A 54,615-nucleotide genomic window follows, 5' to 3' on the forward strand; every position below is an offset into this window, starting at 1 on the left:
ATACAGTATCATTACCATTTACACCTCCACTCACAAAGTCTAGTTCCTATACAGTATCATTACCATTTACACCTCCACTCACACAGTCTAGTTCCTATACAGTATCATTACCATTTACACCTCCACTCACACAGTCTAGTTCCTATACAGTATCATTACCATTTACACCTCCACTCACACAGTCTAGTTCCTATACAGTATCATTACCATTTACACCTCCACTCACAGTCTAGTTCCTATACAGTATCATTACCATTTACACCTACACTCACACAGTCTAGTTCCTATACAGTATCATTACAATTTACACCTCCACTCACACAGTCTAGTTCCTATACAGTATCATTACCATTTACACCTCCACTCACATAGTCTAGTTCCTATACAGTATCATTACCATTTACACCTACACTCACACAGTCTAGTTCCTATACAGTATAGTTACCATTTACACCTCCACTCACATAGTCTAGTCCTATACAGTATCATTACCATTTACACCTCCACTCACAGTCTAGTCCTATACAGTATCATTACCATTTACACCTCCACTCACATACAAAATGTAGTCTAGTTCCTATACAGTATCGTTACGATTTACACCTCCACTCACATAGTCTAGTTCCTATACAGTATCGTTACGATTTACACCTCCACTCACATAGTCTAGTTCCTATACAGTATCATTACCATTTACACCTCCACTCACAGTCTAGTCCTATACAGTATCATTACCATTTACATCTCCACTCACATAGTCTAGTTCCTATACAGTATTGTTACCATTTACACCTCCACTCACATAGTCTAGTTCCTATACAGTATCATTACCATTTACACCTCCACTCACAGTCTAGTTCCTATACAGTATCGTTACCATTTACACCTCCACTCACAGTCTAGTTCCTATACAGTATCGTTACCATTTACACCTCCACTCACAGTCTAGTTCCTATACAGTATCGTTACCATTTACACCTCCACTCACAGTCTAGTTCCTATACAGTATCATTACCATTTACACCTCCACTCACATAGTCTAGTTCCTATACAGTATCGTTACCATTTACACCTCCACTCACATAGTCTAGTTCCTATACAGTATCATTACCATTTACACCTCCACTCACAGTCTAGTTCCTATACAGTATCGTTACCATTTACTCCTCCACTCTCATAGTCTAGTTCCTATACAGTATCGTTACGATTTACACCTCCACTCACATAGTCTAGTTCCTATACAGTATCATTACCATTTACACCTCCACTCACATAGTCTAGTTCCTATACAGTATCGTTACGATTTACACCTCCACTCACATAGTCTAGTTCCTATACAGTATCATTACCATTTACACCTCCACTCACAGTCTAGTCCTATACAGTATCATTACCATTTACATCTCCACTCACATAGTCTAGTTCCTATACAGTATTGTTACCATTTACACCTCCACTCACATAGTCTAGTTCCTATATAGTATCATTACCATTTACACCTCCACTCACAGTCTAGTTCCTATACAGTATCGTTACCATTTACACCTCCACTCACAGTCTAGTTCCTATACAGTATCGTTACCATTTACACCTCCACTCACAGTCTAGTTCCTATACAGTATCGTTACCATTTACACCTCCACTCACAGTCTAGTTCCTATACAGTATCATTACCATTTACACCTCCACTCACATAGTCTAGTTCCTATACAGTATCGTTACCATTTACATCTCCACTCACATAGTCTAGTTCCTATACAGTATCATTACCATTTACACCTCCACTCACATAGTCTAGTTCCTATACAGTATCGTTACTATTTACTCCTCCACTCACATAGTCTAGTTCCTATACAGTATCGTTACCATTTACTCCTCCACTCACAGTCTAGTTCCTATACAGTATCATTACCATTTACACCTCCACTCACAGTCTAGTCCTATACAGTATCATTACCATTTACATCTCCACTCACATAGTCTAGTTCCTATACAGTATTGTTACCATTTACACCTCCACTCACATAGTCTAGTTCCTATACAGTATCATTACCATTTACACCTCCACTCACAGTCTAGTTCCTATACAGTATCGTTACCATTTACACCTCCACTCACAGTCTATTTCCTATACAGTATCGTTACCATTTACACCTCCACTCACAGTCTAGTTCCTATACAGTATCGTTACCATTTACACCTCCACTCACAGTCTAGTTCCTATACAGTATCATTACCATTTACACCTCCACTCACATAGTCTAGTTCCTATACAGTATCATTACCATTTACACCTCCACTCACATAGTCTAGTTCCTATACAGTATCATTACCATTTACACCTCCACTCACATAGTCTAGTTCCTATACAGTATCGTTACCATTTACTCCTCCACTCACATAGTCTAGTTCCTATACAGTATCGTTACCATTTACTCCTCCACTCACATAGTCTAGTTCCTATACAGTATCGTTACCATTTACTCCTCCACTCTCAGTATACATTGTAGTCAAAGGTTTTACTACATAGAAGTACTGAGATGCATGAGATGAAATTTAAAATTCATCCACAGCCACCCACCGAGTCATTAACATCATGTCTTTGTTAATTAATCACAAAATTATAACCAATAACACAGTCCCTCATAAAGTTAGTGTTTATTGAGGCAGTTAAGTAATGTCCAAATATGGTATATTTGTCAGCTCAGGATGCTACTTATACACTGTTTACAGTCACTATAGCAGTTGGGGTTCACTGATTGGATGAACAACTTGTTCAAGTTGTTGTGCTAATTAAGGGACTTTGACCAGACGTGGTTTAGTTAGAAACGATGTTGGTATCCAGACTAAATTGTGTTAGACACGATAGTAAAAGCGTTTAATTGTTGTTACTTAAAATAGAATTTGACCACAGTCTACATTTTGTAGCATGTCATAAAAACAAAGTTTTCTTAGTCAACACCATGACTTCAGCTCTATGCTCTAAACATACATTGGAGAATAATTACATTTTTTCTTATTTTATTTTGATTCTTACATGTATATTCTCTCTCACTCAACATGAAGTAAAATGTTATTGCAAGTATCGAGCATAAATTGATGATTTCTGGAAACTGCTTAGAAGTTAGCACCATACATTACATCACATTCTCATTACAATCTGATGTGGTGAAAGCGGATAGATGTCTTTATTTACCTCTATTTCCATCATTTTGTCTTGTTTGTTTGTTCTGGGTGATCGCCAATTTCCTACATCTGACTATTGTAAGGAGGTTTATGTTATTGATAACTCCAGATTAGTTATTACGATGACTACAGACAATCCGATAGTCCTTTGCGTCTGAGCATGCTCAGTCTAGATTGCAACTCCCTATTGTTGCGGTAGAGTTAGTTTTTAGCTTTTCCTCCTTCTGGGTTTGTACTTAGTATTGTGTTCAAACCATGGAACAAAAAAAAATCAGAAGGAAAACAAAAACACAACTCCAGATCAAAACTAAATGCTACTGTCATAACCACGCACTACATGTACATGTACTTAAATTGTTGAACATATCGGTAGCAAAGTCAGAGGCATGAATTTAAATACATTGTACATTGTAAATTCTAGATACAATATTTATAATGTACATGATGTACATGTATATGTAGGTACAAGTTTACATGTACATTGTATGTGTCCCGAACAGGACTACCGGTTCTCCAATTTTAGTCCTCCATGTACAAAATGATTATGTAATATGTATTTATACAGGCTCAGCTGAAGGTTTCTTTCACTAGTATAGAATTTGTATATATGAATTGTGGATAGTACATGTATCTCAAAGGTTTATGATAAATCATGTCCATGTTGATAAACATACAAGTACATACACGTATACATACACTGTACAATGAAACGTCCTGACAAGGCAGTCAGAATTTTTGGTACCTGCAGTAGCATTTCAACTCATGTTAGAAGGTCAAAATACCATAGATTAACAAGGTCACCTTATTCTCACAAGCACCAACATGTAATTAAAGTAATGCGTGTGAAACACATGGCACGGAAGTTACGGTGTCAACCAGGAAATCAAATATTTATTATTTTTATGATGCACCTAGGCAGTAATATTCTATTTCAGGTACCGCAAAGTGGCTAGTTTTGTCAACCGGTAGCTGTAGGGGATTAGAAAGAAATGTATTATTGAGAGACAGAGTGATGGAATAACTTGTACATCTGGCTTGTCTACTGGGAAAGCTGTCATCATAAATGGAATAAACAGATCATTGATTAATAGCTGAGTTGTCATGATTGATGGCACATCTCCGGGACTACATGTATGTATGAAACTGAATACCGACTTTAAAACAGACACATCTCCAGGACTAATGCTAATAACCACCAACCGTCTATATACCAGTGTTATTAATCTATGCAGATTTCTGCCTGTTTTGGACCCAACACATCTCTGTGGATATACATGACTGTACATCTGTATTTAATACCGACTGAAAACAGACGTAGACACATCTCCAGGACTAATGCTAACAAGCGACCTATCGGTCAGAATAGCTCCGCTGTTTTTTTTTTATTTTGGTGACATGTAGAAGTGGTTCAGTTCTTCAGCTCTTTACTATGCAGTTTTGTTTTAGCGATGCAATAAAGTGGTTAGTGGTTTCATATGATGTCTCACTATAAAACACATTTTACACAGAAGTTGGTAATGTATTGTACTTTTATACCATAGTCACCATTTTATAACAAAAATCTACTGTTATGAAAAATTGCACAAAATCTCAGGGAAAAAATGACTGGGAAATGCACACAAGAAAAAGAAGAAAAAAAGAGGATTTTGAGGTTGGCTATAAATAATTCCAGTGTCTTACAGCTTTAACCCTGGAAAATTTTAATGATGAATGAAATAAACTAGGGATCTAAAATAATTTTGAGGCAATTTGAATTTCAATTTTCTAACAAATTTACCAAGTCAACAACATTCAACTTGTACTAGTTGTAGTAGATATATATATATATAGGGAAGAAATGTATTAATCGCCATCTTAGTTTCCGTACGGCGACAATCCCCAAGTACCCGAAAGAGAGTCATTCTCAGCCAACAGGGTTCGACAGTGGAGTAAAAGTCACTATCCCACAGGACTAGTAAAATTGATAACGTAGTAGTCCTGCAAAAAATTTGGTGGTCCTATCTTTAAGTGCTTTCGCTTGTTCATTTAGGCTCTTCATCTCTCTTAGTTTTTGCTCTACTTCTAATTCACTTTTCCAAACCCCATATTTATTTCAAACACTGTTGTAATTGAACTGTCTATTTCGTTGTAGTTGTTTGTGCATCATCAACTCCTTACTGTAATTTTATTCTCTTTTTTATGTTTTGGAGCTTCTTCTCTTTTTTTTGTTGCTTTCTGTGAGTAGTTTGTCTTAATTGGGGGGGGGGGGGAGTAATAAGATGTTATGTGGTCTTATTTCTAGCTTAAATACTACATAACATTTCTGGTACACATTGATCTAACTATTGCATTTTTAAAAGACAAAAAATTACCTTCCCATAGAGCAAGTCTTTATAGTGTTGTCCTTAGTGCATATTAGAATGTATTTATAACATAAAAATAAATAAATTTGAAGGTTACCAGCAGTTACAGCAAAATTTTGTTACTAATTACATGTACAAGTCACTTCGTCTATTTTCGTGTCTATGTACTTCCGGGTTGACATAAACGTTAAACGTGATACAGTCGGCCCTATAATTACTAAGAAATGACAAAACCGTTCACAAAATAAAGTTCAGGATTTTAATTTTTCAAACCGAATACCAAAACATGAACATGGAACACGGAATCGTGCCAGTGCATGGATGTATTAGTGATGTATCACTAATACATCCATGGTCAGTGTTACTAAGTAAGTTAGCAGTTTCATTGTAGGCTGTAAGTTGTTCCACAGTCACGGAAATGACATCGCTACCGATTTTATAAGAATATCGCCAATCCCTATAATAACGTCATTGTTCTGTATTAGGACCGTCATAGACAAGAATAAAACCATTTAGGAAAGGAATAACAGTTTACAAGCGACTGTGCACGGAATCATAGAAAATCTACCCCGTTTCCAAACTAATCGTAATTTTATCGCGAATAGACAACCGGAGTTGGTCAAAATAGCAAATTAAAAATCAAATGAATTTTACTATGACTGTGAATTCATCATATAGCCGGTGGTTTGAATTCTGAGCTCCCTGATATACCTATCGAAAAGTCACTATCCCGTCGGACAACCTGCAATGGGCATTTGGTACATGGTCCTTACAGAAAGTTACTAGACTCGCGGGATAGCGGACCAGCGTGTATGTCGAACCCTTGCCATACGTTACAGCATAGACCCTCCTGGTTACAGTGGTAATACTCATTCATGTTCGATTACCTTTCATAAAGAAAACACAACGAAATGGTTGAAGTGATCTTTTTTTTAATTTCTTTTCATCACAACAACAAAATCTGCGCGATTAAAAGTGTTGTAAACTAAACCAGAAAGAATTATCGGGCTGGCTAAACTTCCCGATGAACTGGAGTAAGGTCCAAGTCCAAGTAAGCCCCGATAGTACGTGAAAAAATCTTCTCAAACTAGCGATACAACTTTCAAAATATAACTTGACATGTCTTCATTTGTTAGAGTTATACAATTCAAGACAGGGTTTCACTCGAAAACAACAATTCTGTGAATAATGACACTGAACGCAGCGATTTCTCGGACGATGTTACCACTGCACTGTAACGTATGGCTGACAACGACTTGCTTCTGGGTTAGTCCCTCGTGCATCCGGGTACTTGGGATTGTCGTCCATTACCACATCGGCAATTTTGACGCTGTAATTTTGCCACCAATATTGATCGTACAAAAACAAAACTCCATAAATGAACCACAAAGTACTTTCCCTTTCAAAATGTGGTAATTTTAGAAAGAGTATTATCGTTTTTATTGACGACTGACTCTGTCAAAAACACTTCAGTTCAGGCATGGAAGACTTCTCACAATGATCATGAGCTATGAGGTGCATATACTGGAATGAACCATTCTGTAGGAGGGGTGGTGTGTGAATTAGATTTGAAGTTTACAAACCTTTTTCGAACAAATATTTGTCATTTGGGCGCACAATGCGTAGAATTAAGACTATAGCACATATTACATTGCTTGTTTGACGTCAATAGTGTCTTTTGAAAAGTTGCACTTTACCTAAAGTCTCGCGGACTGATTTCCAATATGGCGTCGGTCATTATGCTCATTAACATATTCATTTTTTTTTCAAATTTCAAAAAAAAAATCATAAAAAATAGAAGAGAAGACGTGCTGACTTGAAATTAACATATCTAAGTAAGCTACCCCTGTGCATCAACACACCAGATATCAAAGCAATCTGACTTGAAGTTTATGAGGAGTTGATGAAAATGTCATTTTTGGAAAAAAAATCATAAAAAATTGAAAATGGCACAGATCAACTTGGCATGAACAAATCTGAATAGTCTCCCCCCAGGGAACATGCACACCAAATATCGAAGAATTCCGACTGTCACTTCCGGAGTAGATAGTGAAAATATAAAAGTTTGACGGACACCTATGATTCACTCTACTCTCTATACCTCAATACCCACCTATACCTAAAGCTACGCTTTCAGCTTTCGCTGACAGCGGAGCTAATAAAGTAGTCCTTATTTATGAATCATGACAGTTTTAAAGATACCTGTTATAGATCACAAACATCTCTACAGGGGATATGTACCGGTATGTATGTCTGTTTTGGCTGTATACCCGGTACATGTTTAATAAAACAGACACATCTTCAAGTTAATGTCAATAATTGTTAACTAAATCCAACTATCCAACTGATTACATGTATGTCAGTTTTCACTCTATCTGCTGTAAATCTCCAGGTTCTATTCACAGTTTTCAATTATCTAGATAATGTCAGTTTTAACTACATGTACATAATTATCTTAGAACACACAAATCTCCAGGTTTCTGCCAATAATTGTTGAGTTTTCAATTATCCAGTTAAAGTCAGTTTTGACTGCATACACAATTTAGAACACACACATCTCCAGGTTTCTGCCAATAATTGTTGAGTTTTCAATTATCCAGTTAAAGTCAGTTTTGACTGCATACACAATTTAGAACACACACATCTCCAGGCTTCTGCCAATAATTGTTGAGTTTTCAATTATCCCGTTAAAGTCAGTTTTGACTACATACACAATTTTAGAACAGACACAACTCCAGGTTTCTGCCTATAATTGTTGACAGTTTTCAGCTATCCACTGAGTTAAGGTCAGTTTTAACATTTCAGAACAGACACGCCTCCATGTTTATGCCAATAACTGTTGACAGTCTTCAACTATCCCTTTAAAGTCAGCTTTAACTATATACACTGTTTTCAAACAGACACACCTCCAGGTTTCTGCCAATAACTGTTGACAGTTTTCAACTATCTAGTTAAAGTCAGTTTTAAATGCATAACCTGTTCTAGAATAGACATTTCCATGGTTACAATAAGTACAACTGCCCACATCTACATGTATGCAATAACGATATTTGTATGATAAGCCCTTGATCAAAACACCTGTTTTAACTTAAATAATTATATCTGGGACTGTTTCTACAACTTATCAATTCAAGGAATCTATACAATTACGATGTCAGTTTTGTTATAGATCAGATGTCTCTCCATGGTAACCAACAGATCTCATGAGTCATAACAGGTTTAATTCTATACCTTTTATAGAACATACATGTATATTTATATTGCCATGGTTACCTGATGACCAACAAATCCTCATGACATTATGACAACGGTTCTTTGATAGTTCTTCAATTTACGTCAGAATTAGAAATGTGTTTACAGCTGCCAAGTATCACGAAGCTTAGAATAATTAAATCATTGCGTGACCAAGATTCATAGTAGACGAATCGAATTATCGCATTTGTTACCAAACTACATACGTACCATTCCAAAAGTACTGTCCTTTTGATGAATAATATATTCTGCATTATTTTAAAAAAGCTGTTCTGATACTAACCCAAGATTTGTCTTGGTGTTACAAAATGTACTCATTAATCATGTACATGTACAGGGTACATGTCAGGGCTTGAAATTAACTTTTTTTCTTTGGTAGTCCCAGTGGGCTGTCAATTTCAGAAAGTGGTAGTCCAATAGTCTTATATTCCTGAACTGAAAACAGAGTTCCTCTATTGGAAATATGTGTGTTATTAAAATACTTTCTGTCCGTAAATCTTCCATCCTTTAAATCATCACACACTTAATATTAGTCTGAGTGGGCTATCACTGTATCAGCTGAAAATTATGGTAGTCACATGACATGAATTGATAGTCTGTGGACACAGGACTACTGTTAATTTTGAACCCTGTATGTGTATCTCTGTCTTTCCAAACCATGCCATGGATATTGCTCATTACTACAGTTAGATATCTTTGTAGGGTGTTCATGAAAACTCAAACACATCCTCTTTGTTGAAGTACATTATTCAAAATTAGCCGTTGTCCTGGAAACTAGACTACAACTTCTAGCTAAAGTTGACAAATTCATTCCTGAGGTTCATGCATGTACAACATGTACCCATCAAAGGGGCCATATTGATGAGATGTCGGTATTTATTTGGGATTTTTAATTGATAACACAAAATGGCTTTCTACTCGAAAAATCAATGTGAAACAACATTGACAATGTCTGTGTTTGTAACTCTATAAATTGAAAATGATTATCAAATGTGTAAAATGTTTGTTATTATACGTACAATAACAAACCTGTAAACATGATTTAGCTTTTTGTACTGCATTGACTCAGTTACAAACACAGACTTGGTCTACGTTGTGCCCCATTTCTTTTAAGTACACTAGGAAGTCATGATAAAAATGGTTTTAAGAATTCAAAATTCAAAATAAATACCCAATCTTCACCATTCACTTATACATGTACATGGATATAAACATTTTTTAATATTAAGTTGGTTTCAACCTGATTAAAATCTGATGTGGTAAAAGTGGCTAGATGTCTTTATTTACCTCTATATATGTCCATCATTTTGTGTCGTTTGTTTTGTACCAAGTGATCCTTGCCTTTCCACATCTGAACCTGTGTAATATACAATTGTGTTTGAATCTCGTGCTTTTGATTGGCCAATCAGAATGAGCATTATGTTGGCAGAGCGTGCTGATTGGTTGTGAAAACCTTACAATATTGTCGACGTTCAATGGGATTGTCTATTACACAGGTTCAGATGTGGGAAGGTGGCAATCAGTTGGAACCTCAGACCACGAAAAAGAGTTGGAACAAAACAAACGATACAAAATGATGGAAATGGGGGTAAATATAGGCATCTAGCCTCTTTCACCACATCAGATTTTAATCACATTGAGTTGGTTTGTGCCTAGAGCAATGTCGAACAGAGTTACATTGAAAATATTCATGACTAATAATTTGATATGGAAATATTATTATATGACTGATAATACTGGTACATAGGAATTATGAAGAGTGATGAAATTTATGAACAATACAAACATACTTAAATTTTCATTATCACAACCATAAATATCTGACACTGTTTGATAAAACATATTTATCAATAATATTATAATAATGTAATGTTTGATAATGGCACAGCTGTGTTCTGTTCGAGGACACATCAAATGAGATATAAGTCAACTCAATTATATTTGGGTCACTATTTCAAAATCACATCAAAGTCCTTGACTATCACAGACAGGTATCCAAACAGCACTAACAGAACTTAGAAGTACACAACACCACGACTAGAGTTCTTATTACTGTTTAGTTTAGTAACATTTCACACACTCAGGTTAACTGACTTTGTCAAACTGTCCACTTGCTGGCTAGGTTATGGCTAGGTGGCATAAAGCCTGTCGACCTGAACAGGAATAACATTACTAACACTCCTAGAACCCTTGGTCATAGCACAACTACTACTACTGTAGTATTAATAAGATGGGATATGGTGCATCACAGGTGAACAAAGGTGTGTCAGTCACTCAGTGGCATGTGAAATTGGTTATAATTTAAGCTAGCTACATGTAGAGGGGTCTCAGCATAAAGTAATTTAACCAAATTATCTTTGTGAGTACTACAGGAAGGGATATGCTGTGCTTCTGTGGCATGATGTCAAATTGGCTTACATGTACATGTTGATGTAGTGAACACACTGCATTCTCCCTGCATGATATTGCATACATGTGTCATTTTATGCACCATTTGCGCCATCTTTAGAACTTACTGTAGAAGCCGATATACATGTAACATGCAACTGATACACAACAAATCTAGTGAAACCCCTACATGTAGCAAAAATGGTGTAAAATCGATATTATCTTATAAATTCTACATGTGTAATATGCAGATTTGGAATCAGTTAATCCTCTTTCTACCAGGGTACATTGTACAGTCAAATCATGTATTTGTACACAAAAAATGACCAGTTGGGAAAAATAGAACTAAACCGAATATATAATATTTCCTAAATCTTTCATCATAACAGATTTCATAAGGTGACACCTACATACCTGTACATAAGCACACTTGATATTTAGATATATATGTACAATATACGTAGGTCGACTGCTGTTTAAGATCAAAACATGACCATGCCCACACACAATGCCTGGATTAATACCCTGCCCACATGGTGCCAAAGGCAACAACACCCACTATGTACATATATACTGTGTGGATATGTGACTGTGTTATAATCTATGCAAACTATACATATGATGGTTGACATACTTTTTACAATAGACTACTGTATTATATGACTCACTCACTGTTATAGAAAATGTGTACAAATGTAAATCAATACAGACTGACATACATGTATATACAATGTATCATACGTGACATGCACACTTAGAATGAGGCTGCAACACCATATGTATGTATATATATGTATATACATATATATATATATATATATATATATATATATATATATATATATATATACGTATATAAATTACATATATATTACATATATATTACACACACACATATATATATATATATATATATATATATATATATATATATATATATATATATATATATATATATATATATATAACATGCAGTATCCAGCAAGATACACAGGAGCCATTACACAGTGTGTCATGCTGTAGATGATGTAAGAGTTCTGATATGTACATGTGAATGAATGAAGAGTTCAATTTCTATCCTTGATATCTTTACACTTTTAATAATGATTTATTGTCTTGAAGGGATGAATAATTTAGCTATATATTTTTAATTAATATCACAGCAACTTTGCAGCATATTGGAGTCATCATCTAATTATACTATTTCTTATACACGTACACCAAACGTACTATGCACAAGCCAAGTTATTGTCTTTGAACAGAAAATATGGATTATATACCCTGGTTGTTCTACGTCATGTCAACCTGTGTTTTATGCCACTGGTTCTGCAGTGTTAACCTACATGTACTTGTAACAACCTCATTACATTATTTCTAAGTTATACCATGCACTTGTAAGCCAAGTTATTGTCTTTGAACAGAAAATATGGATTATATACCCTGGTTGTTCAACGTCATGTCAACCTGTGTTTATGTCACTGGTTCTGTAGTATTAACCTACATGTACATGTAACAACCTCATTACATTATTTTAAAGTTATACCATGCACTTGTAAGCTAAGTTATTTTCTTTGAGTTTGAACAGAAAATATGGATTACATGTGCCTATATTCTAGACTGTCTGTTCTACATCACTACAACCCATGTCTATGTCACTCGATTTGTGGCGCTCTGAATATGAGTAAAAATGTTCCAAATTGCCATTATTTTTTTTTTTTTATAAATTATGCTTGGGGAAGTAGTTTGTAAACTTTGGTCTGTGAGTTTTGGTATTTGCATAATTACATTTTTTACCTTTTATGTGTTTAAATACGAGTTAAACAATATATAAAATAAATAAAAATACTTCTATTATTCCCCAATATGTGTCTTCTCCTGCTCTAATTCTAAGGTTTTTGTCACAACTCGTCTCGTGACTCATAGTGACAAGGCCCCCTTAGGTCAATCACATTTTCCTTGAAAAATATTGGGGTATAATTATCTGAATTAATTATCAGGAGATGATGGTCACCTTATAGCATATTTGATTCATAATTTAATTACATTGCGATGTCTGAGGCTACACGATTCAAGGTAAGGCCATACAGGTGGTTTAGAATACTGGTACAGTCTGCATGGACATACATTTTGTATATAATATGTACTTAAATTTTGAAGAGATTTCATTTTTATGAAAATTTATCAGAAGACAAAAAACTACATTTCGATAATTAATGTCTTTTCACTTGGCATTTAATTTTCAGAGAAGAGAAAATTTTGACTTTTGGTGAAAAATTGATATTTCAGGGCAATTTCAAGTGATTTGATGTTCTTTGAAAAGAAAACTACATTTGAAAGAGTTTCAATTTTCACTGAGGGAAACTGACTACATACATACAAAAATGTACATGTACCTTGCACTGAATCTACTGCTTGCTGACATTCATTTGGTATATATGCAGAAAGATGTAACTATACAAGGCAAGAGTAATCGGTGAAATATTAGAAATTAGATGTTATTTTAGCAGAAAAGACAAACATACAAATGTACCTACAAAAAATTAATTCTAATTGTCAAATGAATATTTCCTACTCCTGACATGTGCATGTCTTTTGAGATTAAAATTTATTTAATAAATAATTCTAAATAATTCTAAATAGGTCAGTCAAAGTGAGAAATAAAGAACATTTGAAAGAAAATATTCAAATGACATGTAGATGTACACCTACTTAACTATCAAAAACTATGAATTTCACTGTAATTTCCTCTAACTTACAATGGCCTACATTCTGTATCAACTACATTCATGTACTATAGACACAAATACTTTTAATATCTATTTGACTACTTATTTGTTGTTGTTGTTGTTGTTGTTGTTGTTGTTGTTGTTGTTGTTGTTGTGCTAAATCAATGCCTCAGAGAGGATAAGATTTTAAACAGTTCTTACAGCTGACACAGACATGTAATTTGTGGACACATGCATGTACACTGTGATAGACCAGATTAACACACAAAAATACATGCATAATAATAATTGTATAATGATGTATATGTATATGAACTGCACTTAATATGTGTAAATGTATAATTTTTTTATGTTTGTGTTAAACACAAACATACACACCCACCTCCATACAAAATTGTATATTTACATGTACATTGTACACCCCCTCCCCAACACATACATGTACATGTACACCCCTCCCTAACACGTTATACATGTACACCCCCTCCCCAACACGTTGTACATCATTTGTACACCCCCTCCCTAACACATTGTACATGTACACCCCCTCCCTAACACATTGTACATGTACACCCCCTCCTTAACACATTGTACATGTACACCCCCTCCCCAACACATTGTACATGTTCACCCCCTCCCTAACACATTGTACATGTTCACCCCCTCCCCAACACATTGTACATGTACACCCCCTCCCCAACACATTGTACATGTACACCCCCTCCCCAACACATTGTACATGTACACCCCCTCCCTAACACATTGTACATGTTCACCCCCTCCCCAACACATTGTACATGTACACCCCCTCCCCAACACATTGTACATGTACACCCCCTCCCTAACACATTGTACATGTTCACCCCCTCCCCAACACATTGTACATGTACACCCCCTCCCTAACACATTGTACATGTACACCCCCTCCCCAACACATTGTACATGTACACCCCCTCCCCAACACATTGTACATGTACACCCCCTCCCTAACACATTGTACATGTACACCCCCTCCCTAACACATTGTACATGTACACCCCCTCCCCAACACATTGTACATGTACACCCCCTCCCCAACACATTGTACATGTACACCCCCTCCCTAACACATTGTACATGTTCACCCCCTCCCTAACACGTTGTACATGTACACCCCTCCTCATTATTTTATCAGTTTTCATAAATTTGCATGTATACATTTACAATATGTACAGTCATATACCTAATTGTTGGACCTTCTCAGGTGTACATGCAACTTTACAAAATAAATCTATCAAGTGAAAATGAACATCTGGGCCTCTCATATCACACCAGCTGTTAGAAGTAGCTGTTGGAATATATATCACATGCCTCTAGAATCATCAATTATCTATCAAATAATCATATATCTTTTATGAGAGAGTTAGGAGCAGACATTATGATAAGTAAAATCCACCGGGATTTCAATTTTCAAATATCTGAATCAGCAAAGTCCGACAAATCGATCACCATCCAAACAGTAAATATCTTTGTTACCCAGACTCTCCACCCTAAGCAGAAAATCTGGTGCAGTACAATGCCGGTGATTGATACAAAATGACTGCACAGCGAGAGTGACTCACAACATATTACCCCCGGGCCCTGTCCAGGCAATATCCGACAAATCACCATCCAAACACTGAATGTCTAGATGTACATGTACGTACATGTACAGTGTAACCCAGAATCTCCACCCTAGCTAGCAGAGAGTCTGAGATGGTTGTTACAAGATGGCTGTATGTAGAGAGAGGATGGCCAACAACATATTACCCCTGTCCAGGCAAAAGCCAACAAATCACCACCTAAAAAAATGGATAGTCTCTGTTACCCAGACTCTCCACCACCAGCAGAGATTCTGGGTCATGGCAAACTTTGTAATGGCCCAGAAAGGCAGTGGTTGGTACAAGGTGGCTACGTGAAGTGGATAATCCATAACATGACCTCTGTAGTCAAAATTGACCAATGGTAGCAACTCTTGCTAAGGCATTCTGGTTTATCTCCTAACAAAGACAATTTTCTGAACGTTTATACCATGATATATGTTATATATATATACTAGTAGTTGATGAAAACGAAAATTTACGTCTAATCAGCGGCTGTCTCAGATCTCAACAGTAGCCATGGTACCCCTTACAATAGGCAGCAACGTACATGTAATACCGTAGACACTCGTTTATAGCAGGTGTCCAAGACCCCAGGGACTACTCAGTGAACAGCCTGTTTACTTCCCTGTCAAGTTATGGCACATTGTTAGCTGGTCATACATGTACCTACTAGCTATCACATGTTGATGAGCTATAAGGTATGACCAGCTAACGATGTATCTTGACAGCACAGTAAACAGGCTATGGAGGTACAACCACTTATTAGTTAACGATGTACTACATCCTGAGAACGTTAACAGCACAGTAAACAGGCTATGGGGTTAGGAGGTACAACCAGCTAATGATGTATCTTGACAGCACAGTAAACAGGCTATGGAGGTACAACCACTTATTAGTTAACGATGTACTACATCCTGAGAACGTTAACAGCACAGTAAACAGGCTATGAGGGCTAGGAGGTACAACCAGCTAACGATGTATCTTGACAGCACAGTAAACAGGCTATGAGGGCTAGGAGGTACAACCAGCTAATGATGTATCTTGACAGCACAGTAAACGGGCTATGAGGGTACAACCAGTTATTAGTTAGCGATGTACTACATGTACAACGTTGACAGCACAGTAACCAGGCTATGGGTGGCTAAGAGGTACAACTATTTAACAATGTATCTTGACAGCACAGTAAACAGGATACAAGTGCTAAAAGGTATGTACATGTACAACCAGCTAATGATGTATCTCAAGAGCATCAAGTACAAAATGTTAACAGGTTAAATATAGAACACTGACATGGCTCAAAATAACAACTCACCAGCCACTCAAAACATGTTCACAGTCATAAATGTATGCAAAGTGTAGCTCTTTTGACAATAGTGAATACATTACATGTATAACAACAGATTTCAGCATTTTTACAATACACAAGCCACGTTGAACACGTTTGAACAAATATATGGGCTTTATACCTAAGGTCACTCCATGTCATGTCAACTCCATTGCTTCAGTGCTGCTCAAAGTACAAATTATTAAAGTCGATTTCTAAAACGACATTATTTCACCCAGTTTTTCATAAATTATGCTTGAGATTGAGAAGGTACGTGTAGCATTTGCTAATTAATAGCTCACGTAGTGACTCAATGACTAGTACAAATGCGCGTCCTACTACTATACAATTTGTTTTTTTGGTGGTTTTACCCAAGGATGCATTGCAGTGAAAGGACAATGCATGCGCATTCTATATACTATGCGCATTCTCCATGCGGAGGGCGCTATCAACAATATCATCATGAGGCAGCCGATCACAAATGAATCTACCCTGCGGAAGCTTACAGGCTTTGCTGGAAAATACTTGGGATGTAATTGCAAGGGTTTTGTATACTCATAGTGACAAGGCCCCTTAGGTTATTCATATATGCCTTGTTATGATATTATTTTTTTTATTCAGCTGGAAAATACTCAGGATGTAAGGGTTTTGCATACTCATAGTGACAAGGCCCCTTAGGTTATTCATATTTGCCTAGATATATTTTTTTTTTCATTCAGCTGGAAAATACTCAAGATGTAAGGGTTTTGCATATTCATCTAAGACAAGGCCCCTTAGGTTATTCATATTTTCCTTGGTTGAGCAAAGAAAAATATTGGAGAATAATACCTTGTTATCTTGGCTATTATTATTAAATGAACTGTAGACTAAATGTTTATCATGGTAAAAATAAGTCAAATTCTATCAAATTCTCACCTTTGTCATTTAAAAAAACGGTTTTTCCTACTTACAGACATGGATGATGATCTGGTATTTATTTTTTATTCTTACTTTATAAAACGGTTTTATCATGGCTTCCTACTTGAGAAATCAATATACAACGACATATACCAAGTCCTAGTCTGTAAGGTACGCCGTGACGGGGCGCCCTCAAACATCTGGCAACCCCTAACACGGTGAGGGCGAAACGTCACGACATATCTTACAGTCTAACCAATTCCCTGTTTGTACATGTAGTGTGCCCTCTAATGATAGCCAAATTTTGTTGTTTTCAGTCAAAATGATAAAAACTGGCATTTCTTGTGAGTCACTACATAGTAAGAGATAGGGGAACATCAAATTTTGGTGCATCACTAGAAATTGTGTTTATTATTTTATGTACGATAACAATTTTTTATGCATTTTTTTTCGCTTTTTGCAATGTGCATCTATTTAGTTACAAACACAGACTTAATCAATGTTGTTTCACATTGATTACTCAGTCAATTATATTAAAGTTTAATAAATATTATTACCAAATCCTCATGTTGCCACTTAAAGAACTATTTAGCAATAAACGGTTGGCTAGCAATAGGAAAATTAATCAACTGTAAGTAATTTTAGAATAACTACTTGTGTGAAATGTCAAGAGGTACAATTTCAATAACAAAGAAAATAATTCAAATCCAATTAATAACCAGTAATGATACAAGTGATTGTCATAAGGTAAGTATTTAGTTGAATACAATGAAAAAAAGTGTGCCTTTAGTTAGATACAGTGTAACAAAGTGTGTGTTTAGTTAGATACAGTGTAACAAAGTGTGTGTTTAGTTAGATACAGTGTAACAAAGTGTGTGTTTAGTTAGATACAGTGTAACAAAGTGTGTGTTTAGTTAGATAAAATGTAACAAGTGTATGTTTAGTTAGATACAATGTAACAAAGTGTGTGTTTAGTTAGATACAGTGTAACAAAGTGTGTGTTTAGTTAGATGCAGTAACAAAGTGTGTCTTTAGTTAGATACAGTGTAAAAAGTGTGTGTTTAGTTAGATGCAGTAACAAAGTGTGTCTTTAGTTAGATGCAATAACAAAGTGTGTGTTTAGTTAGATACAGTGTAAAAAGTGTGTGTTTAGTTAGATGCAGTAACAAAGTGTGTGTTTAGTTAGATGCAGTAACAAAGTGTGTCTTTAGTTAGATACAATGTAACAAGTATATGTTTAGTTAGATACAATGTAACAAAGTGTGTCTTAGTTGGATACAATGTAACAAAGTGTGTTTTAGTTAGATACAATGTAACAAATTTAAGTGTTTAGTTGGATACAATATAACATTAAAGTATGCATGTTTTAGTTAGATACAATGAGTGTGTTTAGTATAATGTAACAAAGTGTGTGTTTTACATGTAGTTTGATATAATGTAACAAAGTGTGTTTAGTTGGATACAATGTAACATAACAGGCCTGTGCATAACTGTAATCACACAGTGGATTTAAATAACTTGGTTATTGTACACTTTAGTAATAACAAATGTATGTGTAACAAAGATCTACTAAAACTGATGGTGTACATGTAGCTTTGTGGGTGGGTAATTGGATATGAGTGAGTGAGTGAGTGAGTGAGTGAGTGTCACAGTCAATAATTGGATATGAGTGAGTGAGTGAGTGAGTGAGTGAGTGAGTGAGTGTCACTGTGACTGTGAATCAGTGAGTGAGAGAGTGAGTGAGTGAGTGAGTAAGCAAGCGAGTAAATGAGTGAGTGAGTGAGTGAGTGAGTGAGTGAGTGAGTGGGCTTCTGGGTTGGTGAGGTGAGTGAGGGGTGAGTGTTTGGGTAGGTGAGAAGTTGGGTGGGTTGTTGGGTGGGTGGGCTTATTGATGGATGGATGGTCGGGCAAGCAAAGCGAGTGAATTAGTGTTAGTAAGTAGCCATCACTAAGTAGTAGGTATGGATGGGTGATTGTTTTATAAATTATGATGATATAAACGTACAGTGTACATGTAAATTAGACCTGCAAGTCAGTTAGTGAATATGTGAGTGTTTATCATTTCTCTGATTCTATATAACTTACTACAATCTACATTTCAGTGGCAATAATATCTCACCATTCATATAAAAACTTAATCAATCTTTCTTTTACTTTACAAAAAAAAACCATCAAAGTTTGTTAAGTCTGTCTTACTCTCAATAAAACCTCCACTTTAGCATTTTCAAATGTCAATTTAGGAAATCGGTTCTTCTTTCATATCCTTAAAGCAATTATTGAAACCATCTTATCATTTCTTTAGTCTTCCCAATTCCCAGTTCTATCCTTAATAAAAGCTGTCTAATAGTCAATCAAACTTAATTTGTTATTGTCATTTTATTACGTCTTCTTTCCTCTCATTATTGACGTCTTTCTTAGGGTTTCATAAAACTAAGGCCACATAAAAAAAAATTGTGGTTCCGATTACGCTCAATTTTAGAATAGGTGGGGTAGGAAGACTTTTTATTTTTTTCATACGTGAGTGTCTAGTTCAGGTAGTTATGTTTTGCGCTGTTTTCCATATGGTCTCTGTGTTATTGGTTTCTTCTCATCAGATATACAACCATTACAGATTGGAAGAACAGTTTTATATTGTCTTTTTAAGTTGATGTCAGTTTTATCATCTACTATTTCATCTAGCTGTGGCCAGTTTAATTAATAGAACAGTTTATTAAAACTAGCAACAGTAAACAAGGAAATTACATGTAAATTTTTCAGATTCTCCTTTCTGTTACCATGGTTATAAAACATTCTTGCCACCATAGATTATCATAACAGATTGGCAATTACATCATTATGATCACATTTCATTTCCCTTCCCTCACCTAGACAACCTATTTATTATTGCCACGATTCCTAATCATTAGGTGACGTTAATTGTCCCAGTGTTCTCACAGGGTCTTTTGAGGGGGACACAACCCCTCTACACAACCCCTCTGTTTTTATGGGCCACCCTCTGTTTTTATGGGCCACCACTCAGATTTTATGGGCCACCCCTGTTTTTACCCCTTTGTTTTTATGGGCCACCCCTCTGTTTTTATGGGCCACTCCTCTGTTTTTATGGGTCACCCCTCTGTTTTTTATGGGCCACCCCTCAGTTTTTATGGACCACCCCTCTATTTGTGAGGCCTCCCTGTATTTGTGTTGGTCACCCCTCTGTTTGTGAAGCCACCCCTCTGTTTTGCCATAATGAATTATGATATTATCAAAGTTTGAAATAGTTGAACTAAAATAAGAAATTATTTCTTTATACTTTTATGTTTTCTCCTTTGCTTTATGGATCAATTTTGAAAATACGAATTTAATTAATTTTAAACTTTTTCTTTGATGTTGAAAGCATTTTTTTCATTGTCAAATGTCAAGATGTGAAAGTATGAATTAATACGCAAATTAATATGTAAATGAGGTAACCCCTCCATTTTCCAAAATTGTGGAGAACCTTGCATTCCACTGTCATGACATTAGTTCCAGCTAATAGAGAGATGTTTCCTGTACCTACAGAATTATAGTGTATTTAGCTTTTGATTAGTTCCTGTTTCCTCTGTGCAGACCAATAAATCAATGTTCTACAATATACTCTGTCATGTCACCACTTAGAAATCTGACTCAGTTTGATAGAAGTCCACTCCCTATTTCCAGGTAATTAAAAGACCAGAGATTCAAAAGCTTCCATGCTAACCATTCCACAATTCCACCATCATCCCTCTAAAGGCTCGAAATTAACAGTAGTCTCATGTCCACAGACTACCAATTCATGTTATTGGACTACCATATGCAGCTGGTAGCTCATCCAGGCTACCACTAATTATGTGTATGTGATGATTTAAAGGATGGAAGATTTACAGACATAAACTATTTTAATAACACACATATTTCCGATAGAGGAACTCTGTTTCCAGTTCAGGAATATGGGACTACTGGTCACCATCCTGGGCTACCAATACATCAGGGCTCGAAATTAACATTTTTCTAGTGGGCTAAAACTTTCAGAAAGTGGTGACCAATAGTTCCATATACCTGAACTGAAAAAGTTCCTTTATTTCCTGCCTTACAAGATGTAGAGTATGGTGGTGGTGTTTCCTGCCTTACAAGATGTACAGTATGGTGGTGGTGTTTCCTGCCTTACAAGACGTACAGTATGGTGGTGATGTTTCCTGCCTTAATACAAGACATAGAGTATGGTGGTGATGTTTCCTGCCTTACAAGACGTAGAGTATGGTGGTGATGTTTCCTGCCTTAATACAAGACATAGAGTATGGTGGTGATGTTTCCTACCTTACAAGACGTAGAGTATGGTGGTGATGTTTCCTGCCTTACAAGACGTAGAGTATGGTGGTGATGTTTCCTGCCTTAATACAAGACATAGAGTATGGTGGTGATGTTTCCTGCCTTACAAGACGTAGAGTATGGTGGTGATGTTTCCTGCCTTAATACAAGACGTAGAGTATGGTGGTGATGTTTCCTGCCTTAATACAAGACATAGAGTATGGTGGTGATGTTTCCTGCCTTACAAGACGTAGAGTATGGTGGTGATGTTTCCTGCCTTACAAGACGTAGAGTATGGTGGTGATGTTTCCTGCCTTACAAGACGTAGAGTATGGTGGTGATGTTTCCTGCCTTAATACAAGACATAGAGTATGGTGGTGATGTTTCCTGCCTTACAAGATTACTGTAACTCCATTGAAAGTATTGTTAGTTTATTAATAAATTAGTTCCTGTTTCCTCTGTGCAGGCCTATATATCAAAGTATTGAATTACTCAGTCTCTATCATTACCTGGAATCCATGGCAATGGGGGCTTTGAATTTGTTATGTGTATTTCCCATTGAGATCGGAAAATCCAAATCAACATTCTCCATTCGCCAAGATTCTAGAAAGTCGTACACAGTCCACACTACATTGTAACTCAGCTTTCGTGACTTCACATATTAAGTAATACTGTGGCAATAGAGGTTTCGGCTTACGTTACAAGTGACATAAACTAGTATTGCTTGATGTGATAGATTACACTTGCAGCAGTAAAATCTACCTGAGTTCCCAGTAATTTTACCAGGGTTCCCTAGCAGTGTTTATTGTTAAGGTGGTAAGTAGGTAAAATCTACCTGAGTTCCCCTGTCATTTTACCAGGGTTCCCCAGCAGTGTTTTTGTTAAGGGTGGTAAGTAGGTAAAATCTACCTGAGTTCTCCAGTCATTTTACCAGGGTTCCCTACCAGTGTTTTCATTAAGGGTGGTACGTAGGTAAAATCTACCTGCATTCCCTAGTCATTTAACCAGGGTTTCCTACCAGTTTTTGTTAAGGTGGTAAGTAGGTAAATTAAAATCTACCTGAGTTCTCCAGTCATTTTATACCAGGGTTCCCTACCAATGTTTTTGTTACACATAATACTCTTGAAATGTATTTTGTTCTTATATCTTTCTTTCTTAGTTTGTACTTTATTATTTAGTGATAGACTTTGGGAATTTCACTTATTTTTGGTTATATTTGAAATTTTTTTGTGATTTGCTCTTTTCATTTATTGAATCTTTATGATCATTTGGGATTGATATTGTGTGGAAAATATATAATAAAATAAAAATGATAACGATCCCAATTAAATTGTCAAGCATGTATGTTCTCTGATCTCCATAAATTTGTCACCCTGAAAAAGATAGGAACAAGATCTACCTTTAAATCCGAATTAAAACAGTATTTACTAGTCTAAGTCAATTTACTCTGAAAACATCGTTATAACCCTCGTTTGCCCCTTGTATATATTTTCGACATGTGTATTTCTTTTTGGTATTAAGACATTGCTCTTCATGCATATGTTTTCTTTGTGTGTGTGTGTGTGTGTGTGTGTGTGTGTGTGTGTGTGTTTCCCTGCTTGTTTGTTTGTCTGCTTGCTTGTGTGTGTGTGTGTGTGTGTGTGTGTGTGTGTGTGTGTGTGTGTGTGTGTGTGTTTTGCTTTCGTTTTGGTCTGTTATTTCAAGGTTTTTTTTTTTTTGGTTATTTTTTATATCATATTACTGTATATGTTTTCCTTGGGCCTTGAACTCGACTAGTTTGAACAAACTATTTTTGTGGTCCAGCCAGAAGTTCAAGTTATTCTGTTATATATACTTTTTCTAATTGGCGATGTGATTACTTGATTATTTCATTTTCCTCACTTGATATGTAAAAATTTTTCAACCTCTGGCAAATAAATAATATATATATAAAGACAGTAAAAAAAATTACTGAAGACAAGTTTACATAATAAATAAACACTAGTTTTGTAATAGTATTTTTCACACTCAGGAACAAAGCACCATGTCCTGTTTTAACATATTTATAGTTATATCTATGTATGAATGGTGAAGTGCTATAAAGCCTCATTCTGGCCACAGACAAACACAATTGACCTAATTTACATAACAATAGAGACTCATCACATTCATACACAGATCAAGGGTTGGAATGTCCCTTTTAGTTCACACACACAATCTCGCCAAAATCACAACACACAAATTCTTGCTCACTTAATTTTTTTGAGTTTTTATAAAAAAATTGACAGATTTTATTAATTTTAGACTAAAAGTATTAATTTTGTTGTTTTTGATAATTATCAACCAAAATAAACCTCAAGAATCGGTAAAAATAGGGTTTTATTTTCTTTTTAAAACATAATTATGTGACCAATATTTAATCACTAATAGTAACTTAGGGTACTCCTGTAATGCAGTAAAATTCTACATATTTTCTTTTATTTACCCAAGTTATTAGTGAACTAGGAAAATCTCAAATATTTTAGCGCTTTCAAACATTAATTCAACTTCAGGTTTAGAATATCTCTCAAAATTTGACATCAAATTTTATGTGTATCAGTTTAAAAAGCATGTAATATGATTTGAAATGTTCGTGAATAAAATTTAATTTTTCAATTTAATTCACTTCAATTTACATATTGATAAACTTAGAGGTTAAAAAAAATGTTTTAATTTCACACGTCAAACTGTGATACAGATCTGTTTTTCATCATGTATATTCAGTTAAGCATATATATATTTGAAATATTCGTGAATAAAATATTAATTTTTTCAATTTAATTCACTTCAATTTACATATTGATGAACTTAGAGGTTAAAATATGTTTTAATTTCACACGTCAAACTGTGATACAGATCTGTTTTTCATCACGTTTATTCAGTTAAGCATATATATGATTTGAAATATTCGTGAATAAAATATTAATTTTTCATAATTTTATTGACTTCAATTTACATATTGATGAACTTAGAGGTTAAAATATTTTGGTTTTTTTATCTGTTACATCAAACTATAATTAATCAGATGTATAAATATGTGACACACTTCTCCACTTGGAATATTAAATAACCAAAGTAAATACTTGAAGACACGAAGGCATTTATAGTTACAGTACATGTAATCAATATTACAAGTATAATATTAACCCTTCACTAGCCACTCCTAGATTTAAAGGTATGTTAGTCAGGTATTTGATTACACCTTATTTTCCTTTCTCTGTTATCATGACAGTTATGGGTTTTTTTACACTTATCCCGGAAAACAAAAGGTTTCAACAAGTATTTGTCATTATTCTTCATAACGTTCTAAACAATTGAAAGTTTAAAATAGCTCACAAGATGAATGAATGGACGTATGCAAATATATAAAATAATGAAATTCCAAAAGTATATTGTCATTGTCAGATTTGTAATCAAGTGTTTTCATTTGTACAGCTCACTCCGTTTAAATTTAGTATAAATCCTGACCCATGGTACAAGGCAGTGTTTCTTGTAACATTCAAAGCGATAATTCTGTATCATATATTTTTTAATATGGCACACCGACGCAAAATCAGTGGTGAACTACCAGCATTTTCATGACACAATGTGGGCAAGTGTGTGTATGTGTGTGTGTATGTATGTACATGGTACGGGCATACATCCATGCTGAGCGACTGTTGCGAGTCAGACTAACTGCTAACTGGCATAGACACTCCCTGAGATATCATAGACGGATGAGCTGTTTCTAATCAAACGTCTTTTAAATTCAACAACAGAACAGGAAAAAAAAAAGTTTTTGTTTTTTAGGAACAGTTTGAAGCATAGTTGTTGTAATTCACAAAACGAATTTGACAGTTCTGCGTTTTTACACACGATAGTTTATGGACATGTTTTCTGTGATATCATCATCAGCGATGGGTTCCTGAATCTGTCATCCCTGTGACTGAATATGAACAGTTTGTATCGTATGGTATCTAAAAACAACACATTTTTTTCAGGTTTCGGACAAAATTTACACAATTTTCTTACCTGTTATCCGGTGACTGTGTAGAGCCACCCTTCCACGGTTTAACGTGCGATGTGATCGGTTAAAATCCACGCGATTATGCAGTTTGACATAACACACCTATGGAATTGCATACATGCCATACACACAGTGCTATGCTATCTACAGCATGTAAATCGCTCAGGTAGTAATAACATACACGTATCCTCACTCAATGTTTAATTTCCCGTGGCCTTGACCAGATTACGGTCTGTAATTTCGTTGATCCATACAAGAAAAATACCATACATCATACATGATTATATTAGTATTATAAAAAATAAAGGAACTCTCACAATAAACCTACAATAGCCTTTTTTTATCAATTTTTAAATTTAGGTGCGCGATCGAGCCTTGGTTCAAAGGTCATTAGGTCAAACTATTTTAAAATTATTTCTTTTTCTTAGTAATAGTCTCCTTTCATTCACTCATTTCGGTTTTAAACGCTTAAATAACTTATTTTCACCAAAAGGAGATACGTCTGGGTTTTTTTGGAGTTGAAAAATATATAATAAATATATTTCTTGGGGTCATTTAGGCATGACCCTAATATGCATATGAAATGAGCTGGTTTGCAATATGGCGTCCTTCTGAGCATCAACTTGCCCGTCCGAGAAATTATTAAGAACTGTACGTCATTTCAGGAAGCAATTGTTCGTTTAAAGACTGCATAGTGGTTTTGAAGATTGAAGGCAAATATTCAACCATCGCAAAACTCGCCAGCGGAATCAATTTCGAGTCTACAGGTTCAGTTTTCACGGTTGTACTCTAGTTTCGATTCATTCACAGACAAACATGGCGCAACGGTTGAAACCGGGAGACTTAGTGTTTGCAAAGATGAAGGGGTATCCACACTGGCCGGCCAGGGTAAGTCCAACTTTGAATCTAGTATTTTTCTCCAGTGCTTTAACTGAATTATCATGCAATAGACGAGCAGATGTACATACAAATATTGAAGTTCAAAAGTTCACGCTTATTGTTGACATCCGGGTGCGTGCATCAATATCAAAAGACACAAGTCTCGTTTTCATTTTGACTGTTGACAGTGACACTTGCATGAATTAACGCAAACGTGTATTATAGAAACACACGACATACACATATGTTCATTTATCAATATACATATAATTTATGAATGATGTGTCTCATTAACCTACCTCAATCTGTATATTTTAAAAATAAAATCTACATTTATACATGTAGTTGTGTTATCCATACTGTACTGTACTAGGTTAGCCCAGATTGTGTACTAGTCTTTGTGTTACAATCTCAAGAAGCTCTCCACAACAATTTTGATTTTTGGTGTGGAGAGCATTAAGGTAGTAACATCAAGGCAACTCAGTAGATTACGTTAGTACATGTTACAGTATTAGTCCATAGACTTGTCTTTGTCATTCTAGTGACTAAGGGCTTCGTCAAAATGATCATAAACCAATGGACTTTAAGAGAGTGACCAAGATACATTTGTACACTCAGCTTTTCTTCATTAACGTTCTGAGAGCAGCTCAAGGTTTTATATCCAGACTAACGGGTGGATGGGGGGTGGGGGTTCAAATTATGAAAAATTCCAAGCAGTATCTGTATTGTCAAAGAGATGGCCAATGAGTACAAATCTCATTGATTGCAGTATTTTACCACTTTGCATGTTAATGTGTTTATAATATAATGACTGTAGTTGAAGTGATCAGTGACAATGATATTAAGTCCTTCAAGAGCCGTGTCCACAAACATCTTTCAGCACCCTGAAGTAACAGAATGGGTTGTTGGTGGCCTGTTACCACTGCGGTCGGGGTTCAAACCCCATTCAGGGTTCGATTAAATTTACCACGCTCTAAGTAAGAAGAGTGTCGTTCAGTTTGACTCTACCGAACAACGCAGGTTTTCCCCGGGTACTCTGGTTTCCTCCTGCATTAACACTGAACCCATGAGGGATGGCCCTCACTGGACTTCTTGGGAGACAAGTGTTTATATGCTTAAAGAACTATCCAGTATAAATAAAGATTATTAGTATTATTATTATTATTATAAGATACGCTAACATACTCCTAAGATGCTGTGAACCACTGCTTTTGCTCATGAGGTTTACTTACATGTATATTATACATATAGTGCTTTGCTGCCTCCATGTATATACATGTATCTGTGCATAACATAGTCTTATCACATAAATACGTGCATATCTTCTACTGTGTGACGTCAAACAGGGGTGATTTCAGAGCATATCACCCCTGTTCTACCGACCTATTTTTTCTCCGTACTGTTCGAGTGTTCGTGTCAATCCTACGCTACGATCAAGTTTATCGTAATAATTATGTACTTTCAAAACGTAAATGCATACATTACGTTAGTAACGTTACATATATCCTTGGATGGCATGAGTTTCATACGTAGAAGTCCTTTTATTTGATACATTTTATTCTATTTAAAAATCGCGTAGATTATCGATGTAGCAGCCGGCAAGCTTACTTCCGATTTTCCGTCGAGCTCAGATCTCCGAACTTACACAACCCGAGAAAATATGATTAAAATGACGGCACAAAAGTCGTATTCAGACAATTCTACTTACGTTTTAAACTAAATTCGATATTACATGTACATCGCAAGGTTATAACCGATAATTTTGGTTGCGAAATCACACAACAGTATGACCGATACCATACATGGTAAGCTTGACCTCGCGACAGGTCACGCGATTATGTAATTTGCATAGCCATCGGGCGCCATTTTTTAATACGCGATGAAGAATATAGTGCGATGAAATGATGCAGTATTCGTAAAATACGATTTAAAATTTCAGAAAAATACGGGGAAATACTTAGTTATGTGATAAATATATAATTCCATGAAATCAATGTTAGTTTTACGTCATAATGCTCCTCTTGTGATTCCGCGGACGACAAATTCTCGCCTACCGGCTCGAATTTGTATTAGTCCGCAGAATCATACTCGGAGCATTATGACGTAAAACTAACATTGATTTCATGGGATTATATATAAACATCTTATGAGCTACATGTACATGTATTGTTCACTTTAACATTTGATTTTAAAAAAAAAATGTAATTTTATGATATTAGGCAGTGCTGGGGTATGTACATGTACATGTAGGTGTAGACTTGTTCAAGTCTCTGTGTTTTTGAAATCTTTATTTGAATAAACTGTTAACACAGTGGTGTTCTTTTGTGTGAAATATTGTATAGCGACCAGAGTGTGTGATTGTGAAATAGCGACCAGAGTGCGTGATTATGAAATAGCGACCAGAGTGCGTGATGGTGAAATAGCGACCAGAGTGTGTGATGGTGAAATAGCGACCAGAGTGCGTGATGGTGAAATAGTGACCAGAGTGCGTGATGGTGAAATAGCGACCAGAGTGCGTGATGGTGAAATAGCTACCAGAGTGCGTGATGGTGAAATAGCTACCAGAGTGCGTGATGGTGAAATAGCTACCAGAGTGCATGATGGTGAAATAGCGACCAGAGTGTGTGATGGTGAAATAGCTACCAGAGTGTGTGATGGTGAAATAGCTACCAGAGTGCGTGATGGTGAAATAGCTACCAGAGTGCGTGATGGTGAAATAGCTACCAGAGTGCGTGATGGTGAAATAGCTACCAGAGTGTGTGATGGTGAAATAGCTACCAGAGTGCGTGATGGTGAAATAGCGACCAGAGTGCGTGATGGTGAAATAGCTACCAGAGTGTGTGATGGTGAAATAGCGACCAGAGTGTGTGATGGTGAAATAGCGACCAGAGTGCGTGATGGTGAAATAGCGACCAGAGTGCGTGATTGTGAAATAGCGACCAGAGTGCGTGATTGTGAAATAGCGACCAGAGTGCGTGATTTGACAAGAGAGGTACACAAACACTAAGCCCATAGTAACTGGGAAAAATATAAACACATTGACCACATTTTCCTTCACATATGTTGAAGTGAATACCAAAACAAAAACATTTGAAGATTATGAGAAAAAATCGACGCCGGTCGTCTAGACGCGATGCGTATGTGAACGTGTGGGTGATATGTATACGCAAGTTTTTAGAGTTTTGAAACTGCAGTCGTCTTTGGATATCTAGTTTGATTGAAACAACTTTAGCTTTTCTGAGAAAACTAATCAAAAACTGTGATTGAAAAAATCGATGTGCAAAGATTGAGATTAGAGTTATAAATCTGTAGAGAAAGAAAAGTTGGTTTTAACTTTTTCGTTGGCAACTTTGATCATATACCATGTACTTTGAGTGTACCATTAGTTTATTCATGAATAATAATTATGCAAATTATCATGAATATTAATTAGCAACCAGGACTACTCTCAAGCTTGGCAGAACCCCATGTACATGTATATGTAGGCTCGATTAAAATTAAGTTGTGTTGTTTTTTGTAAAGCTCTTTACAAAATGGAATGATAGGAGCAATATGTGAAACGAACTCCGTTTGTGAACCGGACTAAACTTGAATGCCTGTAAGCTATTATTTCTAATCTTTAAGAGGAAAATAGAGTCCTTCCCAGTGAAGATGGCATTTTAAGTAGCCATATACATTATAGAAGAGAAATTGGTATTTATTTTGGATATTCAACCTTTGTGACAATTCTACTATGTATTTTTTTACAGTTTGAGAAAACAATATAAAACAGTATCAACCAAATCTGTGTTTGTAACTCAATAAATGACAAAAAGTGTGTAAAAAGTTTGTTAGTGTACATACAACATTGTAATGTTTTACAATTTATTGAGTTACAAACAAAGATTTAGTATATGTTGTTTCACATTATTTGTTCATGTATAAACAACACAGTAGTGTTGTTCTGTGAATTAAAAATCCAAAATAAATCCACATTTGATTGGCATCCATATTACCACGTTGAGCCTCTTTCTCCCAAAGGGGTGTTATTTATAAACAAGTAATTACTAGATACTGTTGGGAGAAAGATTTCCATGGAAACCTGCAACCTTCACTCAAATTGGGGGTATCATCACCTCAAAGTACTGTTTCTTAAGATCTTTGTCCCTTGGTATTCTGTAGAAGTGTAAATCAGGGATGTTTTTCGTATTGTTCGGACATTGAGGAAAGCAGCAGTGTCCTATGATTAAACTAGTAACCTATACCATGTATACCCCCAAGGTACACACAGACAGGAAGTAGAGCGCCACCATTTGGCAAATTTTGGAAAGGCCTATTGCCATCCACTGGAAAAAGGAACTACATGTAACTAACAAACAAACAAATAAATATACATCCAAATTTCTGTCACTCAAAGTTGGATTTCATACATTATGTTAATTTATGTTAATTTATGTCAATAGATTGATGATGTGGAGGAAGGAGCTGTCAAACCACCAACCAATAAATATCCAATCTTCTTTTTTGGAACACATGAAACGTAAGTACAGTACAACACGTCATGGTAGATAAGATGATATCTAAATGAATGTTTATTCAATTTGTGTAAATGTAAATACTAGCTTAAAGGACCCACTTTAAAAAGGATTGAAAACATTAGGTGTTAAAAACAGTTGTCTGACAAAAGTTATAGAAAAATTTACCCAAAATAAAAACCTTATTCTATGTAATCCATAAGGCTCCATTGATAGGATAACATTAATGTGAGTGTGCCCTCTAATGATAGCCAAATGTTGTTATTTCGAGTCAAAATCAGAAAAATTGGCATTTCATAGTAAGAGATAGGGGAACATCAAATTTTTGGTGCATCACTAGAAATTGTGTGCATCAGTGGTGCGTCAAATAGGAAACTGGCAAACCCACCATGTTGAATGTTGCATGATGGGAAATGTGGCCAATTCATAATTACCCTGACTATTGTGGGAGGTTTTTTATCAGTAGCTCCAGATTAGGTATTACGATAACCACAGATAATCCCATAGTCCTTTGCATCTGAGCATGCTCAGTCTGGATTGCAAGTTCCCAATTGGCTTAGAGGGCACACTAACCACATAGTTTAAAAGATACAATGTAGGGGAACACCAAATTTTTGGTGTGTCACTAGAAATTGTGTGCATCAGTGGTGCGTCAAATTGGCTTAGAGGGCACACTCACCACATAGGAAGAGGGGAACACCAAATTTTGGTGCGTCACTTGAAATTGTGTGCATCAGTGGTACCATGGTGCATCAAATTGGCTTAGAGGGCACACTCACCACATACATGTAGTAAGAGATACAGGAACACCAAATTTAATATTCTGTAAGAAGTACATACTACAGGTACTTAAAGTGGTCATATATGTATAGATGAGGATTGGATTTTTTAATTTATAGAACAATTTTATTACGGCTTACTACTTGAAAAATGAGTGTCAAACAACATATGCCAAGTCCTTGTTTGTAACTCAATAAAGTGCAAATAATTAATTAATATGTAAAGTCTTGTTAGTGTACATAAAAAAACAAACTTTTTACACATTTTTTTTAGCATATTGCAATATATTGAGTTACAAACACTGATTTAGTCAATCTTGTTTCACATTGATTTTTCAAGTAGGAAGCCATAAGGCCCAAAAAAAATATATCTGGTTCTGGTCAGCGCGCGCGTTCCCTGAATACCCGCACGTCGATCCTTTTTTTCGATAATTTTTGCTTTGCCGTTCCTTATTTATTCCTGATATCAGGAGAACAAGCAGCTGAAATCTACCCTACATGCCAAGACTGCTTAAATACAAAGCCTAAACTGCTTCAAATAAAAAGGAAGTTTTTCAAGAGATAAATATGATAGAACAGAGTATGTAAAGTGTCAAAAAAATGTGTATTTACTAATTTGCAAAAAAAAAATAGAAAAAAAATTGTGTCGTCGCACCACTTTAGAAAGTTTACCCTGACCAGAACCAGATATATATTTTTTTTGGCCTAATAAAATTGTTTTATCAATTAAAAATCCAAAATAAATACCCAATCCCAAATTAGCTCAAATAACCCAGAAAAGCTCACCATGTGTCTCATGTCTTACTACTTCAGGGCATTTCTTGGACCTAAAGAGTTATTTCCATATGGCAAGTTCAAGGACAGATACGGGAAACCAAATAAACGACGAGGATTTAATGAAGGACTTTATGAAATTGAGAATACACCACATGTCAAGTTCAACTCTGGGGTAAGTCACATGTCAAGTTCAACTCTGGGGTAAGTCACATATCAAGTTCAACTCTGGGGTAAGTATATGATGTACATGTATGTTTAATATCATCTTGGTCAAGGCTACATGTATCTTAGGGAGTCTAACAAAAGTGCTGTTAACCCATACTCCCTACATTTTGTAGCTTGTTTGAAATTATTGTGTAATAGTATATATGTGTATAGAACAGTGTCATAGCCCACTCAATGTAGAATGATGGAAATGAAGCCTAGGTTAGGGAGTCTACCCGCAATGCTATTAAATTACCTAAACTCCCTAGCTTGCATACAATTGTGTATCTTTTGTGGAACAGCCAACGATTTAATAAAGGAGCAGGAGTTAAAAATTCTTGTCAAAACCTACTAGACCAGGACTAGTGGAAATGAAAATCCACTAGTCCTGCTTGGAAATCCACTAGGCCTCATTTAGTTTCTTATAAAGTGTGTTTTTATATGTACATGTATGCATGTACACACACACACACATAAATATGTACGTATATGGGGTTTATGAAATTGAGAATATGCCACATATCAACATTAATGCTAGGTAAGTAAGTTATGTGCAAAGTACATGTACAGTCTATGCAACAACAGTAAACCTATCAGCATTTTTAGCTCCTGTATGGGAGGTAATGTTGTGGCGATGTCTGTCTGGCTGTCTGTCTGTCTGTGCAGAAATTTTGTTCCATTGATATCTCAAAAAGTACTGAAGCAAATGTTTTGCAATTTACTATGTGGCATTGTTGGGCTGTAACTTAGCGCTGATTAGTTTTTGGTGGGCGTGGCTTGCATAATTAATAATATATATAATTAATGACACATAGTGAAGCCCTTTTAATAGTAGGCACCCAGTCAGGCCGTAATCAGTCTTTGTATCTCGCTTGTATTTGATCTTGAGGCAGACTTTGGACTTGAAGGACGTGACACTATTATGTAATAGTGTAGATCCAGCCAACTCCATGATACACTTCGCCTACAGAACGTGAATATACAGTTCACTACAAATACCCCAAGAAAATGCTAAAATGATATATCTGAACAGGAGCGTTTTTAGTTTACTTCTAGTTTAGTCTCTGGCTACATAGATGTAGTTAACAAGAAATTGCAATAATGGTTTAAATGGTGGGGGACAAAATGATATAGCATGACTTTCTGTTTTTATAGAAGCAGGAATCTGAGGAGGAGGAAGAGGAAGAAGGGGAGGAGGAATCTCAAGAAGAAGAAGCAGTCGAGGAGAAGGAAGAGGAACCGGAAGAAGAGGCAGAGGTGGAGGAGGAGGCGGAGGCGGAAGAAGAAGACGACGACGATAGTAGTGAAGATGAGAAGCTTGTAATAGATGAAGCCCCAAAGAAAAGGGTAAGATACAGTGTTGTACCGAGACTGAGTTTTTGTGTCATTTGACACACATTTTCTGTACCTGACCCACTTTAGAAGTGACGTGCCATAGATGACCCACTCTGTAAGATGTTCTAATACAAAAATTCTAAAATTCTGTGACTAATCAATGTGAAAAGCTATGTACTAAATTTTATTAAAAAATGGAGAGTTTGTAGAAAGAGTAAACTCTTTTGAAACCATGTTTAAAATGTTTGTTATTGTACGTACAATAACAATCATAGTGAGTTACAAACAAGGACTTGGTATATGTTGTTTCACATTGATTTTTCAAGTAGGAAGCCATGATAATACCAAATCCTCATCCATATCAAGGGTGACCAAATCATTTTGTGAACTGGTAGTCCCTGGACCAGTGCCGTAAAAAATCCAGTGGTCCATCTGAAAGAATTAGTGGTCCCAGGTCCCGCTCATGTGAAACATTAAATCTTGCCTATGAATCTGTATATTCAGATGACTTTTTAACATAGTTATTAACAGTAAGGTACTGGTCCGATGAACCAGACAAGGTAAAATTTGTGTGGTCCGCCCAAAAAAATCGCTAGTCCCGGACCCAGGACCAGTGGAGTTGATCACCCCTGCATATGACCACTTTAAGTTTAATGGCAATGTTTGTTGTGATTTATTGCAGGGCAAAGCCAGACAGACAACTAGAAAACCAAAACAGAAGGCGGCACCAAGGAAAAGAAAAGCCAGCACAGATACAGCAAAGGTGACAATCACACAATATCACACAAGCTCAATAAGTAAACTTCATTCATTTATTTACAAATTTTGGGGAAGGAGTCTTCCGACAATGTGATTGCTGAACTTCATTTTTGCACTTCGAACCAAAATTTTTAAAACATTCACACCTTCAATGATAACAGCTTCTGTATTTACTACTGATATGTTGATTGAAAAAAATGACATCTAATGTCAGATACAGTGCTGGGTTTCTGGTAGTATTTTGATGCGTTTGAATATCATGCATCTCAGTCAACAGGTTCATTCTGCTCAACGTTGGAAATTCATGTCTCCCATTGCATCGATTGTAGTGGCGTGACCGCTACAATTTGCATCACGGTTTACATCAAATGTGTTATGTCGCACTTGTGAACGTTCATTTAGGGAATTGGGGGGTCCCAAACAAACAATGTTGATACTGATAATGATTGGTTATTGTTATTACAGAAAAGAGCTGCCAAGAAAGCTAAGAAGGCTGACAGTAGTGATGGCGATAGTAGTAGTAGTAGTGAATCAGCAGAAACTGATTATGATCAAGAGAGTAGTCCTGATCCAGATGTGGAAAGTGATGAGGTAAGAATGTACATACACACATATCCACACACACACACACACACACACACACACACACACACACACATCTACACACAAACACACACACATACACACACACACACACACACACACACAAACTTACATACGACTTTATTTTACAAATATCTATAGGACTTTGTTTTAAGACTTTGTTTTACTTACATACGACTTTGTTTTACTCACATACAACTTTGTTTTACTCACATACGACTTTGTTTTACTCACATTCGACTTTGTTTTACTAATATGTGACTTTGTTTTACTCACATGTGACTTTGTTTTACTCACATTCGACTTTGTTTTACTCCCACACGACTTCGTTTTACTCCCATACGACTTTGTTTTACTTACATACAACTTTGGTTTACTCATACATGTATCTGTAGGACTTTGCCCCTGCTAAAAACAAAGGAAAAGGAAAGGGCAGACCAAAGAGTGAAAAAACCAAAGGCAGAAAGAAATCGAAAGATGCTGAAAGCTCTGACAGTGAAGATGAAGAAGAGGACGATGATGAGGAGGAGAAAAGTAGTGAAGATGAACCACTTGTCAAGAAAAACAAAACACAGAAAAAAGGTACAACTCATCATTTTTTTTTAGCTAAGGAGAAAAAAGATTCAACGTTAATGATAATAATTGTCTAGGATGGATATTGCACCTGGAACTACGACAGAAACCGTGACCCTTTGCTATCTTCGTTTTATTGGATTCCTGCTAATTAAGCCCCTTTTTTCAGTTTCTCTACAAAATTGGCATGTTCTCAGCCCCTCCTACTTGGAATAACTTCCATCACAAAACAAATGCTCTGTTCGAGAACAAATGTCTTTGTTGCCACCATGACTGTAGATGACATCGATAATCCATACACTTGCTTATTCTTGCCAGTGAGGGCGCTGTTTCACAAATATTAAGGGTGGGCGAAAATAAAAAATATTTTTTTATTCTGTCGGAGCTGAAAATTTGAGTCGGTCATGAAAATTTGAGTCGGTCAGGTAATGGAAAACAAAAAAATATTGTTACTCTTATGATTGGGATTATGGTATGATTTATTGATATTAATATAACAGCGCCCTCTCTGGCAGGAATAACGTCCTTTATTCAGGGACCTCTCAACTGCCTACCAGCATGAGGTCACTAGCTCTTTTGTCACCCACATGATTCATATTTAAACTGATCACAGAAATCAATCCAAGTGTAATTCAGGCAGAAAAAAAAAAGTCTGACTGGACTTTTTGTTTGATAATAATATCTAATACCCGGTATTTTTATGCAGGAGGAAAATCTAAACCCAAAGCTGCCCCAAGACGGCGATCTTCTACCACCAAGAAAACACCGGCTAAAGATATCTCAAGTGACAGTGTTAGTAGCATTAGCAGGTATTGTCAAACATGGAGTTAGTTTTATCACCACACAAAATGACCATATCACCACACAAAATGACCATATCACCACACAAAATGACCATATCACCACACAAAATGACCATATCACCACGCAAAATGACCATATCACCACACAAAATGACCATATCACTGATTCATTATGAGGATATTTTCTGATGCACATGGTAATATTAAATTTACTAGGAAGTTATCAGCCTATATTGTTTCATATCACCACGGAAAATGACCATATCAATAAGGGAATATGCTAATGTGTTTAATTTTTATTTGAAGGCAATCGTTATATTTTCCAAGGAGAGAGGATAGTACAAAAATACATTTAGTGTAAGTGCATGGTAAAATTTAGTTTTCACATAGTTAGCAAACTGGAAGGAATATGTCAGTACTTGTTTTCTCAAAGGTAGAGCCTTTAGGGTTAAAATGTTTATTTGGTTCCTTCTTTTTTTCATCAGTGATTCCAGCGATGAAGATACAGTGAAAAGCTGGAAGAAGATAGACGAGGAGAAAAGACGGCAAAGAGAAGAAGCCCGGAAGAAGGACGAAGAAGAGGCACTGAAGAAACAACGGGAGCGGGAAAAGGAGGAGGAAGAACAGGAACGACTGGAAAAAGAGAAGAAGAAGGAAGAGAAAGAAAAAAGAAGAAAAGAAAAAAGTGAGAAAAAACACAAAGGAAAAGAAGAAGTATCGAAAGAGAAGCCGAGTGAAGACAAGGCGGAAAAAGCCAGGCGGAAGGAGGAAGAGAAACTGGAAAAGGCAAGGAGGAAAGAGGAGGAAAAGGCACGGAAAAAGGAGGAGAAGTTGGAAAAGAAACGACAGGAAGCTAAGGAAAGGAAAAAGAAGGAACTTGAGGAGAAGAAAAGGTTAGAGAGACAGGAGAAGGAGAAGAGGGAAAAGAAGGCCAAGGAAAAACTAGAGAAAGAGAAACAAAAGGAGAAGGAGGAAGAAAAACGGAAAACTGAGAAGAAGGACAGAGATGAAGAGGAGGAAGAGATGGATGTGGAAGAAGATAAGAAAAGTGATGAAAAGGTTAGTTTCTTAACTAGATTAAAAGATTTATTATCGGGTACACTCATTTTAATGGGATTGTTATTCCAGGAAATAGCACTATTTTCATTAAGAAGTCCTGAAGAGTCATAACATGATTTTACATCACATCAATTGTGCAATCTAACCTGGGGAATGAACACTGGGCCACATTGGAAAATCTTTGAAATAGTGAAAATTATATACAAAATAAACCATTTTAGTACATGAAATAGCAGTGGAATATTATGTTAGTTCTATGGAATCGTGAGAAAAAAACAAATAAAGTAATCTTATGAAACGCTTGTTTACAATTAATACACAATCTGATTAAAATGTGATGTGGTGAAAGTGGCTAGGTGTCTTTATTTACCTCTATTTCCATCATTTTGTGTCGTTTGTTTTGTTCTGGGTAATCACCACCTTCCCACATCTGACCCTGTGTGATAGAAAATCTCATTTGAATCTCTTGCTTTTGAGAGGTTTCTTCAACCAATCAGCACGCTTCTTTTTAACCAATTGCTATTTTCTTGTTATACATCAGAAAAAAGCTAAAGACGAAAGAACTAAGAAACTTTCAGAACTTTCTCAGAAACAGAAGAAACAAAAAGAAGATGAAGAAAAGAAGAAAGAAAAACCTGAAAAGAAACTTCACAAGTAAGTTTACTATTTACCTACTTAAACTTTAAAAAAAAATGTTTGGATCCGTTATCCGACCCCATCCAGCTTTTCATTGCCAACCCTAAACTTTTTTTTCCAGTCATTTTTCCAGGGTTCCCTACCAGTGTTTTTGTTAAGCGTTCCCATGTAATTTTACCTGGATTCCCCCAAAATGACCATTAGAGTATGTCGTTTTTACCCCTTTCTCCTGTTCTGTTACCGGGGTAACAGGTTCCTAATCTTAGCAAAAGTACTGAATTGTACTTGATTTTCGGGATACTGTAAACCTCAAATTCTTCACGAAAGACTTATTTTCATTTATTTCATTTGAAAACAAAAATGTAAAATTAAGAAGTGACTAAAATGCTTTGTGGTAATTAAGAAAGATTAACATTTGAAAAGTAGTGAAAATATCGTAGTTTACAATAAATGGCTAGCAATGACAAGATCTGTTTTATGGACTGATGTTATAGTGCCCCCAACGATGTCATTCATACAGGAATGTTTTGACCTGTTACCACACTATGATAGTTTTTAATGTCGTTCATAAATTGTCTTGCTTTCCTTTTGTAGGTTTGACAGACTAGATGAAAAGGAACTCAAAAAACTAGAAAAGAAAAAACGTAAGTACAGAACAAACATGTTTAATATCAATAGATATAGATGTACAGCATTATAAGAATATAGTTGGTTTGAATCTCAGACAGATGGACAGACATAGACTAGACAGACAGACAAAGACAGACAGACAGACGGATTGATAGACAGACACACAGGTTGGTAGATTGACAGACAGACAGTCAGACAGACAGAGAAACAGACATATATAGAGTCAGTCTGTCTGATAGACCGACATAGACAGACATAGCCAGTCAGTCTGTCTGATAGACAGAGAGAGAGAGAGAGAGAGAGAGAGAGAGAGAGTGAGAGAGAGAGAGAGAGAGAGTGAGAGAGAGAGAGAGAGAGTGAGAGAGAGAGAGAGAGAGAGAGAGAGTGAGAGTGAGTGAGAGAGAGAGAGAGAGAGAGAGAGAGAGAGAGAGAGAGAGAGAGAAATACAAGTATGCATGTTTGTCTGTGGATATGACATACATGTAGCATCAGAGCATTTTGTTTTGAGTGATCACTTTTGCATGATTTGTCATCTACATAATGATGAGACCTTGAATTGCTAAAACTAGCATTAATCTCAGACCACTGCAAGTCTGAGCATAAATTGATGATAAAATGAGTTTACTCCCATCAATCCAGTAAATGGGAGGCAATAGGGAACTTGCAAACTCGCCATGTTGAATGTTGCATCATGGGAAATGTGATAATAAATGTTAATCAATTAGTATTGTAAACAATATTGTTACATTGTTTGTAACCACAAATGATCAATTCATAGTTACCCTGACCATTGTGGGAGGTTTGTTTTATCAGTAGCTCCAGATTAGGTATTATGATAACCACAGATAATCCCATAGTCCTTTGTGTCTGAGCATGCTCAGTCTGGATTGCAAGTTCTCTATTGCGGCAATATGTCAGGTACAACCTTACTGCACTGATGTGGCGATATCTATGTATCTGCTATGTAATTGTATAGGCAGATACGACCTTACTGGACTGACGTGGTGATATACATTATCTGCTATGCAATTGTATAGGACCTTACTGTACTGATGTGACGATATGTTGTTTCTCAAGTGAGAAAACATAGAGTTGTTGTATGAATAAAAAATTCAAAATAATTTTGTCATCCATATGGTCACTGTAAGATCACTCACATTTTATTCAGGAGAAATCAAAATATGTTACTGTATCTGATTTACACTTTGTTGTTGTTTTTCTCCACAGTTAGTCAATTAGAACATATCTTAAAAGAATGTCATTTAGACATTAAACAGTCATTAGCATTGCAGAATCCAGTAAGTAAAGTCTTCTTTGTTTGTTGTATATGTTTTGTCAGCACAACTGAACTGATGTTCAGTAGTGCTATAGGCATGGTGAAATGTGGGTGTGTCTGTGAAAACATGTATGTGTGATTGTGTGCATGCTTGCATGCATGTGTGCGTGTGTGTCTGTATGTATGTATGTATGCATGCTTGCAATTCACAGTATCTACCAGTTGGTACGTTAGCTCAGCTGGTTACAGCACTCTGACTAGTGTTTAGGGGATGTGGGTTCAATTCACGGTATCTACCAGTTGGTACGTTATCTCAGTTGGTTAGAACACTCTGACTAGTGTTTAAGGGATGTGGGTTCAATTCACAGTATCTACCAGTTGGTACGTTAGCTCAGTTGGTTAGAGCACTCTGACTAGTGTTATGGGGATGTGGGTACAATTCACGTTATCTACCAGTTGGTACGTTAGCTCAGTTGGTTAGAGCATTCTGACTAGTGTTTAGGGGATGTGGGTACAATTCACAGTATCTACCAGTTGGCACGTTAGCTCAGTTGGTTAGAGCACTCTGACTAGTGTTTAGGGGATGTGGGTTCAATTCACGGTATCAACCAGTTGGTACGTTAGCTCAGTTGGTTAGAGCACTCTGACTAGTGTTTAGGTGACGTGGGTTATCTACCAGTTGGTACGTTAGCTCAGTTGGTTAGAGCACTCTGACTAGTGTTTAGGTGACGTGGGTTATCTACCAGTTGGTACGTTAGCTCAGTTGGTTAGAGCACTCTGACTAGTGTTTAGGTGACGTGGGTTCAATTCACGGTATCTACCAGTTGGTACGTTAGCTCAGTTGGTTAGAGCACTCTGACTAGTGTTTAGGGGACGTGGGTTCAATTCACGGTATCTACCAGTTGGTACGTTAGCTCAGCTGGTTAGAGCACTCTGACTAGTGTTATGGGGATGTGGGTACAATTCACGTTATCTACCAGTTGGTACGTTAGCTCAGTTGGCTAGAGCATTCTGACTAGTGTTTAAGGGATGTGGGTTCAATTCACAGTATCTACCAGTTGGTACGTTAGCTCAGCTGGTTAGAACACTCTGACTAGTGTTTAGGGGATGTGGGTTCAATTCATAGAATCTACCAGTTGGTACGTTAGCTCAGCTGGTTAGAACACTCTGACTAGTGTTTAGGGGATGTGGGTACAATTCACAGTATCTACCAGTTGGTACGTTAGCTCAGTTGGTTAGAGCACTCTGACTAGTGTTTAGGGGATGTGGGTACAATTCACAGAATCTACCAGTTGGTACGTTAGCTCAGTTGGTTAGAGCACTCTGACTAGTGTTTAGGGGATGTGGGTTATCTACCAGTTGGTACGTTAGCTCAGCTGGTTAGAACACTCTGACTAGTGTTTAGGGGATGTGGGTTCAATTCACGGTATCTACCAGTTGACACGTTAGCTCAGTTGGTTAGAGCACTGTGACTAGTGTTTAGGGGATGTGGGTTCAATTCACAGTATCTACCAGTTGGTACGTTAGCTCAGTTGGTTAGAGCACTCTGACTAGTGTTTAGGGGATGTGGGTTCAATTCACAGTATCTACCAGTTGGTACGTTAGCTCAGTTGGTTAGAGCACTCTGACTAGTGTTTAGGGGACGTGGGTTCAATTCACGGTATCTACCAGTTGGTATGTTAGCTCAGCTGGTTACAGCACTCTGACTAGTGTTTAGGGGACGTGGGTTCAATTCACGTTATCTACCAGTTGGTACGTTAGCTCAGCTGGTTAGAACACTCTGACTAGTGTTTAGGGGACGTGGGTTCAATTCACGGTATCTACCAGTTGGCACGTTAGCTCAGTTGGTTAGAGCACTCTGACTAGTGTTTAGGGGATATGGGTTCAATTCACAGTATCTACCAGTTGGTACGTTAGCTCAGTTGGTTAGAGCACTCTGACTAGTGTTTAGGGGATGTGGGTTCAATTCACGGTATCGACCAGTTGGTACGTTAGCTCAGCTGGTTAGAGCACTCTGACTAGTGTTTAGGGGATGTGGGTTCAATTCACAGTATCTACCAGTTGGTACGTTAACTCAGTTGGTTAGAGCACTGTGACTAGTGTTTGGGGGATGTGGGTTCAATTCACGGTATCTACCAGTTGGTACGTTAGCTCATCTGGTTAGAGCACTCTGACTAGTGTTTAGGGGACGTGGGTTCAATTCACGGTATCTACCAGTTGGTACGTTAGCTCAGCTGGTTAGAACACTCTGACTAGTGTTTAGGGGATGTGGGTTCAATTCACGGTATCTACCCGTTGGTACGTTAGCTCAGTTGGTTAGAACACTCTGACTAGTGTTTAGGGGATGTGGGTTCAATTCACAGTATCTACCAGTTGGTACGTTAGCTCAGTTGGTTAGAGCACTCTGACTAGTGTTTAGGTGACGTGGGTACAATTCACAGAATCTACCAGTTGGTACGTTAGCTTAGTTGGTTAGAGCACTCTGACTAGTGTTATGGGGACACGGGTTCGATTCCTACATGTGTCACTTTTCTTTCCTCATTTATAAAAAATCCAAAAAATATGTAATTTTTTAAAAGCCTTTGCATCATATAAACCTGATTGATTTAATTACCAATCCCTATTAAAGTTGGCCATCCATTAGGCAGGAGACCTGTGAATCTATTTGAGATCCTTAGGTTGAAAATGAAAGATATCAGCTTTAAAAAAATGATTTAGCTTCTCACCACTGTCTTGATGAAAGAATGAACTAGAAGACTTCAATGATGATAAAACAATGATTCTTTATCCACAGGATTATGCCAAATGTATGCGAGCTTTGTCAGATGTCGATCAGTTAGATCTCAATGGTTCAGTACTTCAGAAAGTTCCAGAATTCCTACAGACTTTAAAAAAGGTAAGAATTATTACCCTGGTCATTTTGAGCCTTCGATTTTCTAAGATAGACACTAAACTAAAAGTATTGTTACAACATATTGATAAACTAGTTATAAGCTATTGAATGGATAATAGTTTAATTATAATCTCAGTAGAGAGGTGTCACGGAAAACTACCGGTAGTTTATCCATAAAGTTGGAGTGCTGTTTTAGAATGTCCAGTGTTTGCACTATGTTGATTACAGGGTGATGAGAATTGCATAACAGAGGAGCTGTTATCACCCACATTGAAGAACAACAGATACACAGCTAAACATCAAGGGATCGCCAAACAACTATGCCTATTATACACATTTTATGTTCTCTAAGCACAATTTAGATAGATAAGAAACTGGCTTCCCACAGACCACTCAATACAAATATAAACAACGTCATCGAACCCCTACTGATACACAGACACACACACACATCGTCCTTGTTGGAACAATCAAGCTATTGAAAGTCATCACATTGCAGGCTCAGATTTTGACACAAGTGTATTGATTCAAAGTTACAAGTGGTATGTGTGTACACATACAGTGCCTGCTTGTCGGCAGGAATGTGGTGTTGTTTATATTTGTAATGAGTGGTCTAGGGGAAACCTGTTTCTTATCTGTCTAAACCGATAAAACGTGTATGATATGCACAGTCGTTTGGCGATCCCTCAATGTTGTAGCTGTAGTTTGTATGTATCTTAGTAAACCGAAGGTTGGATTACCAGTGTTGTAAACAATAATGTGCCACTCTCATTACACTGTCACTTTGCTCTGGAACAGTCGAACTGCTTCTCAGCTGAGATGGAAGAAAAACATAGAGGCACCACTATTTATTTAGAATTCAAAATGGCCCTCAAATACTTTGTTTTATACAGAGATTACTTGTACCATAATTATTCAACCAATCAGCTTTTAGATGTGGTGTCTATTAAGAATACTAAATTTGAAATACTGAGTTCACAGACTATGTGGAGATAGTATATGCCATGATTTCTTCAACCAATCAGCTTTTAGATGTGGTGTCTATTAAGAATACTAAATTTGAAATACTGAGTTCACAGACTATGTGGAGATAGTATATGCCATGATTTCTTCAACCAATCAGCTTTTAGATGTGGTGTCTATTAAGAATACTAAATTTGAAATACTGAGTTCACAGACTATGTGGAGATAGTATGTGCCATGATTTCTTCAACCAATCAGCTTTTAGATGTGGTGTCTATTAAGAATACTAAATTTGAAATACTGAGTTCACAGACTATGTGGAGATAGTATATGCCATGATTTCTTCAACCAATCAGCTTTTAGATGTGGTGTCTATTAAGAATACTAAATTTGAAATACTGAGTTCACAGACTATGTGGAGATAGTATATGCCATGATTTCTTCAACCAATCAGCTTTTAGATGTGGTGTCTATTAAGAATACTAAATTTGAAATACTGAGTTCACAGACTATGTGGAGATAGTATGTGCCATGATTTCTTCAACCAATCAGCTTTTAGATGTGGTGTCTATTAAGAATACTACATTTGAAATACTGAGTTCACAGACTATGTGGAGATAGTATATGCCATGATTTCTTCAACCAATCAGCTTTTAGATGTGGTGTCTATTAAGAATACTAAATTTGAAATACTGAGTTCACAGACTATGTGGAGATAGTATATGCCATGATTTCTTCAACCAATCAGCTTTTAGATGTGGTGTCTATTAAGAATACTAAATTTGAAATACTGAGTTCACAGACTACGTAAAGAAAGCAGTTCTCAGGTTGACTAGCTATCAGATAATCTACAGAAGCTACCGTACAATGACAAAACTACTAACCATGGTTCACGTTTGATATATTTGCAGATCAAAAAGTATAAAGGCAACAAAAAAGTTCGAGAAAAGTCAGAATATTTGTATAACAGATTTAAGCTTACTTTTATCAAGGAAGGGGAAGCTAATGAAAGTGCTACTGGTAGACGAGTTATTGAACGAATTCAGAGTAAACAAAAACAAAAACTTTCAGGCCCACCAGGTAAGTTGTAGAGTGATTACTTTAATATTTAAAGAAGAGATCAGGTTAGCTCAGTGCTAACTAACAGTAGGCTGGCACTAACACCTCACCAGTATGTGTTAGCAACTGGAAGGGTTAATGTCTGTACCAGTCCTATGTTAACATCAGACTAGCTCAGTGCTAACACTAGGCTGACACTAACACCTCACCAGTATGTGTTAGCAACTGGAAGGGTTAATGACTACACCAGTCCTATGTTTATACCAGACAAGCTCAGTGCTAACACTAGGCTGACACTAACACTTCACCAGTATGTGTTATCAATGGAAGGGTTAATGTCTGTACCAGTCCTATGTTAACACCAGACTAGCTCAGTGCTAACACTACGCTGACACTAACACCTCACCAGTATGTGTTAGCAACTGGAAGGGTTAATGTCTATACCAGTCCTATGTTAACACCAGACTAGCTCAGTGCTAACACTACGCTGACACTAACACCTCACCAGTATGTGTTAGCAACTGGAAGGGTTAATGTCTATACCAGTCCTATGTTAACACCAGACTAGCTCAGTACTAACACTAGGCTGACACTAACACTTCACCAGTATGTGTTATCAATGGAAGGGTTAATGTCTGTACCAGTCCTATGTTTACACCAGACTAGCTCATTGCTAGCACTAGGCTGGCACTAACACCTCACCAGTATGTGTTAGCAACTGGAAGGGTTAATGTCTGTACCAGTCCTATGTTTACACCAGACTAGCTCATTGCTAGCACTAGGCTGGCACTAACACCTCACCAGTATGTGTTAGCAACTGGAAGGGTTAATGTCTGTACCAGTCCTATGTTAACACCAGACTAGCTCAGTGCTAATACTAGGCTGACACTAACACCTCACCAGTATGTGTTAGCAACTGGAAGGGTTGATGTCTGTACCAGTCGTATGTTAACACCAGACTAGCTCAGTGCTAACACTAGGCTGACACTAACACCTCACCAGTATGTGTTAGCAACTGGAAGGGTTAATGTCTGTACCAGTACTATGTTAACACCAGACTAGCTCAGTGCTAACACTGGGCTGGCACTAACACCTCACCAGTATGTGTTAGCAACTGGAAGGGTTAATGCCTGTACCAGTCCTATGTTAACATCAGACTAGCTCAGTGCTAACACTAAGCTGGCACTAACACCTCACCAGTATGTGTTAGCAACTGAAAGGGTTAATGTCTGTACCAGTACTATGTTAACACCAGACTAGCTCAGTGCTAACACTGGGCTGGCACTAACACCTCACCAGTATGTGTTAGCAACTGAAAGGGTTAATGTCTGTACCAGTACTATGTTAACACCAGACTAGCTCAGTGCTAACACTAGGCTGACACTAACACCTCACCAGTATGTGTTAGCAATGGAAGGGTTAATGCCTACACCAGTCCTATGTTAACACCAGACAAGCTCAGTGCTAACTAACACTAGGCTGGCACTAACACCTCACCAGTATGTGTTAGCAACTGGAAGGGTTAATGTCTGTACCAGTCCTATGTTAACACCAGACTAGCTCAGTGCTAACACTAGGCTGACACTAACACCTCACCAGTATGTGTTAGCAACTGGTAGGGTTAATATCTACACCAGTCCCATGTTAACACCAGACTAGCTCAGTGCTAACACTAGGCTGGCACTAACACCTCACCAGTATGTGTTAGCAACTGGAAGGGTTAATATCTACACCAGTCCTATGTTAACACCAGACTAGCTCAGTGCTAACACTAGGCTGGCACTAACACCTCACCAGTATGTGTTAGCAACTGGAAGGGTTAATATCTACACCAGTCCTATGTTAACACCAGACTAACTCAGTGCTAACACTAGGCTGGCACTAACACCTCACCAGTATGTGTTAGCAACTGGAAGGGTTAATGCCTACACCAGTCCTATGTTAACACCAGACTAGCTCAGTGGTAACACTAGGCTGGCACTAACACCTCACCAGTATGTGTTAGTAACTGGAAGGGTTAATGCCTACACCAGTCCTATGTTAACACCAGACTAGCTCAGTGCTAACACTAGGCTGACACTAACACCTCACCAGTGTGTGTTAGCAACTGGAAGGGTTAATGTCTTCACCAGTCCTATGTTAACACCAGACTAGCTCAGTGCTAACACTAGGCTGACTCTAACACCTCACCAGTATGTGTTAGCAACTGGAAGGGTTAATGCCTGTACCAGTCCTATGTTAACACCAGACTAGCTCAGTGCGAACACTAGGCTGGCACTAACAACTGGAATGGTTAATGCCTGTACTACGTGTGTTAGCTATAGGTAGCTGTAATTAGCACTGAGCTAGCCAGTTGTTAACACATATTGGTGAGGTGATAATCAGGAAGGAATTCTTGAATTTCATTTTATTAACTGTATAACCTAGGAGACCTTCACCTTCATCTTTCATCCCATTAGGTCATATACAGAGACATGACTCAACTGAAAATGGTGACAAAACAGCCGAGGAAACAAACAGAGATGCTTCAGAAACAAACAACAACACAGAATCAACACAACAACAACAACAACAACAACAACAACAACAACAATCAGACACAAAAATAGAAACAAAATCTGAAACACCTGAATCACATAGTACCAAAGAACAGACAAATGATGAAGCACCTAAAGAAGAAACAAGTAACTCAGAGGTCAAGAGTTCAGAGGTGAAAGGTGAAACTGAGCTTCAAAAAGAAACAACAAACAATCAACCAAATCAAGAAACCACTGACACAAAAACAGAGGAGTCACTTGAAAGTAATGACCAGCCTGTTAAGGGGGAAGGGGAGGGTGAAAGTGCAGAGGTAGAGGAACCAAATTACCCAGAGGAGGGAGTAGATTATGATAGTGGGGTGGTTGAAAGGCAGGGGGAAATACAGGACAAAGTTGAGGGGAAAGAACTGCCAATGGAAATATCCCAGGATGAAGAGAAGCCTATAACAGTTGCAGAACCAGACTCTCGGTAAGTTTGTCTTGTGTGTTTTCCTTCTTACAGCCAAGATCAAAGTTGTGTTAAAAGTACTGTCTATGACACATCATTTTAATTGAACCAACAAACTCTTTCTTTCTGTTTAAAAATACCACTCAGTGAGAGTCTGTGTGTCTATTTACGAGTCTGTAGTAATTGAGTATTAAACTGCAATATTGTTCAAAAAAGTTACACTAAATTAAGGTTACCAGACACAGGGTTTTCAATCCCAGAAATGGTTGGTGCTATTCTAGACATCCTTTCACTCATGCATATCAAGATGTGGGTCAAAGGTCAACGTTATCATCTACATTATAACATTAATTTAGCTTTCCCAAATCATGTATGTAAACCGGGTCAAAGGTCGTATCAGCATATTCATCTTTACATCAGTCAAAGGTCAATGTTAGAATTTACATAATGTTAGCATTGATATGTTTCCCCATACTCTTTTCTAATCACGTTAATTATCAGGGGTGCATTCGATTATGTGTCCCCGGGGAGCCTCAGACCAGGGTAACTGACGTCCCTTGGGCCTCTTGGGTTGCATAATTGAACGCACCCTAGTATTTCATAACCAAGACCGATGTCAAAGTTCAAAAATATATTAATATCTTAAGGTCAAAGGTCAATGGTGTATAATCTGCATAGATGCATAATAATTTTAGCATTTATACATCAGATAAGTATTAAATCAGTAGTGTTTTCTAATTTGCATATATGTAAATTTGTATGATGGTTAGTTCTAATTTTCATACATAAATCTGTATTATGGTCCGTTCTAATTTGCGTATTTCAATCAGTATTTTTGTATGTTCTAATTTGCATATGTAAATTTGTATTTTGGTCTGTTCTAATTTGCATATGTATACCCATTTCAGGTTTTCAATGCCACCACCAATGAATCCACCTCCAATGCCAATGACGTTACCACCACCACCCATACCACCAGCCACAATTCAAAGGTTGATGCCGCCACCACCAGTCTACCCCTTCAGTGTTGACAGATCATTTAGCAACGACGATATGGACCTAGATTCTGGTGATGAAGAAACAGGTGGAATACAAATGACATGATGTCATAGCACTCAGCTCTTAATAAATACCTACAGTACCAGACAATTGTCACAAGGAAGCACAAAAAAACATCCACATTCTTAGTAGAATTTTATGTCATTTCTTTTTAATTTTACGGCTAAATTTTGCCGTAAATTGATTAAAAAGTATGTTTTCTATGATTTTGCTCTAAAATTAAGTGGAAATGTACAAAAAGTTACAGATGAAGAGAAATTTGTGTTCAAATATTTTTGGCGGGAAAATGAACCTTGTATTGAAGTTTGAATTTGAACAGAATTTCATGCGTAGTCATATCTCTGCATACATGTAGCTGGTCTTATGAATTCGATTTCATTGGAGGAAGACACGAGATAAGCAGACAATATTTCTAGACTCATAGTAGAAATGTAAACGATAGTTTTAGTCAAAATACTGAATTTCAACTGAGAGAGACATAATCCAGCACTGGAACCTGTTACAAACAAGGAAAGTAAACAGACGAATTTGATTAATAACACTTGGCTCAGCATCTAAACAGCAAAAACTTGTATTACACACCATGGTTTGATAAGAACAGTTGCATGAAATGCCAGAGTAACTTTTTATTTATTCGTTGATGTGAACTATTATGTAAAGAGGCCATAAAACTGTTCTTATCAAACCATGGTGTGTAATATAAGTCTCTGCTGTTCCAACATGCTGAGCCAAGTGTTATTAATCCAATTCAGTGGTTTAATTTCTCGGTTTGTAATGGGGTTCTGTTTGTCCATTTTTAATTTTACGGCTAAATTTTGCCGTAAATTGATTAAAAAGGATGTTTTCTATGATTTTGCTCTAAAATTAAGTGGAAATGTACAAAAAGTTACAGATGAAGAGAAATTTGTGTTCAAATATTTTTGGCGGGAAAACAGTTGTAAATGTCTCAACAGTTGTAAATGTCTCTAAACTAGGAACAATATTCATTTAAACAACACATGGAACTATAAAATACCAAAGGTGCTATGAGCCGATGTACTGTTCAATCATAGCACTACATAGTTCAAATTCAAGTATGTACACTCACTCTCTCTGTATATGGTGATTTATTGACAAAAAAAATGTGATATTTTTTTAGTCGTTCTTTTTAGGGGTTGTTTTCTTAAATACCTCTTGCTGTGGCCACTGTATTTCTTTTAGACACAAAATTCTAAATCATAAAATATAAATACATGGAAACAAAACTATCATAGCAATTCATAAAAATTTCACATCAGCTCGTAGCAGAATTGTAGCTTGCTTATAGTGTTTATTCTCTACCATAAAGAGTTGATAAAAAAAACTGAATGATCATCTACAGTTATGTTTTGACATCCGATTAAATTTGAAAAGTAGAGAGCATTTTTTAGTCCTAACTGCTGCAACAAGGCTTAAAAAATGCATTTCTGGAGTTGCCATATATTGAGTCAATGTACGCTATTTTATGACACAGGACACTTTTGTCAGACTTCATTTTGTTTACTTACTGATTCATCTATAGACCCTATACACTTATGAGTCAACAGAGGGCGCTCTTGGTGGACGACCTATTGCGTGTGTTTTTTTACAGATGTGTCTTTGGTTTAATTAAATGTCTTTCCACTCTTAGTCTGATTTTGAAACGTTGCACTAATGGCAGATAAACTAGAATTAAATGAATATCAAAATTTTTTTTGTTACAACCTTGTCCCAAGAGTAGTGAAATTTAAAATGAATGCTAAATATATCTCGTGAAGAGCATGTCATGATGGTCTAATTACAACGTATGTATATAGAAGACGAAACAGCTTCGTTATAAAGTGACAATTAATCTGTGAACTTTTTTCAGAATTTCACATAATACTGCCTAAAAGGAGATGAAATTTGGATATGTTTTTAATGAGAGTGTTGAGAACACTTCTCAATCTTGGCTTGCTTGAATCTATCAAGTGTATTTTACAGTAAAAATAAAGACATTGGCTCTCAAACTTGTGTCTTCACAAATTAAGTCACTTGTGTCTTGTCGAGTCAATGTTTGGTACAAGTGTGTGCGTGTGTATGTATGTGTGTGTGTATTTGTATATATGTGTATTTGTGTGTGTGTGTGTGTGTGTGTGTATTTGTCATATTTCTGGCATGCATACAGGTCAACCAGTATTTTTCTTACGGATGCCAAGTTGGTCAGTAGGTAAAATCTACCTGAGTTCCCCTGTCATTTTACCAGGGTTCCCTACCAGTGTTTTTGTTAAGGGTGGTAAGTAGGTAAAATCTACCTGAGTTCCCCTGTCATTTTACCAGGGTTCCCGACCAGTGTTTTTGTTAAGGGTGGTAAGTAGGTAAAATCTACCTGAGTTCCCCTGTCATTTTACCAGGGTTCCCTACCAGTGTTTTTGTTAAGGGTGGTAAGTAGGTAAAATCTACCTGAGTTCCCCTGTCATTTTACCAGGGTTCTCTACCAGTGTTTTTGTTAAGGGTAGTAAGTAGGTAAAATCTACCTGAGTTCCCCTGTCATTTTACCAGGGTTCCCTACCAGTGTTTTTGTTTAAGGGTGGTAAGTAGGTAAAATCTACCTGAGTTCCCCAGTCATTTTACCAGGGTTCCCTACCAGTGTTTTTGTTTAAGGGTGGTAAGTAGGTAAAATCTACCTGAGTTCCCCTGTCATTTTACCAGGGTTCCCTACCAGTGTTTTTGTTAAAGGTGGTAAGTAGGTAATATCTACCTGAGTTCCCCAGTCATTTTACCAGGGTTCCCTACCAGTGTTTTTGTTTAAGGGTGGTAAGTAGGTAAAATCTACCTGAGTTCCCCAGTCATTTTACCAGGGTTCCCTACCAGTGTTTTTGTTTAAGGGTGGTAAGTAGGTAAAATCTACCTGAGTTCCCCAGTCATTTTACCAGGGTTCCCTACCAGTGTTTTTGTTTAAGGGTGGTAAGTAGGTAAAATCTACCTGAGTTCCCCTGTCATTTTACCAGGGTTCCCTACCAGTGTTTTTGTTAAAGGTGGTAAGTAGGTAATATCTACGTGAGTTCCCCAGTCATTTTACCAGGGTTCCCTACTAGTGTTTTTGTTAAAGGGTGGTAAGTAGGTAATATCTACCTGAGTTCCCCAGTCATTTTACCAGGGTTCCCTACCAGTGTTTTTGTTTAAGGGTGGTAAGTAGGTAAAATCTACCTGAGTTCCCCAGTCATTTTACCAGGGTTCCCTACCAGTGTTTTTGTTTAAGGGTGGTAAGTAGGTAAAATCTACCTGAGTTCCCCTGTCATTTTACCAAGATATCATACAGGTGTTTTTTAGTCCCCGTCCCTCCGTCCGGAGCCATTTCTTGGAGATGCCTGGACTAATTTTTTTCAAACTTGGTACACAGGCAATATACTATGGCATACATATGCACGTTGATTTTTTTCATGATACGATCCAATATGGCCACCTAGCAGCCATTTTGCTTATGAATTTTCCCTGTCCAAAGCCATAACTCAGACATGCTTGAACAGACCTCATTCAAAGTTGGTATTAGGACAGTGTTCTATGACATACATGTGCATATTCATTGTTGTCGTGATACGATCCAATATGGCTGCCTGGCAGCCATAAAGCCATAACTCAGACATGCTTGAACAGATCTCATTCAAAGTTGGTATTAGCACAGTGTACTATGACATACATGTGCATATCCATATTCGTTGTGATACAATCCAATATGGCTGCCTGGCAGCCATTTTATTGGCACAGTTTTCATGTCCGAAGCCATAACTCAGACATGTTTGAACAGGTTCCCACCCCCACCCCCAGAGAGAGAGAGACAGAGAGAGAAATATTGAGATTTGAATACACCATTGCCTCTCGTGATCAAAACAAGATCGTGGACTACAGTACCACGTGATGTTTTCTGTGTATAGTACAGAAATTGAGATTACACCGATGAGAAGTTTTTTTGACCAGTAAAGATGAAGAGAACATTTGACAGATCCTTGAAGAAAAAATCAAATAAAAGCTGATAAAATCCTACTTATTTTGAAATTGGGTGTTATTGGAACCGTTCATTTTTTTTACTTAATTAGTTATTAACATATTGTGCATATCATCGGGGGAGAGGGCAATAGCAAAATTTATTGCCTGCCCAAAGCCTTACCAAAATGTTGATATGCTGTAACCAAATACCAGTATTGAAGAATAACTAGACTGGTGCCCTTCTGTGTAAAATATCCATCACAAATAATCTGTTAAAATACAAAATTGTGGGGTTCACCAGGGAGTGCTTGTACAAGAGCACGGTCAAAATCATATGAAGCTTAAACCATATACATATGAAACTGTTATTTAAAGATGTGTCAAACTTTTATTTCATTGTACCTGAAAGTTATTTCCACTATGTATGATTTCACCGTATATAAGAAACGGTTATTCCCCTTATGTAGAACAGATATATCATGAAAAGGTTACCCCCCCCCATGCAAAACAGATATACCATGAAATGTTATCCCCCACATGTAAAACAGATATACCATGAAATGTTATCCCCCCCCCACACACACACACACACATGTAAAACAGATATACCATGAAATGTTATCCCCCCCCCACACACACACACACATGTAAAACAGATATACAGTGAAATGTTATCCCCCCCCCACACACACACACACACACATGTAAAACAGATATACCATGAAATGTTATCCCCCCCCCCACACACACACACACACATGTAAAACAGATATACAGTGAATGGGTTACCCCCCCCCCCC

At 36.8% G+C, this 54,615-nt stretch overlaps 1 protein-coding gene across 1 annotated transcript; it reads left to right on the plus strand.

Moving 5' to 3' along the window:
* Positions 1 to 26,668: 26,668 nt before the first annotated feature.
* LOC144450395 (uncharacterized) lies at positions 26,669 to 51,825 on the plus strand. Its single transcript, XM_078140995.1, has 16 exons — positions 26,669 to 26,954; positions 31,388 to 31,464; positions 33,052 to 33,187; positions 34,375 to 34,566; positions 35,237 to 35,317; positions 35,779 to 35,904; positions 36,312 to 36,498; positions 37,196 to 37,298; positions 37,778 to 38,351; positions 38,893 to 39,005; positions 39,582 to 39,631; positions 40,845 to 40,915; positions 43,688 to 43,789; positions 45,661 to 45,829; positions 48,268 to 48,814; positions 49,702 to 51,825. Exons 1-16 carry the CDS (start codon positions 26,883 to 26,885, stop codon positions 49,895 to 49,897), a joined length of 2,796 nt encoding a protein of 931 aa, XP_077997121.1. The 5' UTR covers positions 26,669 to 26,882; the 3' UTR covers positions 49,898 to 51,825.
* The last annotated feature ends 2,790 nt before the right edge of the window (positions 51,826 to 54,615 follow it).

The sequence above is a fragment of the Glandiceps talaboti genome, chromosome 19 (assembly GCF_964340395.1).
Source record: "Glandiceps talaboti chromosome 19, keGlaTala1.1, whole genome shotgun sequence".
Taxonomy (NCBI): domain Eukaryota; kingdom Metazoa; phylum Hemichordata; class Enteropneusta; family Spengelidae; genus Glandiceps; species Glandiceps talaboti.

Coding starts and splice junctions, on each gene's coding strand:
- LOC144450395 (XM_078140995.1), top strand. CDS start 26,883: ATGGCGCAACGGTTGAAACCGGGAGACTTAGTGTTTGCAAAGATGAAG. Junction 35,318..35,778: donor CCAGCACAGATACAGCAAAG/GTGACAATCACA, acceptor TTGTTATTACAG/AAAAGAGCTGCCAAGAAAGC. Junction 39,006..39,581: donor CCTGAAAAGAAACTTCACAA/GTAAGTTTACTA, acceptor TTCCTTTTGTAG/GTTTGACAGACTAGATGAAA.